This window comes from Thamnophis sirtalis, unplaced genomic scaffold, assembly GCF_051295495.1.
Source record: "Thamnophis sirtalis isolate CommonGarterSnake01/CBP01778 unplaced genomic scaffold, rThaSir2_p1.2 scaffold_5, whole genome shotgun sequence".
Classification (NCBI taxonomy): Eukaryota; Metazoa; Chordata; class Lepidosauria; order Squamata; family Natricidae; genus Thamnophis; species Thamnophis sirtalis.
The window spans coordinates 59,388,796-59,460,884 of NW_028261385.1; the positions used below are offsets into that span (position 1 = coordinate 59,388,796).

The 72,089-nt window shown below is 39.3% G+C and overlaps 1 protein-coding gene across 2 annotated transcripts; it reads left to right on the plus strand.

Moving 5' to 3' along the window:
* The first annotated feature begins 27,840 nt into the window (after positions 1-27,840).
* Positions 27,841-60,223, plus strand: SPTLC1 (serine palmitoyltransferase long chain base subunit 1). 2 transcript variants are annotated; one of them, XM_014070930.2, is made up of 15 exons: positions 27,841-27,970; positions 29,964-30,071; positions 31,121-31,215; positions 35,021-35,114; positions 37,529-37,601; positions 40,087-40,219; positions 42,541-42,670; positions 43,288-43,377; positions 45,271-45,378; positions 46,413-46,508; positions 49,186-49,282; positions 51,899-51,953; positions 57,057-57,174; positions 57,740-57,813; positions 58,814-60,223. In XM_014070930.2, exons 1-15 carry the CDS (start codon positions 27,908-27,910, stop codon positions 58,905-58,907), a joined length of 1,428 nt encoding a protein of 475 aa, XP_013926405.1. In that variant the 5' UTR covers positions 27,841-27,907; the 3' UTR covers positions 58,908-60,223. The 2 variants fall into 2 exon arrangements, with proteins under 2 accessions (XP_013926405.1, XP_087572012.1); XM_087715886.1 differs by lacking the exon at positions 27,841-27,970 and adding an exon at positions 28,215-28,321.
* Positions 60,224-72,089: the final 11,866 nt, after the last annotated feature.

The following is a 72,089-nucleotide window of genomic DNA, read 5'->3' on the forward strand; positions in this document are numbered from 1 at the left end:
AAGAATTCCTGGTAAGTTGCAGAAATATACACCGATATATACCTTTCTGTATAATTCTCTTAACATCTATTCAATAAAATCCTTTTTGAAATTTCACAATGTACTGAGCTGAAAATGTTAAAGAGCTTATTTTCTTGGTGATTCCCTGGGTGACAACACATTACCTCAACTTCACCTTAATAAAATCTTGATTTAGAAGAATGGACTGTACTGTTGCAAGGGGAAATATGGTTTTTCAATAATTTTCTTTTGAATGAAAATTTTAAAAAATTTCTACAAAAAAATACTTTTACACATTATCAGAAAAGTTAAAAGTATAGTCATGGACTCAGGGTGCAAGATTACATTTTAAATAACAAATTAAGAGAACACAACCATCCAAAAATTGGAACTTTTGCATCAGGAAGGAAATAAACCACCAACTGTTGACCATCTTAGACTGTTGAGGGTTGTTTTGTTTTGGGCTGATATATAAGGAAGAGGGTGTGACAGAATTTGTGGATGAACTTGGGAAATAAAAAAACAATTAGATAAAAGAGGCAGCAGCTCAAAGTGGCTTAATAGTTCCTGCAACCGTGTATCATGTTTTAGTCTTCAGCCCCTTAATCATCTTTGTTGCTGTCCTCTGAACTCTGTATCATGCTGACCAAAATTGGACACAGTATTCCAAAGGAGATTTTACCAAAACAGTATAAAGTGGTACTAATACGTCAGATGATCTTGTTACTATCTCTCTGTTGATACAGCCTATGTCTGCATTGACTTTTTTGGCAGCTGTAGCACACTGTTCGTTCATATCGAAGTGATTGTCCACTAGAACTCAAAGATTCGTCTTACAGTTACTGCTATTGAACCAGGTATCACCTATACTATACCTGTGCATTTGTTTTTTTCTTTCCTAAGTGTAAAACCTTTTCTCACATGTGAATTGCATTTTGTTGGATAGGGCCCAGTATTCAAGTCTGTCAAGATCCTTCTAAATTTTGAGCTTATCTTCTACCGCACAGATGTCAAACTCACATTGTTACGGTGAGATCACGTGACGTATAAGGACTCCCCCCCTCGCTAAACTGGGCATGGGCATAGCCAGCGCATGACACACCCGGCCCACAGGCAGGGAGTTTGACAGCTCTGTTTTACAGTGTTGGGTATTCTTTTTAGCTTAATGTCATCTGCAAATTTGATGAACTTCCCTTTTATCCCCTTATCTAAATTGTTTATGAAAATGTTGAAGAGTCCTGGGATCTAAGACAAAACCTTGGGGTAACTCACTCCATGCTTCCTCCATGTAGATATAGTTCCATTGATGGCTACATATTGAGTGCAGTTGATCAGCCAGTTACAAATCCATCTGGTGGTGATGCTGCCTATCCTACATTTTTACCAAGACATAGATTGCGGTCTATTTTGTCAAATAACCTACTGAAGTCCAAATATACTATATTATGTCCACAGCACTGATCCACTAATTGAGTTTCTATCAGAATATTACTAAATGTATATGTAAAAAGGATCCCAACTAACAACTGACCGAAGTGGCCAATAATTAATGGCTTAAGCTATTTCTGGGGTCATCTAAAAATTCACAATAAACAAATAGGAACAGCTGAGGATAGTTTAAACCTGTTTAAACCAAGGAAGATTAAAGGCAATATCTTGGGAATCTGGCTGAAGAAAAAGGATGCCATTGCATGGTTGTCCCATGATTAGATGCAAGAGAGGCCATCACCATCATGGGTGTGTGATAGTTCAGCAGTTAAAGATGCTGAATTGGAAAACAGACAGCCCACATTCAAGGTCTAAACACTGCGTGAGCTTCCATCCTTGACCCAGTTCCTTCCCACCTAGCAGTTCAAAAGCATACAAACATGAGTAGATAAATAGGTACCACTTCGGTGAGATGGTAACAATGTTCCATGCACCTCAGCATATAGTCATACTGGCCACATGACCGTGGAAATGTTTTTGGACATTGCTAGCTCCCTTGGCTAAGAAACAGAGATGAGCACCATCCCCTAAAATTGGACATGATTGGATATGGAAACCTTAACTTTAAGAGCTGCCAAAAGTTTTATCCAAGTGGACATGATTATAGTGTCTAAGTTGAGTTTTGAGTTGTATAATGCAGCAGACAGATCAGCTCTCCCGCTTGTTGTCCTGCATACACACCCTACTCCTATTAATTCCCAGCAATAGCTGATAGGTGTGGAATGTGGTGCAGAAGAGAGCTTTGTGATGTTCTCTTCTATTTCACTGCACACTCCCATACCACCACTCAACTGTCAGCCCTTTGAGGTGGACTGGATCTGGACACCAAAGCTATGAATGCTAAAACACTTTTAATACAGGATTATGGTAACAGAAACTTGCAGTTCTGAATGTTCCTCCCCCCACTCCATTGCCTTAGGCAGAGTCAAGTCTGAGATGCTTCCTCAAATTTCATTCCTCTCCTCCTTTGGGCTGATATATCTATTATTTGACCATTGCCTTGGCTGCACCTCTTCCTCCTCTTTCCCAAGGTTATTCTCACAGCCAATTAGACAACTATTTCTTAAGATCATTGGAATGTCCCCATGCAAAGTCAGGCAGACAGCTGGAAGCAAGTTTAACAGATGACTAAACTTACTTAATGTCAAAACGTAGCCCCAGTCACATCCCATATTACACTGACTCATCAACTGCTCACATTTATTGGGAGCTGAGGGAAAGCAATCTGGGAAAACAGACCAATCCCTTCCCTTTACTTGCTATAACCCTCTACTTTAAGGCTGTCAAACTCCCTGGCCATGAGCTGGATGTGTCACATGCTGGCCACACCCCCACCTGGTTTAGCGAAGGGGGGAAAGTCCCAATACGTCAGGTAACATTCATTGGAATGTCTCCATGCAAAGACAGGCAAACAGCTAGGAGCAAGTTTAACAGATGGCTAAACTTATTTAATGTCAAAATGTAGCCCCAGTCACATCCCATATTACACTGACTCATCAACTGCTGACATTTATTGGGAGTTGAGGGAAAGAAATCTGGGGAAATAGACCAATCCCTTCCCTTTACTTGCCATACCATCTAGATCAGGGCTGTCAAACTCCCGGGCTGCGAGCTGGATGCATCACATGCTGGCCATGCCCCCAACTCGTTTAGCGAAGGGGGGGGGGAGTCCCGATATGTCACGTGGCACTGCCATGACAACATGAGTTTGACACCCCTGCTCTAGATAAAGATGTCACTGTTTGGCATCAACCAAGAACAGGCACAAAGAGATTGCCAATGGGGGGAAGACAATTTTATGCATGAATTTTCTGCTGGCTTGAGAACTGGAAATAGCACTTTAACTTGGTAGTGAGAAAGGTGTATTTTTATTAAACTTTTTTTTATTATCAATGGTTTTAAATGCATATCTTTGTTTTAAAATATGCTTTCCCCTCCTGCTTTAAAAACAGATCCCAAAAGATGAAAGCGGCAATACAATAGTGATAAATATGCCAATTTATTGTAATAAATGAACTGTAGAGCAGTCATATTCAAGAGAACCAACTCTAATTCCAGGTTGGCAAGGCAGTACTGAGCACCAGCGAGTTCTGATGGCTACTTTTTCTATGAATAATATGTATTAGGAAGGCATGACAAGGATCTGAAGCAGAGCATTGTCTTTGGACCATTATCTTTTCTAAGTATTTCAAGGCACATAACTTCAGAAACTCACAGATGAAATATTCCATGTAATAGTCTCTGTGAAATGCACGACTTGTCTCATTTAGCTGCATTACCTGTGATGAATACTTTTCTAATCTAAACAGGTGCCTTAAGGGTATTCAGACGGATGCCCATAAATTGCAGCATATTTCTAGCTAGCCATGCTATCAACATGAAACATAACTCTTACTTTTTAAAGGAATATTTAGCTATATTTAACTAAATAGGGCGGATGGAATTGCTTTGCTTTTCTCTTGATAAACATGTATGTTGTAACACTCTGGGAGACTTGAGAACGTGCTATATGTCACTAGCATGAAAATGTTCCATGCATTTAGGCAAGTAGATCAGCATGAATGTAGAAGGGCAAATCATGTGTAATTAATTATTTAATTATATTAACTATAATGTAATATAGTTATTAATTGTTGCACCAGCTTTGGTGAGTTTTTACTTTGAGTGCTCTGCATAGATAAGCTTATGAATTATATTAATTACAAAGGAATGTAGGAGTATGAGAAGCAACCTTTTATATTCTTGAATCCATCACTCTCTAGCAAATGATAAACTATGCCAATGCCATGAAAAAGTTAGCAGACATCTATTAAATAGACACGTTATCTACTATCAGGTCATTCCTTTTCCTGTCAAACAATGAAAACAATGTTTGATCTCATTGCTGGTATACTACTGCTGAGCCAGATTGCCCAAAATATCACCAATGATAATATGGAGGACTAAGTATTTTCTGTGGTTAAAAAACATATGGAGCTTGGTTTATAATCCAAAAATTATGCTGTGGGGTTAAGTCTTTGACTCATCATAGATTCATCAATACAAAGGATTATTTTTGCTATTGTCTTTCAGGAGCTTGATACGGTATAACGTTACAAGTTAATGCTTCCATAAGGTATCTTTTTAAAATGTTTTCTGAAGGAAAGGGAACAAATATAATGATTATGGCAACTTGTACTACTAAATGAAGCTTTAGTTTAATATTTGGGGTATGGTTTCACTAATAATTGCAACGAAACAAGATCTGCATTCAGTGTGGGTTGCCTTTTCACAGCAGAGCTGAGAAAGAGTAAGACTATTTTACCTACAAGAACCAAAATGCATTTTGTAAATTTAATGTAAGAGAAAAGGGAGAGAGAGAAATTGCAATCCTAATCTGTAAATTTGGTAATTGTTATAATCAAACTTTTGAAACTCAGGGGCAACTGCAATCCTTTAATCTACTCTTCCTAAACATGGTAGCCTGTATCTCGATGTTTTGGTCTGCAACCCCCTCGATTTCAAGCTGCACAGCGGGGGAGGGCTGCGTGAATTCTATTTTTATTGATTTAGATGTAGAAGATACATTGCCATCTTCAAGTTTGACTATTGCAAGGGCTGCTTTTGATTTAACTCTTCTGTTTTAATTAAACCAGTGAAGTGTCCTTTTCTTTTTTAAAATACAAACTTTATTTTAAACATAGTCACTTTACATTCAAGTTGATAATAAAGATGAGATAATAAAATACTACAAAAATTTTTTTCAAAAATCACGATGAGGAACTTTTAATAACCCTTCCCTAGCCACTAATCACTACAATATTTGAATATTTATACTTTTATTGATGTATTGGAGAGTGTTCCTTTCATCTGATATTTTAAAACTGATCTCTTAATTCCTTGGTTTTTAAGTGTATTTCAAATGTCTAAACTTATCTTGCTGTGTGATGTATTGTATGTAAGGAAATCATTCCTACTTGAATTTAGTTAAACTTCTGTTACAAATATGTACAATCAATGTTGCCATTATGTTGTGCTCTCTGATTTTGGCTCTCATTGTTGGATTGTCAGCAAGGCTTCACTTTTCCAATGTAGTGCCAAACTAGTTCTTACAGCATCTACTTTAATTGATGGTGATACCTTTCATTTATGCTGCTAGAATTTTTTCTAATAAAAGTATGTGTGGTTTCAATTAAAAAATTATATTTAACATTTTCTGAATTTGCTTCTCTCCAAGTTTTGAATTCTTCTCCATGGTTTATTTTGTCTAGGAAAGTTCTAGCAGGAAGGTCCATTCCAAAATGTCAAAGCCTTTTTCCATGTCTAAGAATATTACTACTGCCTTCTTTTTCTTGTTATTAATTTATTCACATGGCTTTATTATAAAGCTGCTGATGCTCTGTTGAGCAACAGGTTCATCAACCTGCTTTCATTGTATGCATGATTTTATAAATGCACTTCTTCTTGTTCATTTATGTTCATTTGTTCAGCTAATATTGTAAATATTTTATAATCATTCAATGCATAAATTGGTCTATTTTTTCCAATTTATATAGCCGCCTATCTTAAATATATGACTCTGGAAAGCTTACAAACAGTTAAAATAATATAAAGACATCAAAATAATCCAATTAAAGAACATTTTCAATTATTTCAAGAGATCATGATAGATACTTAAAAACCTGAAGATACAGCTTCATTTTGTTCTAATGTCAAGATGATTGCCATTGCCCTCTTCCCCTCTCCCCAAATAAATAATGAGCTATTATTTGGTGCCAGGAAAAAGCTTCACAGATTATCTATTTCATATAATTCTATTAACAGGTGGCACAAATTAATTTATTATTTATTTAGTAGTGGTATTTAGCATAGATAACTTTAAAAAATGTTCTATCCGATGGGACGATGATTTACATGGCAACATTGTTCAGCCATGACTTTTGCAAAACAATTCACATGTCATTTTTTTTTTAGTTTTGGATATTTTATTATGAAATTATAGATTATGACCCTAACATTCTTAATGGAATACTGAGTCATAGCACAGTTTTCTATCCTATAACAGTAGCTTACCGATAACAGAATTTCACTGGGAAAATCAGGTTAACAATAACATCATGTACATTTTCTATTAAAGTTTGGTCACCAGTCTTGTGACCATCTCAGTTATGTCTGCAAAGAATTAAAAAGTTAAAACTGCAATCTGCAGAAGAAGAAAGGTAAAGTATACTGCATTGCTGAAACATTCTGAATTTCATCCAAATCTCTTTTTACCCACATTCTTTCTGAGTTTAAGACACACTGAATGGTTACAGGAGTTCTGAAACATGCATATTATAATAACTTTTAATCATGTTCTAAAAACACAGTTCTTCTTTGTATAATCTGTACTTAGGCATGCTTCCAATATTGTATAAATTTCTGTAGAAAAAATTGGAATTTTTTCTCATTCAATTTACATACAAAATATTTAGTGGTCCTGCTGGCAACTGAAGAAACCTTTAGTGGATATTTCTTAAAATCAAAGCAATAGCCAATTCTGATCTAACATTTTCCACATGTTTTATGCCAAAAGAGCTATTTCTCTTTTACATAAGAGCCAAGGTGGCACAGTGGTTAAATGCAGCACTGCAGGCTACTGCTAGATCAGCAGTTCAGCGGTTCAAATCTCACCGGCTCAGGGTTGACTCAGCCTTCCATCCTTCCGAGGTGGGTAAAATGAGGACCCAGATTGTTGGGGGCAATATGCTGACTCTCTGTAAACCGCTTAGAGAGGGCTGAAAGCCCTATGAAGCGGTATATAAGTCTAAGTCTACTGCTATTTCCCAAAAGGCACTATTGGCACTATGCCTTTTACCACTGAGTTAATAACTGAATAATGACAATGCCAGTTAAGGACTTTGTTGAAAGTAGAATAAAGGAAAACTCCAATTAAAACAATGAAGTTCAATAAGAGGATAAAACAAGTTCCTACTTTGATCACATTTTAATTTGATCATATTTGTAAATAAATTTAAGATTAATAGATATAATTTAGGAGAAAACACAATGCAACTTATCATAATGGATATAAGAGTAACCAGGTATGCTCATTCTGCTTTCCATGGCCTATTAATGGACACCTTCCCTCTCAATTAAATTAGACAAATAAAGGACAGTATCAAGGAGAGGGCTGGTTTTTTTTTAAAAAAAAATTAAAGTAGAATACCACACTTTTCACATGCCCTGGGTATAAATAAACCAACTACAATCTATGCTACGGTAATACACTGAATTGCTAGAATGCATTTATTTCTTCTGAAGACAATTCCAAAACTTCTGCTAATGCAGGATGTGTTGTGAGAATCAGATGCAATAACCATGTTACATTAATCTTTTCCTGTCTTGCCTAACTTCTGATTAATTTCTGAATTCCAGCACCAATTCAAGTCCATTATGCTTTGAACAAATCTCTCATGATGAAATTTAGAAAATGCCTTTTTCATTAGTGCCTAACATTAATATTTAAAGATAATGACTTTTCATTGTTATTCCACTCAAATAGAAAATCCTTTTCTATTTCTCAAGTCTTTTAATATTGCTTGAATGGTTTTTTAAAAACATTTTTTAGAATTAGTATTAGAAAAAAATCTGTTCAGTAAGTACCACTAACTATCATATTTAAGTCCTTATTTCAGGAGTGTGTAATTAAACTGTTTATAATGACAATTCTTGAATTCTGGTATTAGTGTTTAATACCATTTCTATAGTAGTAAGCTTATTTAAAAAAAAAATAGTTGCAGGAAAATTCATCAGGAGGCAATGGATATCTAAGAAGTGTCAGCAAAGACAATTGTTACAAAAGATAAGATATTTCTTTAATGGAGTAATACAAATCTATGAATAAAACCTTCCTTCAGTTTTCAGGATAAGGATCAAACCCATGTTGGGTCAAATGTAGAAGGAATTGCTTTATGTATATTTCATTAAGTCTAAACATAAAGATAAAGAAATCTATTGTATCCATATAGATTATTCCGGGCTTTTCTGGAAGTAGCTCTAACATCTGGAAAATACTAGGCAGGGGAAGGCAGTTATGTCTGCACCTTGAACTACAATGGATGTAAATAACAACCTGCTAGTTTTGAAGTGTTCTGCCGATACTTTCGTGTATGTTTTACCTATAACTTGAAGTACTTCCTCTTTGCCTTCTGGTCTGGATTATATGGATCTGTAAATAAAAGCAGTGGTCTTGCGAATTTAAATAACCTGACAGGATCTACTGGTCAGCATTTTTCCAGTTGACACATGGATTTTACAGAGACCAAAGCTACTCTGGTCTGGTCTGGTGGTTTGAGTTTCAGCTCTCTGGAATTCAAATTTTAAACAAATCGGCAATACTGAAAATTACAGAGTATTAGTACTGTGGAAAAATCTGAGACTGCACGGTGGTATTTGAAGATTTTTAAAAATGCTGTATTGTAAAGAAATGCTCAGTCCTCAATTCTTTTAACTGTTTTCCTCTTTCATATAGCCCAGGAATCTTTGCAATTATCTCCCCAAAATTTTTTTACAAGACATTTCATTAATAGTGAGTTAAAATGGCACCTATCTAACCTGGCACAAATGAACCTAGTTCTAATAATCAGTTTGTATGGGTAGTCTTTGACTTACAACCATTCATTTAACAACAATTCAAAGTTGCGACGGTACTGAAAAAAATGACTTCTGACCAGTCCTTCTATTTACAAGTGTTGCAACATCCCCACAGTCATGTGATCTGTGGTTGGCAACCAGCATTTATTCATAATTGTTGCATCCCAGTGTCATTTGTGACCTTCCCAGCTGGTTTTTGACAAGTAAAACCAATGGGAGAAGTCATTATTTGCTTAACAATTGCATGATTTAATTAACTAGGTGGCTCAGTGGCTAAGACACTGAGCTTGTTGATCAGAAAGGTCCGCAGTTTGGCAGTTCGAATCCCTAGTACAGGTCTTTTGCGTGAGCAGGGGGTTGGACTAGATGACCTCCAAGGTCCCTTCCAACTCTGTTTCTGTTTACAATTGCAATGATTCGTTTATCCACCATGGCAAAAAAAAAAGGACTAAAATTGGATGCAACTTATTTAACAACTGCCTTGCTTAACAGAAATTCTAGTCCCAATTGTGGCCATAAGTCAAGGACTATCTGTATCCTGCTCCTATTGTCAATTACTATCAAGTCACCTGATTTCCCCCCTGAGAACAAAAGTGACAATGCCCCACAGATTTGAAATATTTTGAAGCCATAATTGGATACTGTTGGAATTAAGGGTAAAATATTACCGTACTTGTATATTCTATAACTAACAATGATATAAAGCTATTTCACTTATGGGGTGGGGTCAGGATGAGGCTGATGTAATGGCGACAAGGGAAAAACTAAGACCTTTTAGCACAACTCTGCTGTGATGAAATACATATGGGGATAGTAAAACTCTTTATAATGACAGGATTATACATGGATGGCAGCCATGACTCAAGTTTCTATTAAATTGATTCATGGTTATAATAACTGTCCCAAAAGAAATAATATTGATTTAATTTATATTTATATTTTATAATTAAATTGTAAATTTAAAAAACTTGCATAGAATTGGAACTGAGATTTAGGTCCTTTCAGTCCACACACATTTTAATTTCTCATTTCCCTTTCTGTTACAAAAATAATATAAAACAAAGCCTATTTCCCATATAATCAGTTCTTATGAATATGAGACTATTCATATTAATCTTTTTTTTAATACTTTGCTCTTCTTCAGGATTTCTTTACTACAAGCACTCTACTATCTCATTTAGCTTTGCCTGTCTTTCCTTTTCCAAAAATCTATCTTAGTTATCCTTGGGGAATTTTCATACTAATAATATTTTCATCTGCTACTTAATTTTATCTTTCAAATTAATCTCCTACTTTATATTCAACAGTGCTCGTATCCTTTCTTTGCATTTTCTTATGAAATGTAATTCTAATATTATATCAAGTAAACAACTTACATAAATTATGGAAATTCCAGATAATATTATTTTCATCTTACAAATGTCCACTATTTGCTTAGCGCTCTTTTTGCCTTTTTGTTTCAAGAAAGAAGACAGACTAAGGAAAAGATGGACTAGCTTTACCATGCCTTCTAATTAGGATAAGTAAATAAATAAATATAAATAAACTGCCCAACTCATAGTGACTCGGGTGGCTTACCGAAATAAAACTCCAAATACAAAACTAATACACCCCGCCCCCCTGGCAGCAACATTCAAACAAACCACTTGATAGACTCCATATCCTGCTGGCAAGACCGTGCTTTTGAGGCTTTTTGGAAGAGTATCAAGAAGGTAGCCAATCTTATCTTCATGGGGAAGATATTCCATAAAGAGGGAGCCACCGAGGGAAAAAAACCTTCTTGGCTACACTAAAGGAATCATCTTAATGAAGGAAACAATAATATTCCATCTCCCAATCTGATGGGTTGGGTAAATGTAACTGGGAAAAGACAATCCTTCAGGTAACCCCAATACATGGAGGGCTTTAAAGGTAATAACTAGAATCTTGAATTGCACCTGGAAGCAATTTGGCAACCAATTTGGCAACCAATCCAGCTCCTGCAAAAGAGGTGATACTTTCGCAAATCTGTGCAGATCACTGCATTTTGAAACAGATGAAGTTTCCAGATACTTTCTAAGGGCAGCGCATGTGGATCACATGACAGTAGTCATGTTGGTTCAGGAAAGGGTGTAACTAAGGCACAACTGCTTCATTGTGCAAAGGCCCTTTGGCACAATTGAAACTTACTCATCAAACAGGAGTAATGAATCCAGGAGATCCTCCAATTATGCATGGGGTCCATTTGGGGCAGTGCAAACCCATCTAAAATTGTTAGATTGGCGGAAAACAGCAGGTGTGAGGCGCAAGTGAGTTTCAGCACTTTTTTATTGCAAGAGTAAATGACTGCACTCTGCTGGCTGGGCTGCCGGAGCTCACCCTTTAAGGAGCTCTGGCTGACCTGCCAACCAATGACAGTTGTTTAAACTTCCTGCAATTTCGGCGACCAATCTGCAGTGAGCATGCGAACATATGTAAATTTCTATTAAATCTGCGGAGATTACTTGTTCCTGGGAGGTCGGCTGGTGTGGTCGGGCCTGCTGTTCCTCCGGCTGCCTGGGAAGGAACCTTCTGGAGCTCCTCAGCCCACGAGTCGAGCTCCAGCCTGGTTCCTTCGGCTCCTGAGATGCCATTTCTTCGGGGGACGACTTCGAGTGCAGCTAAGTGTTCATGGCTCTGGTTGGATGGTTGCCCCTTAGTTTCATGGCTTGGTTGGGCCGGTTCCCACCAGTCTGCTTCCTGGCTGGCAGTTGAGTATGCTCCACGAGGCGGAGACCTGGGGTTCTCCATGAGTTGTTCTGAGTTAGCGGGTACAGCCCAATCGTCCTGGTTCCTCAGTTCAGCATCCTCCAGGCGGTGTTGGAGTTGGTCAATGTGCCTCCTTCAGATTCATCTGTCCTCTAGATCCACTCGGTATGACTTTGGCCCGGTGATGGCCATGATTTGGCCCACCAGCCAAGTCCGGTTGTTTATGTTGAACTCCCGGGTTGGTAGAGCGGAATACAGGGGGTTCTCTGGAAGGTAGTCCAGGCGGTACCGGTCGAGTCTGGAAACCAGTCTTCTCCCCATCAACAGCTCTCCTGGGCTCTTGTTGGTGGTAGCATGGGGGTGTGTGATGTGTTGGGTGAAAAGGAATTGGTCGACCTTTTCCTGCCAGCTTCCTGGTCCCATTCGGGTGAGGATTTCTTTTGTGAGCCTCACCATTTGCTCGGCCTGTCCATTGCTCGCCGGATTGAATGGGGCAATGAGAACATGCCGGATCCCTTGCTCTGTGAGGAAGGCCTCCATCATGTTGGTGGTCAGTTGTGGCCCGTAGTCAGAGACCAGGGTGTAGGATAGGCCATGGGTTGCTAAAAGTTTCCAGAGAGCTCTGATGGTGGCTTCTGCTGTGGTTTATTGCATGATAATGACCTCCAGCCATTTGGAGTAAGCATCCACCACGATCAGGAACATCTTCCCTTTTATTGGTCCCACAAAGTCGATGTGGAAGCGTGACCATGGTCCCTTGGCTGCTTCCCACTCTCACCAGTGCCCGGGGTGGGGCTGATCATGTCTCCTAGCTACCCACTCTGTGGTGTCCTTATCCATATTGGGCCACCAGATGTAGATCTGGGCTAGTGCCTTCATCTGTACTATCCCTGGGTGACCCTCATGGAGGGCTTCCATGACTCGCCTCCACAGCCTCTGGGGCACGATGACTCTCTCCCCCCACAACAAGCAACCCTTGATAGTTGATAGTTCTCCCTGCTTACTCTGGTAGCTCTGGAACTCCTCACTCAGCTTCTTCTGTGGCCACCCTCTCAACACCCAGTTCAGAACCTTTTGCAACCCCTTGTCCTTTTGTGTGTGCTCAGCAATGTCCCTGGCAGTGACCGGGCTGGCTGGGTCAACGTCAATCAGCAGCACTGTGGCAGTGAGGGCGGGGTCTTCCACCAGCTCTGGTAACGGGCAGCAGCTGAGTGCATCTGCGTGGCTGATGTCCTTCCCTGGGCAGTGGATCAGCTCGTAGTCGTACGCCGTGAGGAAAATGGCTCATCTGGTTTCTCAGGGACATGTACAGCGGTGTTTGTTGGTTTCTGGCGAGGAGCCCCAGCAATGACTTGTAGTCTGTGACAAGTTCAAAGTGTCTGCCATACATGTACTCATGGAATCTCTTGATTCCTGCAATTGCAGCCAAGACTTCCTTGTCGATCTGGCTGTAGTTGCGTTCAGCTGGGGACATGATCTTGAAATAATAGGCTATGGGAGCCTCCGATCCATCTGGTATGTGATGGCTGAGGACCACTCTGACTCCAAAGGGGGAGGTATCACAGGTGATCCAAACCGGCAAGGTCTGGTTGAATTGGATGAGCATGCTGTTGGAGGATAGGAGCTCTTTTCCCCATGCAAAGGCCCGGTGTTCCTTCTGTCCCCAGGTCCACAGCACAATCTTTCCCAGGAGCTTGTGCAATGGCTCAGCAACGATGGCCTTCTGTTGTAAAAAAATACTATAAAAGTTCAATAGTCCTAAGTAGGCTTGGAGCTCTGTCTTGTTCCTTGGGGTGGGGGCGTTTTTTATGGCCTTTACTTTGCTGTCAGAGGGGTGGATGCCAGACCCATCTATGAAGTATCCCAGGAACTCTACCTGCCTCACACTGATTTTGCATTTCTTTGGGTTCACTTTAAGTCCCTTCTCCTTGAACCTCCCCAAAGTCCCGCGCACGCATTCCATCAGTTGCTCTATGGAGTCCCCTGAGTCAAATATGTCATCAAAGTATGGTACCACCCCTGGGATGCCTTGCAGTAGCCACTCCATTAAACAATGAAACAGTCCTGGGGCTACACTGACTCCAAACTGCAGTCTGGTGCAGTTGAAAGCCCCCCTGTGGGTCATAATCATCTGAGCTTCCGCGGTGGCTTTGTCCACAGGCAATTGTTGGTATGCCTGGGCCAGGTCTAGTTTGGTGAATATTTTCCGGCTTCCTAGGGAATGCACAGATGTTGCACAACTGGCACCGGGTACATGCTTTGCTGTAAGGCCTTATTCAATGTACACTTGTAATCTGCGCAGAGATGGATGGAACCATCTGGCTTCACGGGGATGACTATTGGAGTTTCCCATACCATGTGGTCAGTCAGCATGAGGATTCCTTGGGCAATTAGTTTGTCCAATTCCTCATCCACCTTGGGCCGTAGAGCAAAGGAGACCCTTCGGGTTTGAGCCTGATGGGGGTTACATGGGAGTCTAGGTTTAATGAAATGGGTTTCCCCGTATATTTACCTAGCCCCCTGTCAAAGATGTCTGTGAACTCTGCCAGTACTGATCCAGGTCGTAGGTGGAGTTTCGATGCAGGCCAGTGATGTCTAGCCCCAGGGGTTTGAACCATTCCACTCCCAGCAGGGACGTTCGGTGGCTGGCGATGACCATGAGGGGTAGACGGCCCTGGAATTCATGGAACACCACGTCAACCACCATTCTTCCAAGGACTTGGATCCGATTCCCCTGGTAGTCATTTAGCCGGACGTTTGGTGATTTGAGGAGCTGTTTGCTGGCTGTTGGGTTCAATTTCTTAATGGTCTCCAGGACATGATCGTAAAATATATCCTGTGTCCAGCTTCATCCTGCAAGGTCCCCCTTCAATGGTCACAGTGGCATGGAATGTTTTCCCTTCGTAGGCGTCTGAATAGCTCACAGTGATGTGGTGGATCTCCCTCTGGGCTTGGTACTGTTCCTATCTCCACCTATTCTGCTGTTGGCCAGGTCTGGGGTTGTTTGGTCTTCCCTAGGGAGCTGAGGGGCTTTGGCTGGGATGGGGTGGGCTGGGATGCTCTGCATGCCTTGGCAATGTGGCCTTTCCACTGGCATCTGCAGCAGATGGCTTCCCGGAAATGGCACACCACTCTTGAATGGAATCCCATGCAGCCTGAGCAATGTGGCTGCCTGCCCTCTATGTCTCTCATGCTTTGCTTTCTCTCTGGATACATGCAGTGATTGGCCTTGGCATCGTCCCATTCATTGTCATATTCCGGAACTTCTGATGCCCAGTCGGGTTCCCTGAATGTTTGATGAACCCCACTGGTTTTTCTTATGTTTGTTGCTGAGTTATCTGATGATTCAGCTGCCCAGGCTTCCTCAACCACATCCTTGAATGAGACTCCCCTTCTGATTAGCAGTTTCTTTTGCAAGGAGAGGTCTCTCATTCCTAGGTCATCATTTCTTCTGGGTTGATGAATTTGCACCGGGTTGCGATTTCTCAGAGGCTGGCCATGAAATCGTTCACCGTCTCTCCTTCCTGTTGGCGCCAGTGGTAAAACTCGTTCCGGCTCACCATGGGTGCGGTGGATGGCGCATAGTGGTCTTCCAAGGCGCGTTGTAGGGTTGTCCATGTCACGGTCTCTACGTCTGTGCAATCAACGTCTGTGTCATCTTACAAATTTTTGTTCCGCAGTAAGTTAAGAATAATGCCCGCTTCCTATTGTCTGGCTGGTCCTGGTAGTTGTTGGCTTCCATGGACATCCAGAATTGCCCCATGTATGTTTGCCAGTCCTCTGTCTGTGGGTCGAAGATCACTGGTGCAGGGGATGTTTGTGATGCCATCTACTGCTGTGATGCAGGGTCTTCGTCCTTGGTGCAAAATGGCCGCTTGTCCACAAGGTTCTCAGGTCCTTTTGTTCTTCATTATCAGTGTTAGATCGGCGAGAAAACAGCAGGCGAGAGGTTCGAGTGAGTTTAGCACTTTTTTATTGCAAGAGTAAATGACTGCGCTCTGCCGGCTGGGCTGCCGGAACTCGCCCTTTAAGGAGCTCCAGCAGACCAGCCGGCCAATAACAGTTGTTTAAACTTCCTGTGGTTTGGGCGACCAATCCGCAGTGAGCATGTGAACCAGTGACGTGCAGTCACTAGATGCAGGGGAGGCGGGGCCTCACCAGTCTCCTGAGGGAAAGGAAACTATTTTTAAAATAATTAAAAAGGCCAGGGTAGTTGCTCCCAGACTCTAAGTCACAGTGACTCTGAGTCTCCTTAGTGTACTTAGTAGGAGGAGGCTAGAGAACTATGGGCCTCCTTTGCATAAGGAATTTTTCACCTTTTAAGAGTCAACCAAGGGTTAAAAAGCAAAAAATTCCGTATGCAAATGAGGCACATGATTCTCCTGCCTCCTCCTGCAGAGGAGACTTTGTTTAGAGCCTATTTTAAAACATTTAAGCAGAGTCATCCATGTGGTGACTCTAGCAGCAACTAGCCTAGCCTGCCTGGCCCTGGCTAGACCAAATCTAGCATTTTTGATGCAGCTGGAAGATATGTGGGTCAGAGGGAGAGGGCAGGGGGAGGAATTCAATTTATTTGTAATGTAAGTAATTGTAATTTGTTTTTATTATGTGTATGTGCGTGTGTGTGTGTGTGTGTGTGTGGTTTTTTTTTTTTACCCGCCTCTGCTGGCGCACGGGCTGGCACATCTATTTTTATTTTTCATTTTTTATTTTTCATTTAATTTTTTTATTTTTCAAAGCCATGCTGCCTTGGCGTGCCATAGAGCAAAACATGTCCTGGTTTGTGGCCGGGCGGTATGCACTTTAAAGTGCAAATGTGCCGCCCGGCCACAAACCAGGACATGTTTCGCTGAATGGCGGCCGAGCCCTGCCTGCCGTGCCAGCATGCCTTTAAAGTGCCGGCTTGCCTTCCGGACCAGCCGGCGTGGAGGGCAAGCTGGCACTTTAAAGGCATGCCGGCACTTTAGAGCTCGGCCGCCATTCAGCGAAACATGTTTTGCTGAATGGCGGCCGAGCCCTGCCTGCCGTGCCGGCATACCTTTAAAGTGCCGGCTTGCCTTCCGGGCCGGCCAGCACAGATGGCAAGCCGGCACTTTAAAGCCATGCCGGCACTTTAGAGCTCGGTTGCCATTCAGTGTAACATGTTTCGCTGAATGGTGGCCGAGCCCTGCCTGCCAGGAGTCTAAAACGCTGATTGTATTCCTCCTTTGCTAGAGTCCCCAAGCAGTAGCAGACACTGCGGGAGTGATTGTGGGGAGGCTGCGAGGTCTGGGTGACCCTCGCTCCCCAACTTCTTCCCCGGCGATGCTGAAGGCGCTCTGCACGCACTCAGGAGCTCGTCGCCTCCGCCCATCGGCGGCTCAGCGCTCCTCTGGCTGGCGTAGCTTGATCAGCGCTTGTTCGGCGCTTGTTTGGCGCTTGTTCGGCAGCTCCACGTAGGCACGGCGGCCATGGCAGCAGGCTCGGAGGGAGGTGGCACCGCCCCCCCGGCCCTGGCGGCAGGTGAATGCTCCCCCTGGGAGGGTGGGGGGCTTCGGGGCCAGGGGGAGGGGAGGAGCACCCGGGGGGGCAAGGTGGGGGCTTGTGGAGGAACATGGGGGGAGGTCCTGGGTGGAGGGAGGGGGGCAGGAGGTCCTGCCAAGGGTGGTTATAGATCAGTGACGTGCGGTGAACTTGATGGCTGGTGAGAGTCCCGCTCTATGGCAGATGTGGCGCCGGGGCTTCGGCGTGGTTTTTGCACTTGCCTCACCGGCCATGAAGCTCACCGCACGTCACTGATGTGAACGTATGTAAATTTAGCAACATCCGTCCGTATGTAACAAAAACCAAAGATGGCAATACTCCATGAACCAAAGAACTTGATACTCAGAGCCATTCTGTCTTTTCAGGGTTCAGTTTCAGGCCATTGCTCCCCACCCAGCCCTTAACAGCTTCTAGGCACTGTAAGAGCATCACTTAACACGTCATGACCTGACATAAAAGCTAATTACATCAGCATACTCATGATAACCCTGGAATGGACAACTTGGCATGGCCAGCTCGGTGTAGCCACTGCCACCAAGTTATCACAGGACAACTCAACATGGCCAATTCACTGTGGATGGTCCAAGAGAGAGCTGAATGGACAAGCAGGTTGGAAGAGCTCAGAGTGACAGCAGTGGTTGGGAACTTCTCATTTTCACACATACCCTGCTGCTGCTTCGCTGAACTCTAGGCCACAGAGGAAGGAGATGGTGGGGGCAGCAATGGGAGGGGTAGGTGGTGGGGAGGCGGCAGCACTGGAGCATCCCATTTTCACACATCATGCTGCTGCCACTCCTGCTGCCACACCAAGCTCTGGGAGAAAGGCCCAACCACTGCTCCCTGACTGGGAATAGTCACCAAAAAAGGAAGTGAACCAAGACACAGTGCTCCCTGTGCTTCCAACTCCCAAAGCTTCTCCAAAAGGTTACCATGCTTGATGAAGGCTGCAGAGATATGAAGATGGATTCACTATCACCATCCTGCTCCTGTCAGAGATCTTTAAAAAGTATCACCCATGCTGTTGCCATCCAACATTCAGACCTTAACCCAACTGAAAAGCATCCAAATAATATGTTTCTTCCAGGAATTTCTGGAGCTGCAGTACAACCACAATCTTCCTCAAAAAAGATGAAATTTATCCAACAGGCTGGAATCTAACAATAGCCTTTTAAGAAGAGGAGCAACTGGCCCATGTACCTCCCCAACCTCCTTGTTGTCTGACCCTGCTGCCAGCTCTGCAGGCCACCAGAGGGCCACAAAAATCCCCTCCCTCAGAGAATCACCAGAACCCACCCACCTGTTATCTCCAGGGTGCCTTTCGCAAGCCAAGGGGAACAAAGATCTAAAATACAGTTGATGGTGCTCAAATTTCCTAAGATCCTGTCCATTTCCTCAAGAGCAACAGGTTCAAATAATTCCCAAATAAGAACCTGCCTCCACACCTTCACCGGATTAGCTAACTGGGAATGAATTTGAGTGACATCATTCCACAAAACCAGTGAATGCCTCAGCATGCCCTCTGAATCTTCCTTTCCCAGGAGGAAACATGTCATCTTAAAATTACTGGGTGTTTCTCTGCAGATTCATTTAGTGTGGAGAAGTATTTATGCTTTGCCAGCCTAATTGCTACAAGGTAGGCTTTAATAGTAGCTCTTACCCATGTTAGCTTGAGTTTGTTCATCTTCTGCCAACGGCTCTTTAAACATCCCTTAAACCGGAGGTCACCAACCGGTGGTCTGTGGACCACTGGTGGTCTGCAAGAAAATTTTGGTGGTCCGCAGAAAAATTATTTGCATTTTTTATATTACACTAAATCAGGGGCCCTCAAACTATAGCCCCTGGGCTGGATACGTGCAATGAATGTTTGTGTTGCTGCAGAGAGTCTACCCCTTCTGGGTCTTTTTGTGTGGGTCAGATGCGGGCAGAAATTCTGATTTGGGGTCTGCTTCAGCCTCCTGGTGCTGGGCTTTGAGCCAAGGCTGGAGGGAAGTGCCATTGGTGGTGAAGAGCTAGAGGGCCTTGTTCTAATGGAACTGCATCGTGGCCTAGAATTGGATAAGCATCTCAGCCCACTGAGCCTCCAGACGCTGGCACCTGGCCTTGCACTCCTGCAGGTCTTCCCTCTGCTTGGAAAGCCTATGCTCGTAGTCCTCAGTGAAGTGCTTCTGCTGAGCCTCCTTCTCGGTCAGATCCAATTTGAACTGAGCCAGCTATTTTGCCAACTCTTTCTCATGGTGGCTGCTTAGCTCCAGCAACTGCTTCCTGTTGGGGCCCTAAAAAGCCCGGGCAGGCAAGTGAGGAGTGGCAAGTAGAGGCTGGCAAGGCACCCCTTGATGTGAATGACATTGAGTTGGCCACGCCCACCCAGTCACATGACCACCTTGTCATGCCCACCCAGCCGGTCATTAAACAGATCATATTAGTGGTCCACGGGATTTCAATAGGTCCAAAAGGTTGGTGACCCCTGCCTTCAACCATTTCATTCCTCTCAATTCCTCAATATATCACAGGTGGCACTGAGTTCCATGGGACAGGAAAAGTCATATGATTGAAATCCTGTCCAAAGTCCCAGTCATCTCCCTATTCCAGCTGGCGAGCAGGGACGCAGTAGGATCATGAATGACTAGCATTGATGATGTTACCTAGTTTGAGTAATGAAACGTCTACAAGAAAACAACCAAGCACCCCTCAGCAGATCTTCAACTATAAAGCTCAGTGCCTAAAACCCATTTAGGACCTTTTTGAATGCAAAGCTTCTATGGGCAATATTTAGAAAGCCTAGGTGTGATCCTGCAGTACAAATCCAATCTTAATCTCCCTTCACCCATTGCCATTACAACTACTTCTTTCCTATTCAAAAAGTAACCTTTCTGTAGTTTGTATTCTTGCATCATTTCTCTTTTCACTGCTATTTATCCACAATCACATTGGAGCCCTTTTGGGGCCCTAAACTCCTTAAGATTGGGTTGCTGGACTTTGATATCACAATTTCCTACCATTTTCCGATAAAGAAAGATGCACCTTTAAATAGATGTAGCATGAGTAAAACTGTGGAACAAATTCAAAATGTTTGAAAATTATTTTGTGCCTTTTAATAATTACATAACATTTCCTTATTATACTTGCATCCTTTGAAAGTTTTTGTCCTTAAAAAAAAAGACACCAAGAACAAAAGTAAAAGAAGAGATACAATTCTGTGAGACTGCTGTTTGATTGTTGTACAGCATTAGCTGCTTGAGCTGTTCATAGCAATTTGTCTTGATGATGACTCTTAGTGAATTAAACAGGAAATTAAATACACCGATTAACTGTACTAAGGCAAACTGGGCCTTAAAATACCCTGCAGTCTGCAAACTCAACAAACTGTCATAGAAATATAAATGTAGTTCGCTTCTGGTTTTAGTAGAAAATTAAACATAATTCCTTCCGAGGTGGAAATGAGAAATGCTTATAGCAATGAAAGGAAAATTCCACGATTTCAGTGCAATGAAAAGAATCCCTTTTTTTACCAAGATCATTTACTTTTCTGCCTTGTTATAACTATTTTCCCTACTATGCGCTCCCACAGGATTTCCACTCTCTAATTCCTCACTGACCAATTTGAGATTGATCTACAGTCATCTTCACTTCTGCCAACTTTCCATCCACAAAACACAGAGAAGAGATAACAAGAATTAAGACAGTCCTTCAGATCTTCTTCCAGACTAAGTCCAATGCTTAATTACTTAATTAAAAAAACATTTTCTCCTAGATTAGCCCATTTTTCAATTAATTTGCTTTTCAACTGGTCCTTTCATAAGGATGTTCTGCAGTATTTCACTCTCAATAGTCAGCAGCTAAATACATTAATTTATGCTTTAATTTATAGCTCAGTTGCACATATCTGAAAAACCCTGTCTTTCTGTATGATTTACAGAATTAATTGCAATCTGTTTTCTTAAACAGGACATTTGGTTTACCCTACCTCCCAGGCCTCAAGTGCTCAAAGCTCTCCCTTAAAATAACTGCTAGGGGGAGGGGTACTAAGATCAGATAAATATATGGCCCCTTGCAGATACAGGGACGTGCAGTCAGGGGAGGCAGGGGAGGCAGGGACTCACCAGTCTCATGAGGGAAAAAAAAGATTTTTTTAAATAATTAAAAAGGCTAAGGTAGTTGCTGCCAGATTCCAAGTCACAGTGACTCTGAGTCTGCTTAGTGCTAACTGTAGGGGGAGGCGAGAGAACTATGGGCCTCCTTTGCATAAGGAATTTTTCGCCTTTTAAGAGTTAAGCAAGGGTTAAAAGGTGAAAAATTCCGTATGCAAAGGAGGCATGTGATTCTCCCACCTCCTGATCTGGGAGCAGCAAGTCATGCCTTAGCAGCCTTGCCTAAGTAAGTTGCTTTTTTATTTAATTTTTTACACTTCCATCATGGCGGGCGGGCAAGAGGAGAGTTGAAATCCATAGCTGGAAAAGGTATGTGGATCGGAAGGAGGGGGGGGGATTCAAAATTATTTGTAATGTAAGTAATTATAATTTGTTTTTAGTGTTTTTGTGTGTGTGTGTGTGTGTGTGTGTGTTTTACCCGCCATTGCTGGCAAGCGGGCTGGCACATTTATTTTTATTTTTTATTTTTTAAAGCCATGCTGCCTCAGCCCGCCATATGTCCTGGTTTGTGGCCCGGAGGCACCCTGGAACTTTAAAGTGCATGCAGCCGCCTCGCTGTATGGCCGGGACAGTGGCATGCACTTTAAAGTGCCAGCGTACCTCCCGGCCACAAACCAGGACATGTTTTGCTCTATGGCGGGCCGAGGCGGCATGCCCTTTAAAGTGCCGGCATGCCTTCCAGGCCGGCCATGAATATAGCTGCTGCAGGGGGAGGGGGCTTTTGAAGAGAGGAGGGGTGAAGGAAAGGGAGAATGCGGAGTCGCCTTTCAGGGATGCCAAAGTGGCGGGAAACCAGCACCACCACCAGAATCTAAAGCTTTTGGCGGCTCCAGACAGGTGAGGCAGGGAGCGGAGACCCAGGTGGTTTCCTTCGCTCCCCTTGCATTGATTTTTGCATTCCTGCATTCGCTGGACTTCGCGCTCTTCTTTGCGCCTCCCAGCGAGCAAGCGAGCGGGGATCAGGCTGCCTTATCCCCCATCGCTCGCTCACTCGCTGTTTCGCCTGCCCAGACCACTTCGGCACTGCTCTGGCTACCTCTGTCCATCTGCACCCGGCAGCTGCAGCAACATCATCAAGATGAAGAGCGAGAGGGAAGAGCCTGGCTGGAAGAGGACTCCAGCGGCAGGACTTTAAAGTCCCGGCGCCGTGTCTGCCATAGAGCAGGGACCTGCTCTATGGCAGACATTGCGGTGGGGCTTCGGTGCGGCTTTTGCGCTTGCCTCACCGGCCATGAAGGTCACCGCACGTCACTGTGCAGATTTCTGTTTAAAACCTATATGAGATGGAGCTGCTGTTTGTTTGGATTTTCTCAGGACTCATGGAAATCCCATAGGCCTATCTGCAGGGCCAAACAGAGGAATTTTCTATCATTTCTGATAAAATAATCTGGATCTGTTTCCAACTGGATGCCAAGCATGATACAAGTCCCACAGAGTTGCCTCAGGAATAGACTTATCTAGTTATCTGAGAATGGTTTGATTCTGCTGGCCTTGAAGAAGTGGACAGGTTCTCTGGAATGTAAATGCCATCACCTGTGAGTTAGATCTAGATCTGTTGTTTGGTCAAGGCCACCCAAGAGATGTCATGTGGAAGGGTACATGCAATTGTGAATTCATCCTTTATGTGGTGTGTTCTGTCCCCTTTATGTGCTGTGTTCTGTCCCCCTTTTAAAAAGGTGCTAGTGTGCCCCTCCTCAAGAAGCCCTCACTGGAATGCACCATTCTGGACAATTTACATCCAATTTCTCACCTTCTCTTTTTAGAGAAGGTGATTGAGAGAGTATGGTTTTGCAATTCCAGAGCATCCTGGATTACTTTTTCTGTCAGGGTTCGGGCCTGGATATGAAACAGAAAGAGCATTAATCACGCCTTTAGATTATCTCTAAAGCGTAACAGTGGTGGTTTCAATTGTGGTCGTGAGTTGGTGACTCACTACCCACTTTGGGAAGATGATCGGTGGTTTCTAAATATAATAAACAAACAAACATTTTTTCCAGGAAACTAAGATTAGGGGTTTTAGTTGTTCCAGGATTTGTATTGTCGGGCCACTAATTAAATTACAGGGTTTATTGTACTCTCTTATTAGCTCTCTGGAAGAGTTGCTCTGGTTGAGTCTAGTATGCTCTACATTCTAACGCCTCTGGTGATGATGATGGTCACACAACCAGCTTTAAAACAGTTTAAAACGACTCACTAGTGGAAACAATGCAGATGTGCTCCTAACTGATCATCAGACGGGATGTTCAGATTCTAAATATATGATGGCCTAAATTCAACAACTAATTATCAGAATACCTTTACATTCATGTCTCACAAAATAGAAGTTAAACCTCTTAATGTACATGAGGGTGGGGGCAACTAATCCTACCATTGGTGTTTGAAAACAGAAACATCTCCTCTAGGGAGACCTTAAATTGTACCAAAAGGTAGTCCCTATTTAACAACCATTCACACTTACAATAAATAAGTAAGTTTGCGACCAGTCCTTGCATTTATAACTTTCACACATCTTTAAAGCAAAGAAAGCAGAAGTGAGATCATAAGAACAGCCAAGGTTTCACTTAGCAATCGCCTTGCTTAACAACCAAGTTGCAGATCCCAATTGTGATCGCTAAACAAGGACACCTGTACAGGAATCAGAATGAGAACAAACATGGTTGGGTCATATCATGTGTAAATTGTATGTGCCCAGTATACCTGTTTTGGGGAAGAATACCATCTATCAGGCACATAACTGGTTTAGACTTTTTCTTTCAGTAGATTCTCCCTCCCCCTTTTTGGCTTTGTGATTCAGTTTTGCAAAATGAACTACAAACTATAAAAAGTAATTAAATAGAAACACAAATAGTTTGTAAGAATAAAATCAACAAAAGCAAGGTGGAAAGGTATCTACTTAGAACCCAGCCTTGAAAAGCAAGAATATTTAGGGCAGAATATGGTCCCACTAGACAGAATAACAACTCTTGACACAATGCCTTTTCTGTTTATACTCATTTTAGCCAAATTGTTTGGGAAGGCAAGCTGAACAACAAAAAATGATATCACAGGCCAATAAGCACTCCTAAAACTGTGCAATCCTGAACGCTCATGACAGATAATAAGTTGATTGCTGGAGGGAAGGTGATATGTGTCATATCCTCCCAGATAAACTGCAGCTTGAGAATAGCAATACTATACACAGTGTCTCTATAAGTGAGTTGCTGCATTGATGAATGGGAATAGGATCTCCTTACTGGGAGAAATTCCCCACTCATGTTATTTATGCCAATCCATTTTATACCAATCCTCTTCACTGTCACTCTTCAGATAGAAATCAGTTTTGCTGCAGGGACATCGGAACATTATGCTATGCAATTCAGGCACAACTGATTTTGTTTCCACAAAGTAGTCCAAAGCAGAATCAGTTTTCTTCTGCTCTGGCACTGTTCCTTTTAAACAGATGAATGTGAACATTCTGAAGGTGTTCTTTATTAATGATAACCAGATTTATTTAAAGTATTGCTTATAAAACCAGGCAAGGAAGGGTGAGGCTGTGCTGAAGCTACAAACTGCAGTCCTGTTTCACTACTTGTTTTGCCCTTGGCCACTAACTGAAATGCATCATTATTTCAGCTCCTTCTCCCACACACATCTGGTGTTATTATGAATGGCTGAAATGAGAGTATCTCATAAATTGCTGAATGTTTTATGCATAAGGTTTAGACTTATATTTTATATTTACGGTGTATTTATTATTATTCGTTAAATTTATTTGCCATCTATCTCACTGTGGGATTACTCTAGATCGCTTGCAACCAAAATGAAAAAATGGCATGTAAAATGTAACAGTGGTAAAGTAATGGCTCAATAGACTAAACAATGAAAAAAAAACCCAATGATACAACAATATGAGATAAAAATGGTGGGTGGATAGGGAAGCAGGGAGTGAGGGGAAAATGGGGTTTGCTATCAATCTCCACCTCCATTGGGTCCCCAGGCCAACCAGCAGAGTCAAATCTTCAGACTCTTATGGAAGGATATGAGGAAAGAGGCAAATCCCCCCTTGGAGGATAAGATGTTCCAAAGGGCAGGTGCTACAGCAGATAATAGGATCTATGGGATCCCCATAGAATTTTTTGACCAACGAGATTTGCAGTGGGTCCTCTCTGCTGGCATGAGTGAGTCAAGCCTGTCCTAGTGGGACAACCTATGTCATTAAGAGCTTTACAGGTCTTAATCAACATCTTGAACTGCACCCAGTTCAGAAGCAGACTGGTAGCTAGTGCAGTTCGTGGAGCAGAGGTATAATATGGGCTATTCTATGGGCCCCATATAGCACTCGCCATTGGACTTTGAACTGTAGGAAGTTATCACCCAGCCCTCTCCCAGAAAAATGAAATATCCTAGGAAATATTGAAAAGGCAGAATATTTCTTTTGATGTGAAAAGAAAGAAACATGTTTTAAAAGACAGAATAGTTGCCTGTAGATTCCTGCGCAACCCCCTTTATCAATGGGCCATTAAGAAGGCCAAGCTAGTCCCTTTACATAATAAAGACTTCTCCACTTCAGCTACAGGGGGATGGGATTAAGGAACTTTACCCAACTCACCACATGGCATCTGAGAACTCAACCAAACCTGGATTTAAAGCACAGCCTAGAGAGTTGCCCCTGCATGGCCCCATGGGAATCTGACAACCAATCAGAATACATATCTTTCACAGGAACAGGAAACAGAGACGTGGGACTGAACAGGTTATAAAAAACCTAGCAAGCCCCTCCCTCAGCCCTTGTCTTCTCCACCAACATTGAAGCATGTGATCATCTTTTCTGTTCAGGACTCAAGCCATGTGGTCCTGTCCACCAATAAACCATCTTTCCAAGCAGCCTCCATGTCTCCAGTGTCTTTTTCCCTACTTGGAACTGAACCCAGAAGGACATTTCTTTCATCAGAACCAACTGAAGCGTCCAAATTTTAGCTCTGGTCTAACATGGAAATAGTGCACATGTGAACCAAGTGACAAAATACTGATGAAGCCACATTATGTTTTCATTCTAAAATGGAAAAAAACCCCTAATCATTGTTGTTTAGTTAAACGGTTGCAACCGTTTGCATTTGCAAAATTATTAATCAAAGTTGATGCTGAAAGTGAGGATGTCATTTTAACTACCAGGTATCTAAGTTGGTCTTGTTTTTATTAATGAAAATAATACAAGCCTAAGGATGCCCACTGCCAAGTTTTAAGATGCTTACTAAGTCTGTACAGGATTATGGGCAAAATCACCACTTTAAAACAGTACTTTCCTATTTATTAAAAGAAAAGGAAAAATCATCCAGTCATACTAAGTTGTTTCGAGAAAACTTGAGAAACATTTCAACTTCTACTCTATGCAGGACATCATTGTCTTTATTTGAGGCTGAGATACTTTCAAATGGTTTAATACTTCAGAGACACCTGCCTGAACATTGCTAGGTTACACACAAAGATATTTAATTAAACGTGTATGTCAGCTCCCAGGAACTCTGGGCTGTTGACTTAAGTGTTGTCAGGGGAGGAGAATCTGGAAAATCCCATTAGAGCAGAGTACAGGTAGTTCTCAATTTACATTTGAACCCACAATTTCTATCGTTAAGTGAGACATTTGTTAAGTGAGTTTTGCCCCATTTTATGACCTTGCTTGCCACAGCTGTTAAGTGAATCATTGCAGTTGATAAGTTAGTAACCCCGTTGTTAAGTGAATCTCGTTTCCCTGTCGACGTTGCTTGTCAGAAGGTTCCAAAAAATGATCACACGGCAATGGTCGTAAGTATGAACCATTGGCCAAGCAGCTGAATTTTGATCACGGGGATGCTAACAAAGGTTGTGACTGTGAACAGTCATGTCACTTTTTTCCCAGTGCCGTTGTAACTTTGAACGGGCACTATATGAGCTGTTGTGAATCGAGGATTACTTGTAGGAAACCATCAGAGCTACGGGGGGGGGGGAGAGGGGAACAAGCCTCGTCGCTCCGTTTTTCGGTACAAGGAAAGGAAAAATCGCTTCTCCTTTGTCAGAAAAAAAGAATATTTATGCTTCATCCAAGGAAACCTTATTATCCGCCCTGTTCCATGCATGTAAAGTCTTACATGCATAGACATAAAGTCTTCCATGCATGTAAAGTCTTCCATGCATGGAACAGAGCAGATAATAAGGTTTCCTTGGATGAAGCATCTCTAGACCATCACGTTCCACGCTCGACTGCACGCGCTCTACGAGAACCGCCTCCTCCTTCCGTTCTCGCTTTAAAAAAAACCAAAACTGGCAAGACCTGCTCCAACCGTCTCTGACTGCTTTCGCGTGCCCTACGTCACGGCTCCTCCTCCCTTCCCTCCTCCTGTTCACGCTTGGCGACGTTACCTCCGCTTCCTACCCGGAAGGAACGGAGGGCGATGGCGGCGGAGCCTATGGGGCAACAGTGGGTGCTGGTGGAGATGGTCCAGGCCTTCTATGAGGTGAGCGGCTAAGATGGCTGCCCTGAGGGGTTTGGGAATGTCACCTCCAGCTCCCCCCCCCCCCGGGGAGGCCGAAAGCTCAGGCGGAATTGCATGTCACCTCCCCCCCCCCCAAACTAAGGGCCATGGCAAAAAAAGGCTCGGGACTTACGGGAAGGGAAGATGGTCCCGTCCTTGTTAAGGACGGATGGGGGGGGGGAGGGACTTGGGCTGGGAGGCGAAGGCATGATGGTGTTGGTTTATGTATGGTTCAGGGAAATGTATTGTGGGGATTCGCTACACTATACGTGATCCCAACAAATGAAGCGAACCGGAGGATTTATTTACCCACTTATTACAATTGCTTTTAGGGTGTGTCCGTTTCTGGGATTAGATTTTGACAAACGCCTAGAAGTTTTTATCTTCTGTTTTTCCAATAGCCCTCTCCCTCCCCTATTTCTTTATGTTTTGATTTTGATTTTGAAGGAAGCCCATGGTTTGCTCAAGTGTAAAGCTACTTTTCAGATATCGGCCTCTTCCAAATGCATCTTGATATCTTGGCTTTAGATCAGGCAAGATGCTATTGCTCAAGAATTATTACTATCTTCCTACATCCATTCTTGAAATGCCACAATATCTGTAAGATGTATGGGCATTGTTTTGAAAATTCTTGTTCAGTTTTGCACAAAATGAAAATATATCTTATTTTTATGGATGTGTTACTAAATATATCTTAGTATAAAAATTCAAAAATAATTAGTTTGTAATGATAAGGATGCTTCCTAGAAAATGTCACCCTCTCTGTTCTACTTAAAGAGGTACTTAAATGCTTCCATTTTATTTATTTATTTTGTTAGACTGATTTAATTCGCTGAATTTTGTTTGTGGGTTTATATTAGTTGTGACTGATTCATGTTCTAATGTTGAAAGTTCATTTAAAAATAAGATTTAGAAGTTTATACCAGAAAAAAACCAATATTCATAACATGCAAATGGCAAGGACACAAACGTGGCTTAAATTGCTAATTGTATAATTCTACAGGCTAGATAATCCTATAATAGCCAAATACAACCAAAGAAACGTGTGTTACCTACTCAACCAGGGAAGCTTTCTAGATGACTTTAGACCCATTCACACTTCCTTTCATCTACCTCATGCGAGTGTTATTTTGGAGGAAAGTTAAAGAAAACTGTTACCTTTGGTTCTTGTATTCATGCATGCATACAAATACACCCACACACATATACACAAGCATGTAGGTAGGTAGGTAGGTAGAACCAAGAATTTAAATCAGGTTGGTTGTTAGGTTGGGATGTCTTTTATTTCCAGAAACATGACCATATGATTTGTAGCTATGAGCTATGAACTTAATGCTCCACCAGTACATAGATTGTTGGCTGAGAAACTTTCTGATCTATGCTTTAGGAATGGAGATGTCCATTTAATTCCAAATTCATTTAATGCTGGCCAGCATAGTCCTGTATGAATTACTTAAATACATTTTGAAATGTATACATTTCTCCCTTGTGATTTTGGAGGGCATTACATGAGAGGACAGAGATCATAAAACACTGTACTCACAGCGGGCATTCATTCACAAACACAAAATTGTTTTCTAACCAGGTATTGGATACTGACGTCTTGGTAGAGGCCTGAAATAAAATCCATCAGAATCATAGAGTTCTAAAACTATGATTCAAATTTAAAATCATATTAGTTTTATCAGCCTCAGATTAGAGTTCCAGCTGTAGTAGTTTAGTTTGCAGCTTCAAAGTTATAGAAGTTTTTGCATCACAATGAGGCATGCATAAAAATAGATGTAGTCCTTTTTCAGTATCCCTAATGAATTTTTCTCAGTCATATTCTGTTTCAAAATTCATTCTTGCAATCATATAAGTTGTGTTTCAAATAGAGCTTCAGCATTGCAGAAATTGCCTGTTTGTTACGTGTGCTTTTTGAAATAACTTAGGTTGTTCATTAATAATTTCTCCCTTTTTGTTGTTTAATTTCTAGGCTCCAGCGTACCATCTTATTTTAGAAGGTATTCTGATCCTATGGATAATAAGACTGCTTTTCTCTAAAACATACAAACTTCAGGAGCGATCTGATCTTACACCTAAGGTCTGGATTTCTAAAATTCTCTCTTTTCACCCACTTATCCATCCATACAGATACATAAACGTATATATAGTGGCTATAGAAAGTCTACATACCCCTGTTAAAATACCAAGTTTTTTAAATATAAAAAATTCTTTCCACCTTTAATATAACATATAAGCTGAACAATTTAATTGAAAAACAAACTGAAATATGAGTAATGCCAAAAATAGTGACATTTATTGTAGTTGCCCTGGGGTTATAAACAGGGATGCATGTCTATCATTGACCAGTCAGTGCCAAGCATCTCAGCATCTAAAACGGAGGATTATCTCCTTTTTATAGTATAATTATTTATTTTATAGTTTCTAGGCATAGTTGGATTTTAATGTTACAATTTTATGTGCTGTTTCATGTGTTCATCAAAGACTGTTGTAGAAGAAATTTGTTGTTGTTAGTTGCGAAGTCGTGTCCAACCCATTGCGACCCCATGGACAATGCTATCCATGGGGTTTCATGGCAAAGATACTGGAGTGGGTTGCCAATTCCTTCTCCAGTGGACCACGTTTTGTCAGAGCCCTATGCTATGACCGGTCCATCTTGAGTGGCCCTGCACGGCATAGCTCATAGTTTCATTGATCTACGCAAGCCCTTTCGCCATGACAAGGCAGTAATCCATGAAGAGATAAGAAGAAGAAATTTAATTCAGTTCAAAGGCAAAGCATGAGGACAGTGTCAAGAGAGGAATCAGTTTGGAGTTGTTACATTCCCACAAGTAATCTAAGTGCAGGCTACCTTGAATTCCATTAACACTATCTACCGTCAGTTTGGTGATGTCAGTTGAGTACATTCTTGTATATAGGCATGAACAATAAATCAGCTTAACTAGAATTTAACATATGATTCTGATTCTTCTCACCTGACAAGTAGTCACTTCCTAGGATTCTTGTTATAAAGAAAAATTGAAGGGTGGGTCTGCTATATATGCCAGCTTGATCTTTAAGAGGAAAGAAAAGATATAGCTATCTATTAAATAATACATTGCTCAGTACTGCTGTTTCTATTTGTAATAGGAAAAGGAAGAATTGATTGAAGAATGGCAGCCAGAACCTCTTGTTACTCCAGTACCAAAAGATCACCCAGCACTGAACTACAATATTGTTAAAGGGTAAATTTGGATTATCATAACTTCATATTATACTTACAGCCCAGGTTTTTTTTTACATGTTTACATGAAATATAACTGCATTGGAAAGTATATATTTCTAGCAGATATGTTTAGGATTGTGAGCTTGATCATTTTGTAGAATAATTATGGATTGTTGGATTGGATTTGGATTTATTACATTAATATGCCGCCCTTTTCCCTGAAGGGGACTCAGGGCGGCTCACAATTCAGTCAGGGAAGGGGATACAGACAGGGGATTGTTATCTTGCAAATTCAGAGAACTGGGTTCAGCACAAATTTAAATTGTAAAGTTAGACTTGAGTTGTGAAAGTTACCAAGTAGGTATAGTAAATTACTTCATTTTTATCACTCTGCTTAACAGATAAAATAAGCATGCCTGATGGTTCTTCAAAATCGTGGGAAAATGAAAAGAATCTGGTTTCTTTGGAGTTGAACAGATTGTCTCAGAAGTTGAGCTAAATTGTTATAGGTAGGCTGTGGTTTGGTTAAACTAAAAGCAAACACTTTTTAGTTGTTCCAAATGTTGGCTAAAAAGTTTGGTGGGATCTCACAGGGCAAGCAAGACCATCCTGGTATGCTCTCCCAATCTTTCTTTCTAGTATGTCCCTTTAAGGGAGATCAAGTGGGCCAATTGGATACCAATCGTCTGAAACACTTCTATCTAGAATTCATATATTTTGGACCTGTTTTCTGTTTTGATCACCTGGAATCAGCTGTTCTGGACACTGAATGCATAGAACAATTTACATGTTCCTGTTATTAATTTACTCAAACATTATTAGAACTAGTAATTCCAGGTTTACTTAATTTATTAATTTTTTCAGTAATAACAGGCATTATCCACTTAAAGGGTATTATATCTCAGGATAAGACAGGTAATCTTAGATACTCCTGAATGGTATTTTCTATTCCATAATACCTCCCTGTTAATTGAGTGGTAGAGACTGTGCTTTGACTGCAGGACATCTGAGACTCAAAATCTGCACATAACGCTGAAAAACTTACCTACAGTCCTGGCAAGATGCTATCAGTCATTGTAGACTATATTGGGCTAGTATGACTTTGGTAGCTTTCTGGGTTTTTTTCTAATAAACATAGAAAAGGGAAAATCTATTTATACTAATGTTTAAAAGGACAGTTTCTATAATAAAGGGGAATTTTAACTGCTGCTCTTTTCTTAAACTAATTAATTCTCTACCACAGGCATCAAATATTTAATTTGTCCTCTTTTTTCTTTCAAATTTATATATGCCATTAAATAGAATCTAATTTCTGAAAAAATGCTTAGATGCTATGCTTCCTAACTCAGAACTTAATCCAATTGAATTAATGGAGTTCATCATAAGTATGCATAGGAAAGATTATTCCTTTAAACATTAAATTTTGAGGATGCTTGTTTACTGTGCCTTAAGTTTAAAAAAATCACAGGAATTTCAGTACACCTCTAAGCTCTCTTTCTACTCTAAGTAACATTCATCTCTTCACATTCTTTATATAAGGATGCCTTATTATATTTGTATTTCCTTATGTTACTCTGTTGTCGGTTTAAGTCAGGAAAATTTCTGAGCAATGTTTTTGAGAATGCCATTTTATATAGTAAATGATATGCATGGAATACATCAACATGATGAATACAATATTAATATTAATTATGACATGTTTTCTTTCTGAGTACAGTATGTGGCTAGATTTACTCTAGGAGAATAAGTGCCTTTTAATGCAGGATTGCATCATATCTTAACAAAGAAAAATACTACATTCTTTAAAACTGTATAAATAACCTCAAACAATAAATGGCAGCATGACAAAATTATATTTGTACTTATATGGGGTACCATAATAAATTGCTGTGCTGAATTGGTGCTAATTTTTAGACATAGTCTTTTTCAGTTATAGAGAATAAAATTCATGGACATATTTTATGACACAGGAATTCAAGCAGTGCGATCTTCCAAACCTCTTTAATGAGATTGGTGAACCTGAACTTTCATGAATGATTTAATAGCGAAATAGACCAAACTTAAATTTAGTATATTTTTGTTATGTTTCAAAATAAAAGATAACTGATAAACATCAAAAAACACTAAAACATTAAGTGAAATGAAATTATCTTTAAACTTAATGTAAAAATAATAGAAACCAAACAAGAAAATAATAAAATCTTTAACATGTGTTGGAAATGCAGCTTCTAGAACTTCTAAAATGCTACTTGGGAATGTTAAGATCTTAATCTGGAAAGAAATATGTAAATGAAAAATAGTCAACCATTGTAAATAATGAAACATGCTGGTTTAGAGAAAGTGCACATATTAATAGCAGTTGATAGGTGGCTTGAAATTTGACTATTGTTCATCTGATCTTCCTTTCATTTGGAAGAACTTTTTGGTGTGCTGTTATTTGGAGCTATTGTACCAAAAATGACTTATATTTAAAGGAAAAGGTCAGAATGAGTGTTGGGCTAGTAGAATTGTGGTTTATGTTTTAAGAGAAGTTGCTGTACTATTATATGTTTTTAATATTAAGGAAGTTGGGTTATGATTTATGTTGCACAATTCTTTGATATGCTAATGTTCATCAGTTGAATGTGGAGATGGGTAACATAAAACTCTATCTATAGCCAGAACTTCCAAACAGTTGTCATATGCTTTTTGATGTGATTGAAGGGGACAAATATTAAATGTCCATGGATACTTTTACTTTACATTAGTTAAGATAGAGCAAATGAGGTATATCACATTTTATTCTTCTCTTGATCATTCATTTCTTCCCTTCTGGCTTTGCTTTTTTTTTTACAATATTCAAGGTAATATATAACTCTCATCTTAAAATTTGTATGTAGCCTTAGTCTAATGGAAGACATTCAGGTTCTTATGGAACTCTGAAGGTTCCACAAAATCCAGATGGGGAAAAAATGCATTTAAATATGCTGCAGACATGCTCACGCTGGATGGATTCAGCGTGCTTCTATGTGAATAATGAAAATAGATGTTGCAATGTCAGCCAAAACCATTGCATTGTCAACTTTCTTCTGAGCACAAATTTGCCCAATTTCAGTGATTCTTGTGATTGTAAAAACTGACAGGCATTGATGAATTTTTTTTTCCTTGGGATTTAAGCCATAATGTGTGGTAATATGTATTGAATGGCACTTTGATACATTAATGTAGAATATTCTTAAGACTGTTTCTTGTCAGTCTCTTGCTAGATGACTGCTTTAGAATGAGTTTTATCTCTAGTTTATTTGACTGACTCTATTTAATCCCTTATCTTGAATTGATTCTTCAGAGATTTAATTAAAATTTACTTATCCCTTAATCCTTGAATTAAGCAGTGAAACAAATTTTCAAACACACTGAATGTTCTTAAGTGGCAGGGTAACTTTTCCTTAGGATGTAATGTTGATATATATTTTCTGATAGCATTATTGTTGCTCAACTAAAATGCTTCTCTTTCAAAAAAATGAAATATGTTCCCAAAATTCTGAAAAGTATTCCAAGAAAAGTAGTATAAAGCATCACTATCAGCAATGAAGAGGTTCCTTTGGAATTCAACAACAGATTAAGTGATTCATTAGAACAAAGATGTTCGTATTTAATAGCATAAAGGGCAAGTATTCTTAACTAAGATATAAATCTCTACATCAAACAGCATCCCCACATTTAGATACAGTACCAGATTGGACAATACTACTGTTGTTTTTTGTATTCAACAATACTTTGAGCATTTAAATTGGTTCTAGTCGTCCAAATTTGTTCACTTTGTTTTTTTTTTTTCATACTTTAAGGCCTCCAGCTCACAATATTATCGTGAATGACAAGGAATGCATAAACTTTGCATCATTTAATTTTCTTGGGCTTTTGGATAATGAAAGACTTAAAGTAAGTACATCCATAGATCTCACTGGGTAGCCTTTGTGTTAATAGAACTATTTGAATAATGCATGGGTGCTTATAATCTTTTAGAATGTAATTGTGACTAGTATTTCTTCCTTGTATAAAATCTGTGTTGATTTCTCTTAGTATTACATTCATTTAAAAGAGAGCCTATAGAGTGCATATGCCCAGAAAAAAAACCAAGGATAATTTGTAGTAATAGGAAGTATTGTGCTGGACTAAAGAGAAGTTAGAGTACACATCTCCATTTAGATTAAGGTAAATCAAGTCTCATTTTCAAAATAGTCCAGCTGCCTTATGGCAGTGACTGTGTCCATAGCATGCATGCCTGTATACATATGTGATCATCATGTTAGTCCTTGTTGGACAAGCAATATTATATGAAGTAGAGAAAAGGAATTAGATGTAATAAACAAAAAAACTTAAATATAGAAGATAAAAGAAAAAAAATGTAACTCAATCTTAATTATGTCAACATTATGCACTGTACCTCTTTGTATGTTTTGTTTTTTCAAACCTGTCTTGCTTCTGCCATATCTGTATTAATACATATAATAATGAATGCAAATATATATCTTTAATTTTTTTTTAAAAATGCAGATAGAAAATACTGTGATAGAAAAAGTAAAGGAACCAAAATGATGCTCTTTAAGGCATCAGGCAAAATATTTATTTTTTACATACATAAATTATAAGTTGTATGTTATATAATACAATAGCAGAGTTGGAAGGGACCTTGGAGGTCTTCTAGTCCAACCCCCTGCCTAGGCAGGAAACCCTATACCGTTTCAGACAAATGGCTATCCAACATCTTAAAGACTCCCAGTGTTGGGGCATTCACAACTTCTGGAGGCAAGTTGTTCCACTGATTGTTTTAACTGTCAGGAAATTTCTCCTCAATTCTAAGTTGCTTCTCTCCTTGATTAGTTTCCACCCATTGCTTCTTGTTCTACCCTCAGGTTCCTTGGAGAATAGTTTGACTCCCTCTTCTTTGTGGCAATCCCTGAGATATTGGAGCACTGCTATCATGTCTCCCCTAGTCCTTTTTTCTATTAAACTAGACATACCCAGTTCCTGCAACCGTTCTTCATATGTTTTAGTCTCCAGTCCCCTAATCATCTTTGTTGCTCTTCTCTGCACTCTTTCTAGAGTCTCCACATCTTTTCTACATCGTGGTGATCAAACCTGAATGCAGTATTCCAAGTGTGGCCTTACCAAGGCATTATAAAGTGGTATTAACACTTCACATGATCTTGATTCTATCCCTCTATTTATGCAGCCTAGAACTGTGTTGGCTTTTTTTGGCAGCTGCTGCACACTGCTGGCTCATATTTAAATGGTTGTCCACTAGGACTCCAAGATCCCTTTCACAGTTACTTCTGTTGAGCAAGGTACCACCTATACTGTACCTGTGCATTTCGTTTTTCTTGCCTAAATGTAGAACCTTACTCTTTTCACCATTGAATTTCATTTTATTAGATAGTGCGCAATGTTCAATTTTGTCAAGATCCTTCTGTATCTTTAGGCTATCTTCTGGAGTGTTGGCTATTCCTGCCAGCTTGGTGTCATCTGCAAATTTGATGGATTCCCCATTTATTTCTTTATCTAAATCATTGATGAAGATGTTTAAGAGTACTGTACCTAAAACAGAGCCTTGGGATACTCCACTGCATACTTTCTTCCATGAAGATGCAGTTCCATTGAGGATGGTTGGTTAGCCAGTTACTAATCCATCTGGTGGTAATGCTGTCTAACCCACATTCTTCTACTTTATCTAGTAGTAGGTTATGGTCTACCTTATCAAATGCCTTACTGAAGTCCAAGTAAATTATGATATATGTATCATATGTAATAAATTACACCTTCTATACCTGCAACCTTTATTTTAGTGTTCTCAAACATTTATGATTTTCTTGTCATCAGCATTTTAATTCTACTGTTCAGTATTAGAATGCCTTCACATTTTTTTAAAAATACATCTACCAGCAATTTCACTTCAATTTTATACCAAATTATTTTATTTTGTTTAATTTGTAGTGCTGCTCACTTTTCTCTTTGTCAGCACCTCCTCCTTTTTTATGGAATAAATTTTATTTCCCCATCAAAGAACGTTACCTCTTCACCATCATTTTTTTCTTAAGATTGTCAAAATTCAATCCACACATGTTATGTGAGATGATAGGATGTCAGAATGAAAAGAATACTATCTCTGGTCCCATATACTATCTTGTATGAGCCCCAGGAGATTACTGTACTCTCTGGGGAATGCAGAGTGAAGTTATGTATAATAATAGTGGTGATATGAAAGAAACAATGTAATTACAATATCAGTGTAGTAATGATTTTATTCTACAATAAGATTACATATAATATGATTTTCTTCTTATACCTCCTTAAAGAATGCAGCCCAGGCATCTCTGGCAAAATATGGTGTTGGCACATGTGGCCCGAGAGGATTTTATGGCACTTTTGGTAAGTATTGCATCTTTTTCAATATAGATTTGAATGTAATAAGAATTACTTTGATTTTAATTTTACAAGAACGAATTGAAAGCCTGGTGTTAAATTGTTCATACAGTTTAAAGAGATGCTTCTGAAGTTCTTTACAATAATTTTGGTTTTTAACCAAGCGGAATAATTTAGTGTATTTATAAACTTGGGCAATTTGCTGCTTTTTCTAAAGTCAGGATCCTTTATGAGCATGTTAATAAGCATTAGTCCTTATTCAGATTCTTAAGTCAGGCAGCATAGAAGCTTAATAAATAATTATTAGTCTCTATTCTTAACTTCCCTCCATTCAGAAAATTGTCTGTTTATTCCTATTCCTATTTATTATTATGGTTGGTCACACAATCAGCCTGAAGTTTAGATTGGATTTACCTATCAAGTCCTTCACAAGGACGTGGGATGATGATGGTAATGATGATGATGATTTTATCCTGCTTTTTATATATTTTGACCACCTGAAGGTGATGAGTATGCCTAATATTCCTGCCTCGTATTTTGTCCTTAACAACCACCATGTAATCCTTTGTGATGTATTGGGCTGAGAGAAAGAGACTGGCCCAAAGACATCCAGCTGGCTTCATGCCTAAGGGAGTCCTAGACCTGACAGTCTCCTGGTTTCAAGGCTGAGACCTTAACCACAACACTAAACTCTTTTTTAAAATTCCTAATTGTTATTTTCTTTAACCAGTTATCAATCCCTAAAAGGGCATGCACTCTTCTCCTATGATTTCTAAGTTTATTCAAGAGCAGTTGATAGGTGGAAAGAGAGGCTTTATCGAGGCTTTTGAAAAAGATTAATGATTCATACATATTCCACCATCAGTTGACATGAAATTCTCTGCATACTGTTTAGCCAAACAAAATGCTGGATGGCATGCTGAGCTTTAATTATGCCCACCTTATGATCTTGATGAAGATTTATTGCTTTTTGTTTAATTTCCATAGCTGTGGAAGTGTTATATAGCGAGATTTAAATGTGTTGAAGATTGAAATCTCTAATATTGTTGTGTTGTGTTCAGAAAGACCACAAGAGGGCAGTATACTGACTGGCTTTAGTTTTTTTTTTTACACAATAATGCAAATACTTTAAAATAATATATATTTGTGATGATCATGGTATTTTAATTTAGGCCTGAAACCTAAGATTTTTGTAATTCAAATCCTAATATGAAAATCCCAATCTATGCTTAATCATAAAATCCACTGTACATCTTTTTAAAGATAATACTATGGACCTAAGCATTCACATTATCTTCATGGACTGATTCTCTGGACATATAAATCTTGTGAATGCTTTTATTCATGATTCTGGCACTACATATGAATTGATCATTTATTTATGGTTTAAGAACTGCCACAATAAGTATTCATAACTCTGGAATCCGAAATGTCTTTAACCAAAAAAAGGTCTTAGCTTTATTGTAAATAGATTAATGACTGTGGGGAAAAAATCCTCTTCCTGTTAGGAAACATTGAGAAAGTACGTGAAAATAAAACTGGTTCCTTACAGAAATCAGTGATACGTATTTATCTCGAATCCTGGATATTGTTCTGGTTGACACATGAAACTTGGTTGTTCTTATATATTTATTTGCAGTCCTGGAATTTATGTTTACTTTATTAGTGGTGGAGTTTAAGGGACAAAAGCAGAACAGTGAATGAGTTTAGCCTTGTTAAGCATTTTGTTAACTGTAACTCATAGTATGTGAATGGTCTGGATAATTCTGCTATTGCATGAGGGATGTTTAAAGGTGGCCTTCATACATATAGCTGCATATATAGATGACTTCAACAAAGCCTGGACCTTGCATTAGTAATAATATACCTATAGACTTCCTCTAAATATAGAAAAGTTTGCATAAAACATTTGTGTAGTAGAGACAGCACTGGACAGAATATTCACATGGTGAATGCTCTAGTAGTTATTGTAAAAGTTTATCAGGACTTTGATGTGAAGTTGAAGAATTGGATCAGTGAATATATGTTCCTCTACTTTCTGTAGAAAATAAATAATAATAGTGTCGTCTATAGAGATTCTCAGTCATCTAGGTCATGGTTGTCCCAAATGTGCTTTTCAAAAGGCAACTGGATTTTTTTTCTTTTTCTTTCTTGAAAACGTTTCATTTCTCATTCAAGAAGCTTCTTCAGTTTTGAACAGCATCTTTGGGATAATAATCAGAGATGGGTTGCTCCTGGTTTGGCCGAACCGGTAGTGTTGGCGGTTCCACCCACTTGCCCGTATGCTTCTACGCATGCACGCGCGAGCACGAGCAAACCAATAGTAAATCGGTTAGGAACTCACCACTGATAATAATACTGTCTCATTTCCAATATAAAGAACTTTGAATTGTGAATGGGTTTTTCATTGTGTCAGTAATCTTTAATACAGTATTTGTGAGATTTTAAAGCCAAAATTCTGCTCATAAATGTGTGAACACTTCCTAAACAGATGTGCATTTGGAACTGGAGGAGAAACTTGCCAGATTTATGAAGACTGAGGAAGCTATCCTATATTCCTATGGATTTGCTACAATTGCCAGTGCTATTCCTGCCTATTCAAAACGGGGAGACATTTTGTTTGTGTATGTACACATTCTTGATATTAAAAAAAAAACCCAAATATTCTGCAAAGAATTCTAATTGTTAAAGATTAAATGTTTAAACATCAATTTTATGATCAAGTAAGATTACTGAATGTATTAATTAGCATATGGTTATTTAATAAGCTTTTCCATAACAAAAAAGGTTTTAGTGAAATTGTGGATAATTTTTCAAAGCTCATTTAAATTATTTAAGTTTTATTTAAGAACTCATTTGATCTTGTTAGTTTCAAAGCAGTGCCTTGATATTTTCAGATGCTTGTTAAATTACAATTTTAATCATTTATGAAATACTTTTAAAATGACTACTTCTTAGAATAGATTGCTGTTTCAAAATCAACTCTTAAAAATTACTAACAGCTGTTCAAATGCTTTGTCAGTATTCCCATAGGATATAGTCAAGGAAAAAGTGCAGTTGACAAGAGTGATTAAAATAAATTAATATCAGACAAGAATTTCATCTAGGAAAATTTTGTTGAATTGCTTATGTTTGTCCTGAGCCTGTAACTATAATCTTATGCATACTCTCAAAAGTAAATACAACTAAGTTAAATCAAATTTGTTCTCAAGATGGTGTGTAGGATTGCAGTGTGTGTGTGTGTGTGTGTGTGTGTGTATGTATGTATGTATGTATAAGTATATATATGTATGTATATGTGTGTGTGTGTGTGTGTATGTGTGTGTGTGTGTGTGTGTGTATGATCTGTGAAACCTAAAATGCACAAACTTTGCTGGGCCTAAGGGTAACACTTTGAATGTTGAAGGGAACCTCATTCCAAAAGTACTGAAGCTAGTCAAATCATCATTTTCCCCCCTTCAAACCCCATCAAACGCAATAGATGTAGGAGGCTTACAATAAAACATATGGTAATATCTATATAATTAAAACCCAATATAATCAATCAATTAAAATTAATAGTAACATTCATTAAAATTAGAATTAAATTGCAAAGAAAAAAAAATAGACCCAAAGGCACAGGGAAATATTTATAAGGTGGCGCAGTGGTTAAATGCAGCACTGCAGGCTACTGCTAGATCAGCAGTTCAGCGGTTCAAATCTCACCGGCTCAGGGTTGACTCAGCCTTCCATCCTTCCGAGGTGGGTAAAATGAGGACCCAGATTGTTGGGGGCAATATGCTGACTCTGTAAACCGCTTAGAGAGGGCTGAAAGCCCTATGAAACGGTATATAAGTCTACTGCTATTGCTATAAGGTAAGGAGAAAAGGTAAATTTGATTTATTTCACTGTAACGAGGTGGCACAGTGGTTTGGGTGCAGTACTGCAGGCCACTTTAGCTGACTTGATCTGCAGTTCAGCGGTTCAAATCTCACCGGCTCAAGGTCGACTCAGCCTTCCATCCTTCCGAGGTGGGTGAAATGAGGACCTGGACTGTGGGGGCAAGTTGCTGACACAATTTGCTAAAAAAAATTAGTAAACCGCTTAGAGAGGGCTGAAAGCCCTATGAAGCGGTATATGTCTAATAAATAAATAATAAATAAATAAATAAATAAATAAACAAACTAGAATTCATTATAGTCCAAAAGATTACTTCTAATAGATTTAATTTGTCTTTGTTAAAATTTCAGTTCTATAGTCATATTTGGGGAAAGTTTGAGGGACTACCCTTAGCGGCTTTGCAGGCAGAACCCTAATCTTTGGTGCAGTTCATTGCATTGAATGATTGTAATTGCTAAGAATTTCCCAGTAACAATAATTCATCCTTACTCATAGTCAACAAGGTAGGAGACTAAGCATAATCTTTAAAGTATACATTTAATTTACTGTTTCTGAGGTTCCACCTTCACCTCAGGCAGAAGAATGTTCCACAGATGAAAGGGCCTGCTGCGCAAGGCCCGCCAAATGTAGCTCCCTAAATGGCATAACCCATAGCATGCCCTCTCATGATATGAGGTATAATATCATTTATCACATCATAAGCTTGGAAAATATGGCTTTTAATAGAAGGAATTTTAAAACTATTTCTTTAACAATTCTTGAAACCATAAGCTCTAGGTTTTCCTTTTTTTAACCAATTAGACCACATTCTGATTTGCCTCTCTAACATGCCAACATGGGCAAAAGTTGTCCTTTAAGAACTTTGCCTACATGGCATGCAAAAATATAACAATACTTTATAATTTTTTAATGTCTGAACATAGTTCATTTAAAAGTAAGAATGCAAGAAAATAGAAAATAGTTAGATAACACACCAATATCTTAGCATGCATTGTGAGGAAACATCAATCTTTTAAGAGTTAGCCTAACAGTGAGTGAACTGAAAGAATTTATTGTGTATTTACAGTGATGAAGCAGCTTGCTTTGCTGTTCAGAAAGGGTTACAAGCATCCAGAAGTAACATTAAGTTTTTTAAGCATAATGATATGGCTGATCTTGAGTATCTACTACAAGAACAAGAGATAGAAGATCAAAAGGTATTGGGTTTTAGAAAAAAATAGTGTGTAACAAACATTTTTAACTAGATAGCATATTTGAATTTCATTTTTCATTATTTATTTTCCAACGGTAACCATGCTGAATGGTAACATTTGAAATAGATTTAGATGGTGTATTTAATTTGGTCATTGCTTTGCTTGGGAAAGGCAGTGGCATAACAAACAGGAGAAAAATCTGCCAGTAGAATTGGATGCAGTTTTCCTTTTATATGTGAATGCATGAGCTCAGCCAAAGTGGCACTGATAATGCAGTGTAAAAATGCTCAGTAAATCGTTTTGCTTCTGAGAAAAATAGTAGATAGCAATTCTTTGTGCCATGCTCCTCTTCTGGGTAAAATGTTTATTGAAGTAAAACTCCATCAACATTTATTTTGCAAGGTCAAGAAAAAAACAGTAACCATTTTAATGTTAAAATAGTGTTTTACTGTATATATAGAGCATTTTCTCAGTTACAAATATGCTTATTGCACTTTTGATAAAGTTAAGTTGATTTTCAACATTCTATCTGCTTTTGATAACATTTGAAAAGTAAGCTAAAAAGTTGTTTTTCATAAAAAATTATATATATTCATATTAAATTGTTTATTTTTCTGCAGAACCCTCGCAAAGCCCGTGTAACACGAAAATTTATCGTAGTAGAGGGGTTGTTTATTAATACTGGGGATATTTGTCCTCTGCCAGAATTGGTAAGTAATTCTTTTAATATCTAACTAACTTTTACATTCTGCAAATCTAAAAAATGGAAAATAATGGTAAATTGCTTACTAAAAATGCAACCAATCTTCTATTAATAGATGTTAAGTGTAGTCTTCCCTTTCCCAGCTTTGATGCTGCTGCCAATAAGATGGTGGCTGATACAGAGGGCTGAAGAAGAGATTTGGTAATGGCAAGTCAGAAGATAATATTTCTTGTCCTGGTTCTGCTGTATTTCATTCTCCTCTCCTGTTGGAAAACATTATTTAATGTTCAGATGTTTGCCATGATTTAAAGGCTTGGATTATGGGTCTGTGACAATTTGCCACAGCCAACTCGCCAGGGGCAAGAGTTACACTAATATCAAAGAAATGGTGAAATAGAATAATTAAATAACATGCAAAAGGAGGCACAAAATGAAATGTGAATGGCAAAAATTATTTTTTTTATTTATTATAAATAATTGAATTGTTAAATTGTCCTATGTTGAGTTGTTGCAAATTGTCCCACAGTGTGTTGGCCATGGCAAGGTGGCCACAGCGAGTTGGCTCTGGTAAATTGTCCCATTCTGTGGTTTATGAGGGTCAGCCCCTGGACTTTCTACTCTTGTAGGCAATGTAGTAAACCTATTCTACAACATATGCTAAGTGTTCCACTGAAGAGAAGTCGAAAGAATTCAGCATCAAATCATTCAGCATTAGAAAATCTCAGTTTCTTAAAATTTAGTACCTATTTATGATTTTGAAAAATCAAGTTAAAAATCATAACTACTGTGACACTTGAAAAGATGATTTCACTAAGGCTTGTACAGTAATGGGGGAATGTGTCAGTAGCCTCTGTAGCCTAGTACAATTTCCACCATCTTGAAGCAGCAGCAAATTCCACTAATTAAGAAAACACTTTCACAATTGTCAAGTTTATGTAACATAAATAAATTCAGTTTCTTGGCAAAGGAATATTTCTTCATAGAATATAAACATTGAAAGGTTTGCATTCCTGGGGTCATTTTATGTTGAGGATGTTGAGTATAAATGGTGCTTTTAAAAACATTTCCTATGGTTAGCTACTCAAGATTCTACTTTTTTTCCATTACATGACATGTGAGTGAGAAAATGTGTTAAACTGTATCTGCATTTTGAAGGATGCTCTCAAACCAAGGTAACTGGTAAAATAGAACAATTAAAAGTATAAATATCATAAAAGGCAATTTGTCTTACATACTAAGCAAGTAGCCTTGATGTTATTTTACAAACAAAAAAATGGTTCTAGAAGATATTCAGTCTGTTCATTGCCACATAATCGGAGGAAATCTACATCTAGCAACTAAAATGCATGAAGGTTGAGTGTTCTCAATCATTCAGATCATGATTGTCCCAAAGGTGCTTTTTTCAAAAGGCAACTTGACTTTCTTGGTTTTTTCCTTTTGAAATCATTTCACTTCTCAAACAAGAAACTTCTTTACTTCTAACTGGATGGGAAGCAAAACCAAGGCAGTCCAATTGCCTTTAAAAAAAAGCACCTTTGGGACATGGTGAGTGTTGAGCTGAAGATAGTCAACAGTAGAGTATTTTGAGGAGCCCTGGTGGCGCAATAGTGAAAATGCAGTATTGCAGACAAACTATGGCCGGCCTCCAGTTCGATCCTGACGGGACTCAAGGTTGACTCAGCCTTCCATCTTCTGGTAAAGGTTGGTAAAATGAGGACCCAGAAGGGACAATATGCAAACCATGTTTCCACATTGTAAACCACCTATAGAGTGCTGTAAAGTGCTATCGGGGGTATATAAGCCTAAATACTACTCTATTGCTATTTTGATAAATTGTTCCTTCCTGAGCATTCATTAATCATGCATTGCTTTGTGTCATTTGTTAATCCATAATCTGCAGGTAAAGTTAAAATATAAATACAAAGTGAGATTGTTTTTGGAAGAAAGTTTCTCCTTTGGAGTACTGGGGGAACATGGACGAGGAGTTACAGAACATTTTGGAATAAGTGTAAGTCTATATCATATGTAAATGATAGTAGAACTTAATGCTAGCAACCAGAAAGTAAAGTTTTGATCTCGTATCTTTTTTACGGTAATGTCGTCAAAGAAAAAAAAAGAACAGTATAACATGTAAGATGGTAGTCTTGTTTATTGCTTGATGACCTCCATTCCTGCATTCCTGATTATGGTTGTTAGGCAATCTTGTTACATGGACAGAGCAAAGGAGCTGCCTCCTGAAGCCCTTTTGCTCTCAAACATTCCTGAAGACCTCTGATGGATTTCAGCTCCCCCTCCATACACAGAGTGGAAATCCTCCAGGGGACTGCATTTCAGAAGGATCTGAAAGTTGAGCGCCAGCCTCAAATGGAGAAGTGCTATGCTACCCAAGACATTGATGAAAATGCCCCTAACCCAAGAAATCAAACAGCCACAGCTACTCAGTCTTGACATGTTTCAATCAAAGTCTGCCCCATCACATTCAGACCTAAACAGCCTCCAGACATTGAGTCAACAGCCAACAACTTCACCTGGGCAATCTGGAAATAGCACTCTACAAGTTGCTACAAAATCCTGTTATTTCATGCTGTTTAACTGAAATTGGGGAAGCCATGGTTTACAATTTAAGTTGTATTTAAACAGTTCATAAAACAATTGTAGGGCAGAATAAAAATGTTGAACTTGTGAATTTTCCCTAGTCTTGTACTAATGAATATGTTTTTTTTCCGTAGTATCTGATTTTTCTATATATAATATTCTTTTTTAAAGGAGAGAGGAAAATAAATTGAGGTTAGAATAGTCTCAACTACACTTAGCTATTTTACAGCTTGATGGTAGAATAAGAAACTTCAAATGGATACATATGGTAACAGAAATGTGAACTGTATTTTTTCTTTCTTGTAATGTATTCTCATTAAGTATTTTTAGTATATATCTATACATGAATAAACCCATTGGAGAGTTAGGATTTATTTTCTTACACCTGTATGACTGTAACTATGCTTTCACTTTTTAACATTAAGCAATTGGCATTTCTTGTGTTAGATTGATGACATTGATCTTATAAGTGCAAATATGGAAAATTCCCTGGCTTCTATTGGAGGATTTTGCTGTGGACGATCCTTTGTTATTGACCACCAGGTATGTGATAGACCTTGAAAGACAACTATGACAGAGTTATCTTTTTATGGAGCTATGTAGCCAATATGGGTATTTATTTGTATACCTATTTATTGATTGTAACAATTATATTCCACTGCAAAAAAATAAGTTGCTTGGTGGTTTAGAAAATCTATAAAAAATAACTGGGTTATGATCTAAATAAAAACATGTGTAATCAATTAAAAAACCCATAAGAACAATCAGAGACCAGAAAACATACATTTTCATGTTGAGCACACATACTGTATATACCTGATGGCTGATTCTGCATTTTAAGCACTCCATGAAATAGCTGTTTTAAACGGTTTCATGAATTAGGAAGGGGGCCAGCCTGCTAGAAGGCTGCCCCAGGGGCCTCCATTGAAAAGCAGCATCATTTAGCTTGAACTCCTTTTCAGGTGATCCTCGACTTACGACTACAGTTGAACCCAAAATTTCCATTGCTAAGCAAAACAGATAAGTGAGTTTTGCCCCATTTTACAACCTTTTTTGCCAGTGTTGTTAAGTGAATCATTGCAGTTGTTAAGTCAGTAACAGTAAGTGAACCTGGCTTCCACATTGAAGTTTCTTGTCAGAAAGTCACAAAAGTGATCACATGAGCCTAGGACATTGCAACCATCATAAAGCCATGCCAGTTGCCAAGTGGCTGAATTTTGATCACATGACTAGGAATGTTGCAGCAAGTGAGTACCATATTTTTCAAACTATAAGACGCACTGGAGTATAAGATTTTGAAGAGGTAATTTTTTAAAAAAACGTTTTTGCTCTCCCCGGCCCCCCGGAGCACTCTGCACACCCAATTTTTTGTGGAAAAATGGAGCATGGAGAGAGTTTGAGAGGCCTGCAAAGTTCTCCTGTGGGCTGGGGAGGGCAAAAACAAGCAAAAAACAACTCATTTTTTGAAGAAAAAAAAAAACCAGCTCATTTTTTGAAAAAAACAAAAAAAACAGGCTGTGCAGAGACTTTGGGACACTTGTGGTGTGCTCCTGGGGGCTGAGGAGGGCAAAAAATGGCCCATTTTCGCTTGTTTTTGCCCTCCCCAGCCCCCAGGAGCACTTTTTGCAAAACATTGTCTGTGAGGGGGTGGGGTTTTGGGAGCCCAAAAATGCTGTATTCAGTGTATAAGATACACCCAGACTTTCACCCTCTTTTTGGGGAGGAAAAAGGTGCATCTTATACTCTGAAAAATACGGTAAGTGTGAAAAATGATTATGAGTCGTTTTCAGTGCCATTCGAATTTGGGGCGGTCACTAAACAAAGTCAAGAACTACCTGTACTTCATAGAAATGAGAAATTATTAGATGTTTTCTCCTAAGTTAACCTTTTTGATGAGGCTCATTCCAGATAGAAGTTTTAGATGAACATGAATACACATCCTCTCAGTCTTGTACATATTTGCTACAAATTGCTTGCTCTGCGTGTTGTCAATTCAGAATTATATCAATTGTTGGCAGGCACTACACTTTGGGGAAATACTGTATTAATATCAGATGCTGAGAAGTAGCTGTTATTTGGTACTGAAGAGTTGATGCACTTTCCTTGCCAAGAATGAATTTGCCTTGACATGTAGCTGACAGGTGACAGGTGGGGAGAAAATATCACTAGAAGGATATTAGAATAACAGATAATTCTTCTGTTCCTTTTCTGATATAATGACCTCAATTATCATAAATATTAGGCTCATAATATTCCCTTTGCAATGACAAGGAGGTTGTCTGTGTAGAAGATGGTTGTAACTGCATAGAATTTTTAAATATTGCACATTGAGACTTTTTTGGCATGTTTGAAAGTGATCCATCAAGTCATGTTACGTATATGACTTGCCAGTGTTGGCAAAGATGCAGTTTTTAATTAATCAGACCATGTAGATGCTGCCAATAAGAATGTAGACACAGCTATATATGAACTGTTGTGTTTACAGAGAGCAGTATTGTTTTACTTCTCAAATAGTTTTGAAATAGAAAAGTTAAGTTAGATTTATTAAGTGTTATGCAATCATATAAGAGCCAGTTTAGTGCAATGGTTAAGGCTGGAAATCAGGAGACTGTGAGTTCTACTTCCTTTTTAGAGATAAAGCCAGCTGGGTGACCTTAGACTGGTCAGTCGCTTTCAGTTTTAGGAAGGAGGCAATGACAAAGCACTTCTGAAAAATGTCTATGGAGATTCTCAGTCATTCAGGTCATGGTTGTCCCAAAGGACAACCTTTTTTCAAGAGGCAACTGGACTTTCTTCATTTTCTTTAAAGAAGTTTCACTTCTCATCCAGAGCTGAAGAAGCTTCTTGGATGAGAAGTGAAACGTTCTCAGGGAAAAACAAGAAAATCCAGTTGCCTCTTGTAAAAAGCACCTTTGGGACCCTTCTGAAAAAAAACTTGCCAAGAAAACTATAGGAACTTGTCCTGGCAATCGCTCAGAATCAGACATGATTGAACGGAAGAAAAAAAATATTATTACAATATATATGTTGCTTAAACTAGCAAGAGCCAAATTAGATAAAATACATAATTAACTGATTGCTGTCTTTTTGGATAAAATGTTCTTAAATTTAGATTTCTCTTCCTTTCAATTAAACAAATAGTTGTATATTTACCAGTAGGTTCTGTATATAGATAACACTTGGAAATTTGCTCCTTTAATATTGTTACTTTTGTTCTCAGAGGTTGTCTGGTCAAGGCTATTGCTTTTCAGCCTCTCTGCCTCCCCTCCTAGCTGCCGCCGCCATTGAAGCTCTCAATATCATGCAAGAAAATCCAGGTAATTTTTCTAGAATTTAATAATTTTAGAGAGTCAAGTTTATGTTTTGAAAAGTACTTTTAAGCTTTGAGATATATGGATTCATACACTGGCATGGATTTACTGGGTGATTTTGATTGTCAATCATAGTTGTCTGTAAAGTAATATGAGATTGCAGTTCATATTTGACTTGAACTGAATTTTCAGAATGATGTCTATATTTCATACACACAAACCTATATTCACTTATGTCTGTTTTAATTGCAGTGAGGAATGCATAATGTTGTAACAGAGTTTGCAGAGGATACATGTTTGCATAAAAAAGTCTTCCTATCAGTTTAACTGACTGTAAGAAATGTTCATGCACTGAGCCATAGAAGAGAGAACAGTAATATTTGAAAAACACTATTATGTCCTCCACTCAATAATTTGCCAAGATGAAATTTTCAAATCCTTTGTCTTTCTTCATAGAGATTAATTTTTAGTTCTATGAACATCTGTACCACCCTGTCTTTGAACTTGGACCATTGTCTCTGAATCCTTATTAAAATGTGGTACTCAGAACTGTTCACAATAGGCAGAGTTTTACCCATCTTTGTTAAATACAACTCCAGATTATTTCAGCATTTCAGAACTCAAACCCATGTTTCCAGAAATCAGATCTCTCCTGTGAAAGTCACTTTTGTGACCTGTTATTGATCTATAGTACAAGTAGTCCTTCATGTACAACCACAATTGAGCTGTTGCTAAGTGAGACATTTGTTAAGTGAGTTTTGCTTCTTTTTACGACCCTTCTTCCCACAGTTGTTAAGTGAATTACTGCAGTTAAGTTAGTAACATGGTGGTTAAGTGAATCTGGCTTCCCAATTGACATTATTGATCAGAAGGTTGCAAAAGGTGATTACATGGCCTCAGAGCACTGCAACTATCATAAATACCAAGCGTCTTGAATTTTGATCACATGACCGCAACGGTTGTGAAATGTGAAAAATGGTTACTTTTTTCAGGGCTTTGTAACTTCAAACTGTCATAAACAAACTGTTGTAAGCCAAGGACTAGTTGTATTGATTCCCTTTCTGGTCCTCTTTCCATAGGCTGAAAGGATGAATGAGAATATTATCAGCACGCGCATAGCCAGAATATTTAATTTCTTTCTATAATGTGTAAAGTTTGATCACAAGGTTAATAATTGTGTTTTGAATTGTGGTTGTGGTGGTTTTTTTCCAAATGTATTAGCAGGAAGAGATATTTTTTTCTAGATTTGATATGTCTTGGGAATTGTTTTCTTGCATCTTTAATTCTTGGTCTTAACATGTATCACCCTTCACAAACTGATGGGTCTGACTATTTTTCTCTCAATTCTTCTTACCCAAACAGTGTTTATATAGGGCCCAGTTGGCATCTACACTGCCTTTTTTAAAGATTCCATTTTCATGTTGAAGTCCTGTCTCTCTAGTAAAATAAGTACAAATCCTATCCTTATATCATCATCACCACATCCTGAGCACTCCGTGTTTGCCAAAATAATGATTTTTAAAAGTTCAGCTTTCAGATATAAAAGATTTGTAACACTAAATGTAGTCTCAGCCGCACAATGGATAGAAGAGCTTTAGAGAATTCACTGCCATCAGTATTTTATATCTATGCTTAACTTTCAGATTTGTTAAAGAAAGGCATCCTTTGAAAAGAAATTGGCTCGGAAAAATCAAATCCAGCATTAGGATCTGTTACAAAAAGTACATAAAATTAATAACATTAAAAACTCTTAGGATGTCATCATACAAAATTAGGTGTTGTAAATGAATATTGGAGAAATGAGAACGGAATGGAAGATGTGCAGTTAAAAGGTTCATAGAGAGACCATTTTTCCTTTGAAACTACAGCCCACTCTCTTCTTGTAAGTGACTAGAAGGAGAAAAAGTGCTTGATTCTAGAGCAACAATGTAGAATGTTTACGATGAGTGTCACATTTAATGTTAAGCTGAAAGTCATATTCCAAAAATAGTTGCATAGAATAAAACTATTTTTTAAAGTTTATATTTAAAGTAATCAAACTTATAAAGCCATTTGTCTTACTGAAAGCAACTCTGGGAAGTGCACAACAATCAGATAAAAACAACGTAAACAAAACTTTAAAATATAAAAATCCATTTTAATAAATATAATTGCAATTTGGCAGTTCAAATCTCAACAGCCTCAGGGTTGACTCAGCCTTTCATCCTTCCGAGGTGAGTAAAATGAGGACCCAAATTGTTGGGGTGAATAAGCTGAGTCTGTAAAACTGGTTAGAGAGGCTGTAAAGCACTGTAAAGCAGTATATAAGTGTTGTTTTAACAGTGGAAGAAGGAAAACAAAAATGCCTATCTCAACAGCGGAGCCACCTAAACAAGTTATAGCACAGAGAGCTTTTCAGAATATCCAAAGGGATGGATGGGGCTGATCTAGTTTCAGAGGGAAGAGTGTTCCATAGGGCAGAGACAAGGGCAGAGAAGAGCTGTATCGGTGTATTTTCTCTTGTGTCTTTGGTAAGTAAAAGACAGAAAGAATGGACAACCTTAAACAGCTATTTAAATTGGTATGTCATGTTTAACTAATTAAACTGATATTCAAGGATTTTTTTGTTTATTTTTTGTTTAGGCATTTTTCAGGTTTTAAAACAAAAATGTAAGCAAATACACAAAGCTTTACAAGGGTAAGTAAATTCATTGTCATCTTATTTAAAACTTGATTGTAAAGAGAAAAATGACTTTTAAAGAGATTACATTAAAGGAAACATTTACTGTTTTAAGCTCTATATTTAAGCTATTTTAGTCAGAACAACTGCTTTTTACTATAGCTATAGCCTAGAGCTGTGTAGTTTTAAAAAAACCCAAAATCTTTTTGAGTTCAAAACAGTTTATTGTACAGTAGACTATACAGTGTAGACTGTATTTTCTTACTATGTGTAGAAAATTTTTAAAATAAGTATTTCAGATATTTTGGTGATACTGTAGACATGTATTATAAATTGTAAAGCATAATAAGCACTGTATAAAAAGTAGTTTTTAGGCAACCATAGCTAGTTTCCTTTGGACGTTGCATTATTATCAGAAAATGCAACATTAATAATAGAAATGCAATAGATCTTAAATGAAAGTTGGGACACACAATTAAGATATAATTACTTAAAAAACAGTTTTCTTACTACTAAGCTCCTTTACTATCTTGTTGAAAAATATCCCCTTTGTATTAAGGAGGCTTAGCTCATGTATTAATGCAGAGACTATTGGCCAGACTATTGAAATGCAGCTATTTGAACCTCCTTTGTCTGAAAATCACATCTGTATATCCCAGTATATTTTTTAAACAAGTGATGTCATGTTACAGTCCTCTGAGTCTTCATTAGGGTCTTTGCTGTTCTTATCTGTCAATATGTACTTGGGTTCTCCTTTAAAGCTCTAAAACAAAACAGAAAACATTTTGTTTCAGACCTAAAACCAAAATACCATATTCCAGATGTCCTGCAGATCTATTCTGGATCAGCCATGGTTCAGCAGGAACAACCCCTTATCTTCATTTTGCCCTTCCCTGTTTCTTATCAACCACTGATGTTCCAACCTGATATAACTCATCATCTCACCTGCACCTTAAACTTCCCAATAGCTTTTTCTTTTATGCTATCCTGCCTCTTCTCAATTACCAAAATACTCTTGGCTTTTCTCACTTTTACTTTTCTCCAGACACTTCTTCCTGGAATTAGGGGGTTGCAGTTTATATCCAAAACAAAACACTCCTGCTTTGTTTCACATCCAGACTAAATATGCATGTTCCAGCATTAGCCAACCACAAAACTAGCTGTGCCATGGACAGAACAATCTGGGCATAAATCATTTGGCATATCTCTTATTTTAACCCTAATTTTTGATACATTTTTTGTCTTACCTATTCATTTTCATTGCATAAAAATTGTGTGGATTTCCACTGTGCTCCTTTAGAACCATGTATCTCAAACATTTTGGCTTCAAGACTCCTTCCTTAAAGGTCTTCAAAATGATTGAGGAACCAAAGAGTTTTGATTTATGTGGATTACATCTATCAATATATACTGTATTAGAAATTAAAACTGAGAAATGATAAAATATGTATGTATTTGACTTCTTGAACTCCTGAAAGGGATCTCCGGGGTTTGCAGATCACACTTTGAAAACTGCTGCTGCTTTAGAATATGATCAGCTTGCTTATAAAAGCTAACTGCTGTTCTCTCACGCACTCTAATTGATTGACCTTTTGTCTGAAAGGGCCTGTGTCTGTCTCTTTGCTTTGCTTATTCTTTTCTGACGAGATGTGTACTTGAGTCAGATGACAGTTTATTTTAAGTAACTGACGAAAGTAACATAGAAATCAACTTGAGGTTTGTATAGCAGCCTCTAGAAATTCAGACTATGTTTATTACAGAGTGTTGTTTGGCCAAAACCTGAAAATGTCAAAGCTTTGATTTGGCTGAAGTTCAAAGGTGTCTTCTCACATTACCCCAGCTGTTCCTTTTACAACCATTATTTTCGTTTCAGAAATATTTTAACAGACTGTTTTGTTAGAAATGTCTGACTGAATTCAACAATATGCATGCTTCCGAGAATAGTATATTGATTTCACAATTTTCATCTTACTGTGTACTGGTAACAGTGGCCCTTAATAAAATAGGGTTTTGTTTGTTAGTACCGTATTTTTCATACTATAAGATGCATCAAAGTATAAGACACACCATGATTTTGAAGAGGTAATTTTTTTTAAAAAAGTCCTCCTGAGGGTTGGAGGAGGCCAAAAATAAGCAAAAAACGGCCCATTTTTTGCAAAAACGGCCCTTTTTTGTAAAAAAGGGGGGGAGGGCATGCAGAGCTTTGAGAGGCTTTTAGAGTGCTCCTGGGTGCTATGGGGGGGCAAAAACAAGCAAAAAAGAGCCCATTTTTTGCCAAAATGGGCCATTCTTTGAGGCTTGCGGAGGCTTGTAGAGTGCTGCTGGAGGGAGGCAAGCAAAAATGACCCAGTTTTTGCTCATTATTGCCCTCCCCAGCCCCCAGTATTCAGTGTAGAAGACACATCCAGATTTTCACCTTTTTGGGGGGAGGAATTGCATCTTATACTCTGAAAAATACGGTAATTAAACATACATGTTATTTTAATTCTGCACCTATTGTTTTCTCATTATCAAAAAAATCACATCTACTGAACCAAGTAGCAATTTGGAAAGCTTTATAATATTTTGTATAATTGCCAACAGCATTGAGATTATAACTTTCCACATTATTACAAACTGATCTCTATTGATTGCATACTTATTATCAGCTCCTTAGATTCCATGTGGCTATTGAATTATTCTTCTTTAAATAGTATACTTTTGTATACTATTGTAACATGTAAATAATCAAGAAATTTATCTTGTATAAAAATCTGAATAATAAAATATATTTTAGGCTCAAAATTGCCTAAATTTTAGATAAAGTTACTATGCTTACATTGTTATCTTACATTACAGTGTTAATGTAGATGCTGGTTCTCTCTTGATAATGTCTTTCTGTTTTAGTTTTAGTTTTAGTTTTAAAGTTTATTTATAGGCCGCCCTTTTCCCTGGGGGGACTCAGGGCGGCTTACAACTCATAGGGAAGGGAATACAAACAGTGACACATAAGAACAATACATAATTAAAATAGAACACAACATTCATACCATTCGGGTGGGGGTGAGTTACAACTTTAACCCCAGGCCTGACGGGATAGCCAGATCTTAAGGGCTTTGCGGAAGGTCTGGAGGGTGGTGAGGGTACGAATCTCCACGGGGAGATCGTTCCAAAGGGTCGGAGCTACTGCCGAGAAGGCTCTCCTCCGCGTAGTTGCCAGTCTGCACTGACTGGCAGATGGAACTCGGAGGAGGCCTAATCTATGTGATCTAATTGGTCGCGAGGAGGTAATTGGCAGAAGGCGGTCTCTCAAGTATCCAGATCCACTACCATGGAGGGCTTTATGGGTGGTAAGCAGCACCTTGAAGTGCACCCGGAGATCGACAGGTAGCCAGCGCAGCTCGCGGAGGATAGGTGTTATGTGGGTGAAGCGAGGTGCACCCACAATCGCTCGCGCGGCCGCATTCTGAACTAGCTGAAGTCGCCGGATGCTCTTCAAGGGCAGCCCCATGTAGAGCACGTTGCAGTATTCCAGCCTAGAGGTCACAAGGGCACGAGTGACTGTTGTGAGAGCCTCCCGGTTCAGGTAGGGTAGCAACTGGTGCACCAGGCGGACCTGGGCAAATGCCCCCCTGGTCACAGCTGACAAATGATGGTCAAAGGTCAGCTGTGGGTCCAGGAGGACTCCCAAGTTGCGAACCCTGTCTGAGGGGTGTAGTGTTTGACCCCCCAGCCTGAGTGATGGAACACTTGCCAAATTAGTGGGAGGGAAACACAACAGCCACTCTGTCTTATCCGGGTTGAGCACAAGTTTGTTAGCCCTCATCCAGTCCCTAACAGCTTCAAGGCCCCGGTTCATCACGTCCACCGCTTCATTGAGTTGGCACGGGGCGGACAGATACAACTGGGTATCGTCCGCATATTGATGGTATCTTATCCCGTGCCGCCGAATGATCTCGCCCAGCGGTTTCATGTAGATGTTGAAAAGTAGGGGGGATAGGACCGAACCCTGCGGCACCCCATATGTTAGGGACCTAGGGGTCGATCTCTGCCCTCCAACTAACACTGACGATGTTAATAAATAGCTCTCATAACAAATGACTGCTATATTGCAAAATCGCAAATATACATTGGTAGCTTTTTTTATTTGTTGTCTTTGGAATTAAGATTTTCTATGGGTTAACCCGGCCACTTTCTAAAATAAAGGCCTCAAGTCTCCATGTACACCTTTGCATTGACTTTATATAATCCATTTAGGATGTTGTCCACTTACTCTCAATTTTGATTTCCTTGATTTAATTCAGTTAATTAGTTTAGCAATTCTGTATTGGCAATGCTTTTGTGAATAATTGGTAGCAGTAAAAATACATTTTAGAAAATGCCTTTTTTTCTGCTCATCTTAGTTTCGGAGTATATTTTTGGCATATACAACTCTTAAGTGGTCCAGTGAGGTCAAGGCTTTCAACCTGTGTGCCATAAGCTAGAACACTAGCTTGTGTAGTAATGGGAGAACAATGCCTAATCATACTGCTTCATGTATATTTTTGGCATATACAACTCTTAAGTGGTCCAGTGAGGTCAAGGCTTTCAACCTGTCTGCCATAAGCTAGAACACTAGCTTGTGTAGTAATGGGAGAACAATGCCTAATCATACTGCTTCATGGAGCATGCCCAAAAGTAGCATGGTATGCTCCTTAAAATACCTAGAATTAGATGGTATCCTAGGAAATTATCATTCATCTAATCTTGGAATGTTTTCCTTTTGACGCTTAATCAAGTACATATAGAAAAGCAATGACATGTATGTATGTATGTATATATGTATGTATGTATGTATGTCTAACATATAGCTAACCTAACTAGAACAGAAAAGTAGATCAGGCAGGTTAGATAGAAGAACTATTCATGATTATGTGTAGCTAATACAAACAACCTGATTTATTACATGCTGTTTGTTTCTACTCTTATGGAAGATTGTGGGTAGTAATCTTAGTGGTCAGGTCATCTGCCTTGAGGTGAAGTGTGGCCTTGGTTATATAATTTCTGCTTTGCAGTCTTGCACAAAACCAAGCAGTGTGTTACATTCAGTTCACTGTTACAGCAGTAATCCTATGTTTTATTTAACGTGGTTGCTTTTTGTAGGATTCCTGGTCTACGACTAGTGGGACAGTCCTTTTCCCCAGCATTACATCTCCAGTTAGAAGAAAGTACTGGATCTCGAGAAAGTGATAAGAGGCTACTGAAAGAAATTGTAGAATATGTAAGATTTCTTTTTAAAATGTTGAATCCTTCCAAACTGAACTTGAGCAAGAAACATGGCCCAATAGTTTCATGCTTTGTCATGAGTCTTAAACTAAGTTGCATCTGTCTTCAATTACTGCTAGTATATTTACCAAGAAGGGACAACAAACCAAGATTATGTCAACGTTGTTTTGTTTCACAATATTGGTTTGTTTCAATAAACTTCACATTACATTAACTGTATTTTATTATTAATTGAGCTACGGCATGAAACCAGAGTTTCTATATGCTTCAAGGTGCACTACAGAAGTGAGGTCTGAATTGAAGCAGACAACAAGCAAAGCACAAAGGGGAAGGGTATTTTTACTAATTGGAAAAAGGAATAGTAGAGAGAACTGATAGAAGAGAGGTGCATTATTGGAAGGGGTGTGTGTGAGGGAAGAGAAAACAGCAACAGCAGAAACTAGGATAAAAACTAGGACCAAAGAAAATTCCTATTATATGTTGCCAGTATTTCAAAATAAAAACATTAATGGGAAGTTTGTATACTTAGGTCTATAACTGATTCTATGTCTTTTTTCCAGTGTATGAACAGAGGTATTGCTTTAACTCAGGCTCGTTATTTGGAAAAAGAAGAAAAATATCTCCCTCCACCAAGGTTAGTGACTACTTCATTCTATTAAAATAATACTTTTCGAGTCGTTACATGGTACAGTTGTGGCAGATTGTACTAGAATTTATACATTTTAAATATTTCTACTATGTTTCTAGATTGTCATTAAATATAAGACAGTTACAGGGTTCATTTTTTATTCAGTTGCTAAACAGTGGAATGAAAAAAATAAGAAACAAGATTTTTTATATGAAGCTCCCTCAAACTTGATGGAATCATGAAAGGTGTTAAACTATGGTTGATAGTAAGTCACTCTATTAGCCAATTAATTCCAATATTATCTGTTTGAAGTATTGATCCTTCTTTACAGATTGACTGTCCCATTTATGTATATTTTTATTTATACATTTTTAAAATCTACCTTTCTCCCAATAGAAGCAGGCAAAGCAACTAGCACAGTCCAGTAAATATAGTAATAATGACAACTATTTGCATTATTATAATTATAAGTAAAATATCTACAAAGGATACAAATAAAACAAACCACTCAATCTATTAAAGAATCATAGGATTGGAAGGTCTTCTAGTCCAATCTCCTACCCAAGGCAAGGTACCTTGTACCATCTCAGACAAATGATTGTCCAAAATTTAAAGTTTAAACTTTACTAAAGAGGGAAATCTTAAACTGGGAATTTAGAACCTCAATGGAGAAAACAATCTACATTCTTAGCCTAGAGTCTCTCGTTCTTAGAAGGTCTTGATAGAATCTAAGGATTGATTTTAAAAGATTGCATGTTTGCATGAGTTTAAGGGTACAGACAAATATAATCTCTCAAATAACTTGGGGGCTTGGAAAATAACCATACTATTGATTGCATTAGGAAAGAAATCAATAGCCAATACAATTGATTTAATAAATCTAATTTCAGCTTTTAACTTCATTCAATATATACATGTCTAATTATACTAATCTCCAGATATTGTAAGGCTATTTTTTTAACTGTACAGCAAATAGATGTCAATTGACTGTTTTTGTTCCTTCCAGCATACGGGTGGTAGTGACGGTAGAACAAACAGAGAAGGAATTGGACAAAGCTGCCTCCCTCATCAGAGAAGCTGCAGAATCTGTACTAAACTGAGGTTGGATTGCTTCGATTTCTGTCTCACACAACACTAGGATGCTGGTGTTTTCACAGTGTGATGACTTGCACTTCAGAGATTTAATTGTTTGGATTATCATCTGATGGAACTGAAAGTTGGACTTTATCGGGTCATTCCACACATAAAAACAGATATATAGATACTGGAACACTGAACATACACTATATAAAAGTTTAACTCTATTTTTAGATTGGTTAAATTGGGGGTCATTGTTACACTGATATTTCACTTGAGAAAGATGTCTCCATTCTCAAAGTCTTTTTTCCCCTAGTTTTCTAAATGCATAACATTTTTTTTAAATAAGTTAAAGTACATGAAAAAAGCTATGAAAATTTACAGAATACTCTTAATTTAATCATTCTTAGTAAAATACACTGTTTCAAACATTTTTCAAAAAAAAACCTGTTGTCATAAATAGATACTTAACATGATATTATGGGATCCTATGGAATTAAGTATTTAAGGACCTTTTATTACACTTGTATGTGAATTTTTGTTTAGATCATTCCATTTCTGGATTTCTTGAAAACATTAGCTTTTTAAAAATCTCTGTTGAAGTTAAATTGCATATGTCATTTCATTCCAGTATCATTATGAGTTGCCATTTACCTTTATTTACTATGTACTTAACTTTTACACCAGTCCCCCAATTACTCATTTAAAGCCATAATATGGACATAAAATTACCTATTTACACTTCAGATGGAGTATGAGTTTGTATATTAAGAGTTTTACAAGGTTGATGTCTTCATGAAATACAGTTTGAGCCAATGTTTGGCAGCAAGAATAAAAATTGGACACAAAGAGAATACAACAGTAATTTGGTAGATGTTTTAATCACTGGATAAATTAGTTTAGTAAAGGTATCTATGTTATATATACTTACTGCTAAAAAAATTAACTAATTAGAAATTTGTACATGTCATTGCATGGAGTTCGTATCATCTGTACTAAAGTATTTCCAAACTTTATACCTAGAATGTAATTGCTTGAGATTACGAAATCTTTGGCATAGATTTGCAAAAGATTACAGTAAAGCAACAGTCAGTTATACCAGAGAAGTTACAATTTGCCAATATTCTTGTAACCTTCAAGGCAGCTGAGATGTTGTGATATATGTAATGTGAATTGCCACAAGTAGGGTTCCAAAGTCATGATTAAGGCTATGTTTAAGATTTTCTAATATGTCCAGGTTGGATTCTTTACCCTTGTGCCTTCTTTGGTTGCTGCTAAACGGATTCCAGTGCTATATTTGGACATATTTTTTTAATAAAAGCATATATTTGATCCAGTATTTCAGTTATTTCTGAAGTCTTTGCTATGTTGTACCCAATTGTGTGCATCAATTACAATAATTGTTTCTGGTTTTAAAAAAATAGATGAATCTGTCTTGGACTGATTTAGAGCACTTTCTGTCACAAATTTAAATATCCTTTTGATAGTTATTTTAAATCAAAAGTTGACTTCATTTTTGTTATCTAACAGTAATTAGATGATATTGTCAAACTTCCTCTTTCACATTGTCCCCCCCAACCCAGCAGATAAATATCAATATACGGTATGTGGTAATTGAGCTCCAACTCCTATTATTTTCAATAAGCCAATTAAGTTGCAAAGATAAATAATTACAGTACCAAGTGTTCTTCAGACTTGAACCAATTTAACAAATATGAAGACAAAGTTATGATATGCAAATTGAATACACCAAAATGGACCAAATCAGAAATTTATGATATGCAAATTTAATATATAAAAATGGATCATACAGAATCTCCAGGTGTTATTTAGCAATATAGAAAATAAGAATTAATTTTATGTATCACATTTGAGTGTGCAGCACCTGATCTGGTGTTTCTAGTAGCTCTTAAGCCATTAGTATCTTACCTTCATATATTTTCTGGAAATATTTGCAGTGTAAACCATTGCTTAAAGGTTACAGAATAGTATAGGAGCATAATCTGAGGCTGCAATTAGAACCAACCTAATAGTCTTTATTGTGACACCAAAAAAAATCATCTATATCAATCCAGCTCAGGGAAATTAAACATTTTATATCAATAGTACTTAGATCTATGAATTTGAATCACATTACTCAGCCTTCTGGGCAGGGTGATCAAGGGTTTTAATAACAGAAACAGTAATGTTTTATGTGATGGAATGGAATGAAATAAGAATACACACCTGAGGGGAAAGGGTTGTTGAAATACTAAAATTTGTAAAGGAAATCCTCTAAAGCCATTAAGAAAACACCACAGTGCTAAGAAAAAAGGTGTTTTTCTTTTCTGTTCCAAACCCTGAAATGCAGAATTGGCTAATGCTGAACCACAAGAGTAGCTGTGTAATGTTTAGTTTTGCATGTGGGAAAGATTGTAATGAGAGATTCCCTTTTAATAGCAATAAAGACAGATATATAGATATCAAAAGAATTTTAAAGAGAAAGTGGGAAAAACAAAAGGCAAGTTTCCTAAAAAGAATGCTTCACCATATATTGAGAAATGACAGCAGAGAATATACCTGCAGTAAGAGCACCCTCTGCTTCCTATGTTTCTGGAAGATAAAGAGTGGGAGGTGCAAGATCCTGTATGTAATCTTATAATAAAAGTAGCATAAAGATTCATAACATGGATTTCCCAATCTGGTCTACCTCAAAAGGCTGCAATCAATCTTGAAAGTCTGAATGCACCTTTCTCCCAACTTCAAGGGAACCAGGGAGAGTATTTTAGGTATTTAGGTATTTATTGAGATTTATATGCCGCCCTTTTCCCTGAGGGGACTCAGGGCGGCTTACAACCACAAGGAAGGGGAAGTGCAAGGTCAAAACAAACAATATGTGAACAACAGAAAAATAGTAAAAAACCCAACTTTCATTCAACAATCAAACACTCGGGCGGGTAATTAGGAACCTATCCCCAGGCCTGCTGGGAGAGCCAGATCTTGAGGGCTGCGCGGAAGGTCTGGATAGTGGTGAGGGTGCGGATCTCCATGGGGAGCTCATTCCACAGGGTCGGGGCAGCAACAGAAAAGGCCCTCCTCCGCGTGGTCGCCAGTCGACATTGACTGGCAGATGGGATTCGGAGGAGGCCCAGTCTGTGCGATCTAATTGGTCGATTTAGGGAGGTAATCGGCAGAAGGCGGTCTCTCAAGTAGCCAGATCCACTACCATGGAGTGCTTTAAAGATGGTCATCAATATCCTGAAGCGCACCCGGAGACCAACAGGTAGCCAGTGCAGCTCGCGGAGGATAGGTGTAACGTGGGCGAACCGTGGTGCACCCACTATCACTCGCGCGGCTGCATTTTGGACTAGCTGTAGTCGCCGGATGCACCTCAGGGGCAACCCCATGTAGAGCCCATTGCAGTATTCCAGTCTAGAGATCACAAGGGCTCGAGTGACTGTCGTGAGCGCCCCCCTATCTAAGTAGGGCCGCAACTGGCGGACCAGGCGAACCTGGGCAAATGCCCCCCTGGTCACAGCCGACAGCTGGTGATCAAAAGTCAGCTGTGGATCCAGGAGGACTCCTAAGTTGCGGACCCTATCTGAGGGGTATAAAATTTGACCCCCCAGCCTAAGCGTTGGTATATCAGCCAAATTATTGGGGGGGAAACACAACAGCCACTCGGTCTTATCCGGGTTGAGTACCAGTTTGTTAGCACTCATCCAGTTCTTAACGGCCTCCAGACCCTGGTTCATCACGTCCACCGCTTCATTGAGTTGGCACGGGGCGGACAAATACAATTGTGTATCGTCCGCATATTGATGGTATTTTATCCCGTGCCTCCGAATGATCTCGCCCAGCGGTTTCATGTATATGTTAAATAGTAGGGGTGACAGGACCGAACCCTGGGGTACCCCACATGTTAGGGGCCTCAGGGACGATCTCTGCCCCCCAACCAACACCGACTGCGACCTGTCCGAGAGGTAGGAGGAGAACCACCGCAAAACAGTGCCTCCCACTCCCACCTCCCGGAGACGTCGCAGAAGGATACCATGGTCGATGGTATCGAAAGCCGCTGAGAGGTCCAGGAGAACCAGGATGGACGCATAGCCTCCATCTCTGGCCCTCCAGAGATCATCGGTCAATGCGACCAAAGCGGTTTCTGTGCTGTAACCAGGCCTGAAGCCGGACTGGAAGGGGTCAAGATAACTAGCTTCCTCCAAGGCTCGTTGAAGCTGAAAGGCCACCACCTTCTCAACAACCTTCCCAATAAAGGGAAGGTTGGAGACAGGACGAAAGTTATTTAAAATGGCTGGATCTAACGATGGCTTCTTCAGGAGGGGTCTCACCACCGCCGTTTTAAGTACGGCGGGGAAGTGCCCCTCCCGAAGGGAGGCGGTGACAACTGCCTGGATCCAGCCATGTGTCACCTCCCTGCTGTTAGCCACCAGCCAGGAGGGACACGGGTCCAGAATACAAGTGGAGGCACTTACAGCTCGAATGGCCTTGTCCACATCCCCAGAGGCAACTTCCTGGAACTCAACCCAGAGCTGATGTAACAATTGATCCTCCTGCGTCTCAGCTGGATCTACTGCGGTGGAGTCCAGGTCCGATCGAAGCCGAGCTACTTTGTCCGCCAAGAATTGAGCATAATCCTCAGCCCTACCCTGCAAGGGGTTTCCCGCCTCCCTCCTATTAAGGAGGGAGCGGGTTATCCTGAACAGGGCGGCTGGGCGAGACTCGGCGGACGCAACCAAGGAAGAAATATATGATCTTTTCGCGGTTCTTAATGCTCGGACATAGTCCTTGGTGCAGGTGGTTAAGAGTGCTCGGCTTACCTCGGACCTATCGGACCTCCACTGGTGCTCTAGGCATCTCCTCCGGCGCTTCTTCTCCCGGAGTTCCTCGGTGAACCAGGGAACTCTCCGGGATCCACTGACCCGGAGGGGCCGTAGTGGCGCAATCCGGTCGAGAGACTCCGACGCCGCCGAGTACCAGGCGGCGGCCAGAGTCTCCGCCGAACTGTGGGCGAGGGTATCAGGAATAACCCCAAGCTCCGTCTGGAACCTCAGAGGATCCATAAGTCGCCTGGGGCGGAACCACTTGGTCGGTTCCTCCTCCCTACGGTGGGGGTTTGGCCTCCGGAAGTCAAGCCTCAGTAGGCAATGGTCTGACCACGACAGGGGTATGATCTCATTACCCCTCAGACCAAGATCACACATCCACTGCTCCGAGAGGAATACGAGGTCGAGCATGTGACCCGCTGCATGGGTTGGGCCCCGAATTACTTGGGTCAAGCCCATGGCCGTCATGGAAGCCATGAACTCCTGCGCCCCATCAGAGCGTTCACCGAGCGATGGCAAGTTGAAATCCCCCAGAACTATAAGCCTGGGGAACTCAACTGCCAGCTCGGCTACTGACTCGAGGAGCGAGGGGAGGGATGCTGCAACGCAGTTGGGAGGCAGGTACGTTAGCAGCAAACCCACTTGACCCTTGAGGTCCAACTTTATCAGCAGAGACTCACACCCGACAAGCTCCGGAGCAGGGACCCTACGAGGTACCAGAGACTCCCGGATTACAATAGCCACACCGCCACCCCTTCCCTGGGCTCTCGGCTGATGAAGCACCTGAAATCCCTCTGGGCACATTTCTACAAGGGGGACTCCTCCTTCTGTGCCCAGCCAGGTTTCAGTAATACATGCCAGGTCTGCCCTCTCGTCAACAATTAAGTCCCGGACGAGGGGAGCTTTGTGAACAACAGACCTGGCATTTAGCGACAACAGCCTGAGACCAGGGTCCTGACTACCCGCGCCATCTGGTCTTGGAGTGGGACTCCCAGGGCCGGAAGGAGGGATCTCTGTAATGTAGCGAACCCTCCTTCCCCGGTAATGGCCAGCCCTGAGGTCCCCGCCGTATCTGCCTCTCCCGGTCACGACCGCTATGCTCCGACCCACTCCCATGTCCATAGCCCCCCCAACCCCCCCTCAAGAGTGAAGTCTTGAGAGGTTTCTCAAATTATGTTTCTGCCTTGGGACTCATATTTCTTTTGCCTGACTGTTGTCTTGGTTGCGGCTCTTCCTCCTGCTCCTCAACATTATTGCTACTGTTCTTTACAAAGCCTCAGTTCAAGCTGAATCGAGATAGGCACTGCCAGGTTTCCACATAGTGCTGAACTGTAAAACGTATGTTTAAATGGGCTAGCCCAGTGTAGGAGTAGACAATGTGGTATCCCAGTTACCCTGTAGGGCTGGCTCCTCCTGGTGTTCTTATCCTGTCTGACTAAAATAATATTATACATTAATCAGTTTGTTTCTAAGGTAAATAATGTGCAGCTGGTAGGTTGAAAGGACAATGCCGGCCTCTAGCATTATCTTCATTTCAAAGATTGCCTTTAGGGCCTTTAGCTCCAATGGTGTTCTGAGAAAATAACAGGGCTCTGTTTGAAAGGATTTTAAGTGTGACCACCTGCCTTTAAAAAGGATACCCGGAGGTAAATATGTCCACAGATTCACTATTTTATGCTTGAATTATGTACTTGCAACAGGGAAACTATAGGGAAAATGTTTGAAGTAGTGCTGTTCTGTTGAGACGATCTGGTGCTAAAACAGTCTTTATGCAAATAGATAATACGCAATAGCAGTCATATCTTTACCACCGCGAAGACTGAAAACTAAACAAAACAGAAACATTCTGAAAACAATGTGTGATTCTTAAAGGTAAAATCTATCTCAACTCATAAAAATATGTTAGAAGTGGAAGTTTACTAAGTATATTTCTCTTGCGCTTTTGAAATGTGATCCTGGTCACTGATGAATGGTGGACTGTCTTTATTGTCCCCCCCCCCCTCCTTCCATCTGGAATTTATTACTTCAAACGGACCTGTGGAGTGTTGGCAAGTTGCATCCTTAGAAGATTTATAAAGTGTACTACAGCAGCAAAAGAAATATCCTGCATATGCCTTCAGCACATATGAATGTAATGCTTTCATTGCAATAGAAGATGGAGATGTACGTTCAGGTGAGTATATGCATACATGTATATGTTTTGTTTTCTCACAACATGGAGAGATATGAACTGATGGGCCTTTCCCCACTTACCCCTACCCACGGCCCTAGTATATTATGACAACATTTTTCCCATATTCCCATGATGCCTTTATCTTGATCCAACCTGAGAATGAAGAATATTATAAACCAGCTGCTCATTAACATTTCTGAGAAAGGTTGAATTTTTGTAAATATCCTAGAATAATTACTCCAGGGAAGAGCTCTTCATTTGTGAATTGTAAAAATGTACTGTAAGTCTATCAAACTGTATTTCATACTACTATACATTACTATTCATAATAAATGGCTGATATCAACATTTACTATTCTTAATATCAATATATGGTGAAAATCCCCAGGAGGTTTATAGGATCAGATAAATCTTGCACAAAATACCTTAGAAAGCTCTTTCATTTCAAATTCCCCTTGTTTTCCTTGACTGGATAAATACATGAAAAAAATCCTATTGGAATGGAAGTCCACTTGCATTAAGGGTTAGGCTTCCATGAATTTGGAGAAGAAAAGAAGCAAAGCATCACTAATTGATTTAGAGAGGCTCATTATTTTCCAAGGCTGATCAAAATGGATGCTAATATTTGTAAGGTATTTCAAGTAGATTGTTCAATTATTAAAGATTTTTTTTTAATGGGAAGTATATCCCCCCTAGAGTCTAGGCTATCCCATTATAGTTTCTTTGTTGAAAGATTTGTTTTACTCAAATATAGCTACGATAGGTTTATGGGGACTTTAATTTTCCTGACCTTCCACTTCATTTTCGGATTAAATCCAAGTGATCGTGTAGGCAGCGTGTAGTTCAAAGGATGGAAGTATGTCTTCACATGAATAATATATAGCATGGAAATCCCAGTTACGTGATTGCTATAAAGCCTTCTTTTGGAATTTATGAGTGAGTAGCAGAATTGGTATTTTAGATCAGCTTATTGACAGTCAAATTTTTAAATTCTTTGCATTTCAGCAAGCAAATTTGGATTATCAGAAACTGAAGAATGACAATATATTCAGTTAAAATATATTTTGCTTTCACAGGGACGTGATGGCTCAATGGTTAAAGACGCTGAGCTTGTCAGCTGGAAAGCTGACAGCCTAGATTTGAGACCTCAGCCCCGTGCAACGGGGTGAGTTCCCATTCCATATCCCAGCTCCTGCCCACCAATTGTGGGCATGCAAATGCAAGTAGATAAATAGGTACCAATTCGATGGGAAGGTAACAGGATTCCATGTGCCTTGGCATATCTGGCCACATAACCATGGAAATTGTTTTTGGACAACGCTGGCTCCCTTGGCCAAGAAACTGAGATGAGCATGATGCCCTAGAACTGGACATTACTGTACAGGAAAACCTTTACCTTTAACTTGCGTTCATAGATTTAGTAGTATCTAAAATTCATGATTTATTTCCAGCTTTGGATTTTCACTGTACAGTAGTCTTTAAATCAACAAATAGTACACATAATCTAATACTAATTATCCTGAACAAATTTGGAATATAAAAGTGCAATATCTCTATAGAATCAATGAGACTTTCATGGAGTTCATCTAGTATGGTCTGCGTTCCATTTCAAGCCTCAGAAGATCCATTAAAATATGGGAGATCTTATCTTTAATTCCAATTTAAGTGGTGACAATCCAGAGAGTTCAATTGAATCAGGTAATTCTGCTGGAAAATGAGTAGTGTTAGTTCCTTCACTGATATCAATGGCAGGAACAATATTCTTTCAGCATTCCAAGGAACTATCTACTGCATATGGAATTCATTTCTCTTTCCATTTTCTTGAGAGAAACTGAGATGGAGTTCTCTGACAACAGTTCTTCAGGATTGTTAAATGTTGGGTGGATAAAATGTACATATTTTATCATAGTTCTTGTTGGCAGGACCCTATCTTCAGATAATTCTATTTCATCATTTTGATTTTTTTGAATTTTATTTTTTCCAACTTCCAACAAGAACTCAGGATATTTCAGCATTTCCATAAGTATGATTTTTTTGTTGTTGCATGAATTCTGCACATCCACATCTCCTCATTTCACAATTAGTAGAAGCTGACAGAAATTACCACATCCCCCAAAGCCTCATTTTTGCAACATGTATAATGAAGATATATGTATGTGGCTACAACTTCAATGATGGTGACTTCGTTGGCAATTTGCATTAAATATTCTCTCATATTCAAATGCTGGTCTCTGATCAGGATCGATAACAATGGAAACTTTTGGCATGTTTCATATTTGTTCTTTTGCAGTTTTAATAGTTTCTCCAATAATTCAATAATCTTTTGTTTAATTCCATCATTGTGGAATATATCGATTCTCAATTCTAAGCTGTCTTGAGGATCCATGAAGTAAATTTGAATAAATTTGACTCGCTGGTTAGATCTGGCATTAACTGTTCAATATAATGATGGAATTGCCTTTGTATAATCATAGGATTCCATCTGTTCCTCATTGGAAGACCTTTGGCACCAAAGAATGTCATTTGAAAGAGGCAGTTATTTTGTCTGATGTTCTTCTTGAAGTCATTTGCAGTAAGTTCAGCATTGCTATATAGATTGAGTAGTTCCTTAGGTTGCAGATAGCTTATTGCGAACTTTCCCTTCATGCAGCAGAAAATGGGAATTTCTCCAGAGAATAGGAACACATGACATGAAGCATAAGGACAGACTTTGGTCACATTCTATCATACGCACTGTGCATTTTGCCTTGCTATTTCTCTCTTGAGGTCTTGTTGTTGAAAGCAGATATTGTTGGGTTGAGGAACTCTCACAATAATTAATGTTTGCCGCATATTCTTGAGTTGGTCTTCCCTTTCCTCTGCCATCTTTTCTTGTAATTCTGGAGAAATTCAACCCTTTCATCCTCTCTTTCCTGAGCTCTCCTCCTCCTTGACATTCCTCTCCTCCCAATGACATTTAGTGCCATCTCTTACCCATGGCATCCTCTCTCTCTTTCCACATGGCACAGTTATGCCCACGATGTTTTAATTTAGTTTTAATGTCATTATTTTTACAACAACGTTGGACATTGGTGTTCTCACCTCAGCATAGTTGAGAATCCCTGCAAGCTTCTCCACTGAGTTAGCGGAAGCTGTCATAGACCGTTTAGACACAACTCTTTTGTCTATGCTGTTAAACAGCTTTTGCTATTTTGTACCCAGATTCTGACCTAGATTACAAAAAGCAGATGACCATGATGAGACAGAACATTCTATTTTTTTTGCCATTCTGTGATCATTCAGAGTTTTTCAGCCTTGATCTGGTACCCATACCCCAAATGTTTGTGTGTTGACTATAAATGTGTGTGTATACCATGTTTCCACAAAAATAAGATGGTCTTATTTTCTTTTGATCCCTGAAATAAGCGCTTGGCCTTATTTTGGACGTGGTCTTATTATTTTTGAGGTGCAGGGGCGGCGAGCGTGGTCACCTCATGGCTGCTGCTGTGTTGCAATATTTTCAGGGAGGGCTTATTTTAGCACATGCACTCAAAAGCCTGAGATGGCTTATTATCTAGGGAGGTCTTATTTTCAGGGAAACAGGGTATGTGTGTATCTGCATCTGCACATACCTGATGGAATCTAGTACTGTGATAAGCCTTCCTATGACTTGTTCAATTTTGGCTTAGTAGGCCACGTTCATCCAATCCTTTGAATAGTAAACAAGGATTTATGGTTTAGTGCTTATGAACTGAGCCAGCAGTGGTTTATTCAATAAGCTATGGGTAAGCAAGCCTGGCTTAATAAAATGTGTCAGGAATCACATGCCTACAGTTTGGGCATGCACCTATTGACACGCTTAGTTGGAATCAGTTCAGCTCTGGTGATCTCCATGAGAAGAGATCACATGTGCATAATGTCCTTCTGGAACATTAGTTCCAGAGCTCCATGGAATAATCTGTCTCTTGGCCATGTCTTCTCCTCACTTCATCCCTTTCCAGGGGGTTTGTTCTTGCAATGTGCAATTCTGGAATGTATTTAAATAACATTTAGTACATTCAGGAGCACAGGAAACAGAAACAATCTGCCTACGGCTTTACCAAATATCAATGAAATCATTGGCAGTAGGTTAAATGTGCTCATTTGGTCAGTAGTGCACAGGTGCTATTTTCTAACTGAAAATAGATTACAGAAAATTGTTCAAGGGAAAACTATTTTCATGCTGTTTTAGCAGCCAGTCTGCTTATATTTCGGTTGAACTGCGAGAGAGATACCCCCCACCCCCACAGTGTGTTTTGTGAGGAAACAACCTTAACAATTTCATTCTCCACTTGGCCTAAGACCTAAAATATTTTTCTGAAGCTTGGAACAGGCTTGCTAGCTCTCTCTTTCAGCCAAAAGGCTGACATGTTAAATTACACCTCGTCACAGTGAAACTAAACACTAACTTTCTCAGAATCTTTTTTCCTCTATGTCAGGCATCTATGTATATGTATACATAACATTTCTCTCTACAAGCAACATATGACTATAAGGCTGGAGTCTGGAGATTTCAGACAAACAGCCAAGTTGAGCCTCATTTTCATAAACTCCAAGATCAGGACCGCTACAATCCAACAAAAGGCATACACCGGGAAGACAGAAAAATTTAAAAGACATCAAGATGGCAGCTGCAGTATCATGATTGAAACTCTGACTCTTTTTTAAAAAACAAAATTGCACGCGCACCGAACCGGCAGTAATGCTGGCAGTAACCCACCCCTGCTCCATAGGCAGCAAATAACTACCAGATGGCCTTGATCCCCTCTGTGCCTCCGACACAGAGCCCTCATCCAAGCCTTTCCCAGATTCCAGGACTGCCCCATGTTCCCCCACCAACCTCACTGTCCGAATCTGCTGCCAGCTCTGCTGGCCGCTGGCGGGCCACAACAGTTTGCTTGCAGTCATTTCATTATCCTACTAGGTAACATCTTCAGTGCTAGAAGAGAATGGTGTTTATATACAGTACTATAGTTGCCCTGTCAATTGTGGGTGTAGTTTGTTTCATTGTCCAGAGGACTAAAGAAGGCATAAGGAGATCACTTCTTTTGACCTGTCCTTAATCGATAGGGGAAAAAACTCAGTGAAAATGTGAAACAGATTACAGGACAATTGGCAATTTCTCAGAAATAAAATTCTGTATGGGCACTTGCACACTATTTCAACAAGGAAAAAATGGAAGGAGGGCAAGTTTTGATAGAGCTACAAGATAAAGGTGAGTGTGCATCAATACCTCATTATCAAATGGAAGGAAAGTATTAAATGAAGTACTACATAGCTCCTTTCTGGGCCTGCTGCTGTTCAACATGTTAAAGATCTTCTACTTTGAAATGAAATGAGAAGTGACACTTAGAAAAATTTAAGAAGAACGCTGTAATTTTACGATGTGCAGAGCTTATGTGGACCAGAGTTTATTTTCGTGCTTTAGCAATTCATCAAGGAATGTAGGGAGATGAGAAAGTGTTTAATTGTTTTATATGATCTGAAGAGTTGTTTAATTGTTGATTTACAGAATGTGCACAATAGGTTTGAATTAAGGATGTTTTATTCAAATATGAAGCTGAAAATTGGTTGCTAAGTTTGATGACAGTGAAATGATGGAAGTAAAGCATGCGTGAAAATAAATGGAAATCCTTGTGCATAATTCAACACAAAGCAGGGAATAAACCTCTATGGTTTGATATGGTTATTTATGGGAAATTATATCTTTGTTGAGAATGTGAAATTGTAGCTCTGTAGGCAGAGTGTGTTAGTATCTGAAAACCTCAATGATTTTCTGTGAGTATTAATTGCATTGGATGATGAAATGAGGATGATATATTTAAAAATTAGTCTCAAGACCAAAGTAGTTGCTAGAAAAATGGAGTGAGCATGCATGCATGGCAAAAAGCTTAGAGCAAGTACAAGATTCAGCAGTCCATCTGCATTTAAAAGACTAAAGCTACTCTTTTGAAGAGAGCAAAGTCCACATTTTGGACAGAGAGGGCCACTGGTTTGAAAGAGAGGTCAAAGAGGCCATCTATGTCTTGAGCCAAGGTGGCGCAGTGGTTAGAATGCAGCATTGCATGCTACTTCAGCTGACTGCAAGTTGCAGTTCGGCAGTTCAAATCTCACCGGCTCAAGGTTGACTCAGCCTTCCATCCTTCCGAGGTGGGTAAAATGAGATTGTTGTGGGACAATATGCTGACTCT

What these genes read in the sequence shown, in the direction of transcription:
- SPTLC1 (XM_014070930.2), top strand. Translation starts at nt 27,908, where the DNA reads ATGGCGGCGGAGCCTATGGGGCAACAGTGGGTGCTGGTGGAGATGGTC. An exon ending in TGGATAATGAAAGACTTAAA is followed by an intron (nt 35,115 to 37,528) that starts GTAAGTACATCC and finishes ACCTCCTTAAAG; the next exon opens with AATGCAGCCCAGGCATCTCT. An exon ending in TGAAAGAAATTGTAGAATAT is followed by an intron (nt 57,175 to 57,739) that starts GTAAGATTTCTT and finishes TCTTTTTTCCAG; the next exon opens with TGTATGAACAGAGGTATTGC.